The 71,604-nt window shown below is 45.0% G+C and overlaps 5 protein-coding genes across 5 annotated transcripts; 4 read left to right on the forward strand and 1 right to left on the reverse strand.

Moving 5' to 3' along the window:
- Positions 1 to 12,331: 12,331 nt before the first annotated feature.
- On the forward strand, positions 12,332 to 15,630 carry LOC109751967 (plasma membrane ATPase-like). Its single transcript, XM_020310822.2, has 5 exons — positions 12,332 to 12,376; positions 12,504 to 12,623; positions 12,730 to 13,281; positions 13,388 to 14,878; positions 14,989 to 15,630. The coding sequence occupies exons 1-5, from the start codon at positions 12,332 to 12,334 to the stop codon at positions 15,628 to 15,630; spliced, it is 2,850 nt and encodes a 949-aa protein (XP_020166411.1).
- A 6,738-nt stretch (positions 15,631 to 22,368) lies between these two features.
- On the reverse strand, positions 22,369 to 25,806 carry LOC109751966 (probable receptor-like protein kinase At1g80640). The gene is made up of 10 exons (XM_020310821.4): positions 25,345 to 25,806; positions 24,583 to 24,744; positions 24,238 to 24,488; positions 24,001 to 24,133; positions 23,835 to 23,898; positions 23,609 to 23,705; positions 23,403 to 23,505; positions 23,171 to 23,289; positions 22,897 to 22,986; positions 22,369 to 22,805 (listed from the first exon to the last, which is right to left on the reverse strand). Exons 1-10 carry the CDS (start codon positions 25,526 to 25,528, stop codon positions 22,644 to 22,646), a joined length of 1,365 nt encoding a protein of 454 aa, XP_020166410.1. The 5' UTR covers positions 25,529 to 25,806; the 3' UTR covers positions 22,369 to 22,643.
- A 9,217-nt stretch (positions 25,807 to 35,023) lies between these two features.
- On the forward strand, positions 35,024 to 36,526 carry LOC109751965 (BTB/POZ and MATH domain-containing protein 1-like). Its single transcript, XM_020310820.4, has one exon. It carries the CDS (start codon positions 35,250 to 35,252, stop codon positions 36,351 to 36,353), a length of 1,104 nt encoding a protein of 367 aa, XP_020166409.1. The 5' UTR covers positions 35,024 to 35,249; the 3' UTR covers positions 36,354 to 36,526.
- Positions 36,527 to 40,523: 3,997 nt separating this feature from the next.
- On the forward strand, positions 40,524 to 41,459 carry LOC141027509 (uncharacterized). Its single transcript, XM_073504575.1, has one exon. The coding sequence runs from the start codon at positions 40,524 to 40,526 to the stop codon at positions 41,457 to 41,459; it is 936 nt and encodes a 311-aa protein (XP_073360676.1).
- A 20,384-nt stretch (positions 41,460 to 61,843) lies between these two features.
- LOC109787402 (BTB/POZ and MATH domain-containing protein 2-like) lies at positions 61,844 to 62,972 on the forward strand. The gene is given in 2 exon segments (XM_040396934.1): positions 61,844 to 62,395; positions 62,397 to 62,972. Coding segments are annotated over 2 exon segments (1,128 nt in total).
- Positions 62,973 to 71,604: the final 8,632 nt, after the last annotated feature.

Here is a 71,604-nt window from a genome sequence, read left to right on the forward strand (position 1 = left end):
TTGTGTGGATGAAGTGTTCGATGAGCGAGGATGTCTCGATGTGAGGAGAAGAAGGAGAGGCAAGATCTCAAGCTTGGGGATGCCCAAGGCACCCCAAGTAAATATTCAAGGAGACTCAAGCGTCTAAGCTTGGGGATGCCCCGGAAGGCATCCCCTCTTTCTTCAACAAGTATCGGTATGTTTTCGGATTCGTTTCGTTCATGCGATATGTGCAAATCTTGGAGCGTCTTTTGCATTTAGTTTTCATTTTTCTTTTATGCACCATGATGGTATGAGATAGTCCTTGGTTGATTTATAGAATGCTCTTTGCACTTCACTTAAATCTATTGAGTATGGCTTTATAGAATGCTTCATGTGCTTCACTTATATCATTTGAAGTTTGGATTGCCTGTTTCTCTTCACATAGAAAACCGCCATTTGTAGAATGCTCTTTTGCTTCACTTATATTTTTTAGAGCATGGGCATATATTTTGTAGAAAGAATTAAACTCTCTTGCTTCACTTATATCTATTTAGAGAAATGACAGGAATTGGTCATTCACATGGTTAGTCATAAAATCCTACATAAAACTTGTAGATCACTGAATATGATATGTTTGATTCCTTGCAATAGTTTTGCGATATAAAGGTGGTGATATTAGAGTCGTGCTGGTTGAGTAATTGTGAAATTGAGAAATACTTGTGTTGAGGTTTGCAAGTCCCGTAGCATGCACGTATGGTGAACCGTTATGTAACGAAGTTGGAGCATGAGGTATTTATTGATCGTCTTCCTTATGAGTGGCGGTCGGGGACGAGCGATGGTATTTTCCTACCAATCTATCCCCCTAGGGGCATGCGTAGTAGTACTTTGCTTCGAGGGCTAATAAACTTTTGCAATAAGTATATGAGTTCTTTATGACTAATGTGAGTCCATGGATTATACGCACTCTCACCCTTCCATCATTGCTAGCCTCTTCGGTACCGTGCATTGCCCTTTCTCACCTCGAGAGTTGGTGCAAACTTCGCCGGTGCATCCAAACCCCGTGATACGATACGCTCTATCACACATAAACCTCCTTATATCTTCCTCAAAACAGCCACCATACCTACCTATCATGGCATTTCCATAGCCATTCCGAGATATATTGCCATGCAACATCCATCATCATCATATACATGACTTGAGCATTTATTGTCATATTGCTTTGCATGATTGTAAGATAGCTAGCATGATGTTTTCATGGCTTGTCCATTTTTTGATGTCATTGCTACGCTAGATCATTGCACATCCCGGTACACCGCCGGAGGCATTCATATAGAGTCATATCTTGTTCTAAGTATTGAGTTGTAATTCTTGAGTTGTAAGTAAATAAAAGTGTGATGATCTTCATTATTAGAGCATTGTCCCAGTGAGGAAAGGATGATGGAGACTATGATTCCCCCACAAGTCGGGATGAGACTCCGGACGAAAAAAAGAGGCCATAAAAAAGGCCCAAAAAAATGAGAGAAAAAGATAGAAGGGACAATGCTACTATCCTTTTACCACACTTGTGCTTCAAAGTAGCACCATGATCTTCATGATAGAGAGTCTCCTATGTTGTCACTTCCATATACTAGTGGGATTTTTTCATTATAGAACTTGGCTTGTATATTCCAATGATGGGCTTCCTCAAATTGCCCTAGGTCTTCGTGAGCAAGCGAGTTGGATGCACACCCACTTAGTTTCTTTTTGAGCTTTCATACACGTATAGCTCCAGTGCATCCGTTGCATGGCAATCCCTACTCACTCACATTGATATCTATTGATGGGCATCTCCATAGCCCATTGATACGCCTAGTTGATGTGAGACTATCTTCTCCTTTTTGTCCTCTCCACAACCACCATTCTATTCCACATATAATGCTATGTCCATGGCTCACGCTCATGTATTGCGTGAAGATTGAAAAAATTTGAGAACATCAAAAGTATGAAACAATTGCTTGGCTTGTCATCGGGGTTGTGCATGATTTAAATACTTTGTGTGGTGAAGATAGAGCATAGCCAGACTATATGATTTTGTAGGGATAACTTTCTTTGGCCATGTTATTTTGAGAAGACATGATTTCTTTGTTAGTATGCTTGAAGTATTATTGTTTTCATGTCAATATTAAACTTTTGTTTTGAATCTTATGGATCTGAATATTCTTGCCACAATAAAGAAGATTACATTGATAAATATGTTAGGTAGCATTCCACATCAAAAATTCTGTTTTTATCATTTACCTACTCGGGGGCGAGCAGGAATTAAGCTTGGGGATGCTGATACGTCTCTGTCGTATCTATAATTTTTTATTGTTCCATGCCAATATTATACAACTTTCATATACTTTTGGCAACTTTTTATACTATTTTTGGGACTAACATATTGATCAAGTGCCCAGTGCCAGTTCCTGTTTGTTGCATGTTTTTTCTTTCGCAGAAAATCCATATCAAACGGACTCCAAACGGGATAAATACTAACAGAGATTTTTTTGGAATATTTGTGATTTGGGGGAAGAAGAATCAACGCGATACGATGCCCGAGGGGGGCACGAGGCAGGGGGCGCGCGGTCACCCCGTAAGGCGGTTGGAGCCCTTCTTTTGCCGCAAGAAAGGTAATTTCCGGATAGAGATCGTGTCCAAAATTCAGCCCAATCGGAGTAACGGATCTCCGGTTATAAAAGAAACGGTGAAAGGCCAGATCTGAGAGCACAGAAATAGAGAGAGACAGATCCAATCTCGGAAGGGCTCTCGCCCCTCCCACGCCATGGAGACCATGGACCATAGGGGAAACCCTTCTCCCACCTAAGGAGAAGGTCAAGGAAGAAGAAGAAGGAGGGGGGCTCTCTCCCCCTCGCTTCCGGTGGCGCCGGAGTGCCACCGGGGGCCATCATCATCACCGCAATCTTCACCATCATCATCACCGCCATCATCACCAACTCTTCCCCCCTCTATGCAGCGGTGTAACTCCTCTTTTACCCGCTGTAATCTCTACTTAAACATGGTGCTCAATGCTATATATTATTTCCCAATGATGTATGGCTATCCTATGATGTTTGAGTAGATCCGTTTTGTCCTGTGGGTTAATTGATGATCGTGATTTGTTTGAGTTGCATGTTTTATTATTGGTGCTGTCCTATGGTGCTCTCCGTGTTGCGCAAGCGTGAGGGATTTCCGCTCTAGGGTTTGCAATATGTTCATGATTTGCTTATGGTGGGTGGCGTGAGTGACAGAAGCATATACCTGAGTAAGTAGGTTGTTTGCGTATGGGAATAAAGAGGACTTGATACTTTAATGCTATGGTTGGGTTTTACCTTAATGATCTTTAGTAGTTGCGGACGCTTGCTAGAGTTCCAATCATAAGTGCATATGATCCAAGTAGAGAAAGTATGTTAGCTTATGCCTCTCCCTCATATAAAATTGCAATAACGATTACCGGTCTAGTTATCGATTGCCTAGGGACAAATAACTTTCTCGTGACAAAAAGCTCTTTACTAAAACTAATTTAGTTGTGTCTTTATCTAAACAGCCCCTACTTTTTATTTACGCGCTCTTTATTATCTTGCAAACCTATCCAACAACACCTACAAAGTACTTCTAGTTTCATACTTGTTCTAGGTAAAGCGAACGTCAAGCGTGCGTAGAGTTGTATCGGTGGTCGATAGAACTGGAGGGAATATTTGTTCTACCTTTAGCTCCTTGTTGGGTTTGACACTCTTACTTATCGAAAGAGGCTACAATTTATCCCCTATACTTGTGGGTTATCAATGCCTTTTGGTCCCAGTTGGTGCTACCAACCGGGAACAAAGGCCCTCCTGCCTGGGCTCGCCGCAGTGGCCACGTGGAGGCCCATCTGTCCCAGTTGGTGTAAGAACCGGGACTAAAGGTATAGGGCTTTAGTACCAACCTTTTAGTCCCAGTTCCCCAACCGGTACAAATGGGCCTTACGAACCAGGACAAATGGCCCTTTTTCTACTAGTGATGCTAGCAAGCATCACAATTGGAAATTGGTTGACTATTGTATATGGCAACCATAAAATTGGTTGACTTATACTTGAGAGAAATGGACATGATGTATTTTAACCGGGTTCGGCCGCAACTCATGATTGAGAGGGGTGTAGTCCCATTCAGAATGTGGCACAAGCACAATTGGTTGGTGTTGTATAGTTGATGTTCTTGATGAGTCAACACTAACTTACTTTGGACTTTCCCTTCTGCATAGAATTAGCCGGAAAAATTACCTCGACATGATTGTCAGGAGAGACCCCTCTAGAAGTTTAGGCAATGCCTTGAGGGATGAGAGCTTGTATTCCAGGATGTCTCACAGGTAATTGGCCTTGTACAAATAACCACCGTACCCATGCCTTTTGTGGGAAGGAAAAAGTGGGCATTTTTGTCTATTCTATAGAAGTCCAAAATGCCCCTAAATGTAAATAAAACCAAGCCTATTGTAGTCTTCTTTGGTGCATACACTTGGCCCGTGGAGATAGTGTTGTTTTGGTCCATGAGGGATCAGCACGAATGTGCTTTGTGGGCTTCATCTTCCCTTGGCTTCTTCTCCATAGATTGTCATTGAGTTCGTTTTTACGCCTTCAATTTCTACATAGCGGTGAATCAAAAGCTCCAGATCGAGAGTTGGATTTTATCTTTCAGCCCATGCTACCTTTTTGTTCCTCTGTTTGCTCCACGGTTCGTTCCTCTCCAATTCGACTTTGTTCTCGTCCAGCCGCGCCAAATGAGCAGCAATGCCAGCGGCCGACCGCAACCGATGACCAAAGTGCAACAACCCTTTGCCCCCCCAAGCCCTATTCGCCCGACCTTCAAGCTATGCAGGAAGTAATCGGAGGCAGATGTGCCATGCCCGTGTTCCTCCCCATACTCATCCGTGAGCAAGGCCATTTGTTATTGACTATTGTATGGGGAGATGCCGCCAAAATTTCTCAAAATACAAATTTTGACCCAATTTCGAATTGCCATAGAAATTTCTATAAAAAAACCCAAAATTAACTATATTCTTTTTGGGGGGGACAGAATCAAGTATATTCATGTGAGTATACTTTTCAATTTTGAACTCTTTCTAAGTTATTTATATAAATTGAAAAAAATACTGGTTTTTTGTTGTTAGATAATTTTGCAAAAATAAAAATATATGTGAGGGTATTGCTCAAATTTTAGGGAATTGGGATTTACGGTTGAAAAGTAACTAGCTCAAACATGACAGGGAGTAGAGAGAGGGCAGGGGGAAATAGTCATTGCAACTTTAAAATTAGAGATAGAGTACTGGTAGAAAATTTTCTATGCACAAGCGTGTGTGTATCATATATTAAAGGATAAAGCGCAAAGAAGCGCATCCGCGTTTTAGTGTAAAATACAACACATCAACCATCACTATCCCAATACATAAACTAGCTACTCGTTCAAGACCCATCTAGACATCGCCCTAAGGAAAGGCCCCCAATCACCTCGCAGAAGGCTTGCCTGCTTCTAAGCATGACCCACACAAGCAATCCTGTGTAGCACGTAACCCATGAAAGGTGTAGCTCGATCAAATGATATCGCATTCCTATGCTTTCAGAGTTCCCATAAGCCAAGGAAGATAATCACATTAGCCTCTAGGGCACATTTCCTTCACTTCTAACAATTCTTTTTTTGTGGTAGCATATTTTCTTTGAGCACCCTCCAATGTTTTACTAGCGTAGTGAATAAGATTGAATTTCTTATCAACTCTTTGCCCTAGGACAACTCCTACAACATAATCCCTAGCATCACACATAATCTCAAAGGACAAATTCCAATCAGGTGGTTGAATGATAGGTGTAGTAACAAGAGCTTTCATTAATGTTTCAAAAGCTTTCTACACAATCTTCATCAAGGGTAGGGATGAAAAGGCGCGGAAACGGACGGAACTGGGTGCTACCATATTTGTTTTCATTTTTTTTGCAGAAGCGGAAACGAATACAGAAACCCCGGAAACGAATACGGAAACAAATACTACCAGAAACTGACACGGAGCGAATACAGAGCGGACACAGAAACAAAATGGTTTGTTGACCAGAACTTAAAACCCCTTTGAATCATAGAGAAATATAGACAAAAACAAACAAATTTATGGAATTGTCAACCTGACTACAAAATAATATGGTTGTGTTAGTAACATAGGATAGTATTGTAGTAGTACATGACAATTCCGTATAGGGTCTAGTTGAGTACGTGTGTGGTAGTAAAATTTGGTCCTCAAATGATCCATTCTGCTCATTCTACTCATTGTGTCGTTGTGTGTTGTTTGGTAGTTGGGCTAAAAAGCAGCAATAGGCCTATAGTAGAAACAGAAATTCCATATTTACGGAAACGGAAAGTTCCGTTTCCACGTTTGTTCCACCGGAAAACATGGTTCTGCTTTTTTTTCCGTTTCCGCATAAAAAATTCCATTTTCATTTTTGTTTTGCAAATTTCCATTTCCGTTTTCATATTTCCTCTCCGTTTCCATTTTTCCTCCGGAAAAGCGGAAACTTTTTCCTAGACAATATAGCAGTCATGCATCTTTGGAATTAGCAAGTGCATTACATAAGGCAAAAGACATACGTTCATAAGCATAAGTTAGAAAAGGACTTGTAAAAGTAGTTCTCTTTATCTTCATGAGAAACATCTATCTCAGTAAAACCAGAATAACCATCAAGATAACCAAAATGTGTATGTTTAGACAAATTTTTCCAATATTTGATCAATGGGAGGTAAGGGATAATGATCTTTCCTGGTAGCTTTTTTATTTTTCTAAAATCAATACACATTCTATATCCTACAACAGATCTTTGTGGTATAATCTCACTGTTTTCATTGGAAACAACAGTTCATCCTCCCTTCTTAGGGACACAATGCACGACACTTACCCAACTACTGTATGAGATAGGATAAATGATACCTGCTTCCAGTAGTTTTGGAATTTTAGTTCTTATCACCTCTTTCATTTTAGGATTCACCATACGCCGATGATCAACCACGGGCTTGGCATCTGGCTAAAGGTGTATTTTGTGCGTACATAAACATGGGATAATTCCTTAAGATCATCCGATGTGTAACTGATGGTACCCCTATGTTTTCTCGAAACTTCCAACAATCGTGCTTATTCATGTCCTGAAAGGTTGGAGTTGACAATAACAAGATAAATTTTCTTTTCATTTATATAAGTGCACTTCAGTGTTTTTGGTAAAGGTTTTAGTTCAGAGGAGGTGGAGGTTTTCCTAAAGGACCATGAGGATGTTAATTTTAACAATGGTGGCTGGAAATGAAAAGTTTCATCTATTTCCCTCTTTTCCTTTTCGTTAATAAGACTCTCGTGATTTGTGAAAAACTGATCCAACGGATTTGCTGGAGGAATTCCTATTGCATCTATTTGAGCAAAAGCATCTCTTATATTATTATCACAAGTATTCGGTTAATTGGTAATTCTAGAAAAATTAAAATATATCTTATCACCGCCAAATTTACAACTTTGTTCTTTAAACAATCAAGTATCGTGCTAGAAGTGTTCATGAAGGGTCTACCCAAAATGATAGGAAGAAAGCTGTCTCGTTCCTTTCCTAGGACAAGAAAGTCACTAGGGTATTTAGTTTTACCACATAGAACATCTAAGGCGGTGAACGTATGATCTATCAAAAAGTTGGATGATAGTATCGGTTTTCTCTATATTCGCTAGTGCTATGTCTCCCAAAACTTCTTGGTGGAGATAAAAAGGAATTGCAGTAATGTTTGCACCTATACCGCATAAGCCTGGGTAACTATGAGTACCAATGGTGACAGATATGACTAGTGTTCCGAGATTTTGATGACTCCTTTTATCAATTATGTTGGAAGCAGGTTCATCTAAACACATAACTCTTCCTCTGGTGGTTCATTTGTATTCAAAATTTTAATAATAGAAATCTTAGGATGCGTCTCTGTTAACTCGTAGGGAGTAGTGCTAGTGTTCTTAACAACAGAACCTAACACATGTTCTCTAATTTTCACGGGAAAGGGTGGTTTCTCAACATATGGAGCAAATTCCACTTCTTTTAGCTGTATTAACATAAATGTATTTTTCTAAAGGATTACAAACCTTAGCAACATATTTAAAAGGCTTGTGATATTGTTCCCAACCCACTTTAGGAATTTTAATATGTGAAACAAAAGATTCAAGGAGATTGACAAGCACTTCAGAATCAAGACCATATTTTTTACTCACAACAATAAAATCATCAGTTTCAGAAAAATTCTTAATGCATTCATACTTAAAAGGTTTACCTCCTCCGTTATTTTTGTCCATCTCCCAGCCCTTTCAGTTTGAAGCAATATGGATTAAGAGTTCTAGGCTTATTTAACTCTTTTATTATTGAAACGCCATCTGAAAGAGCTATTAAGCCTCTCTCTATCATGAATAGGAAGCCTTGCATAAAGATTGCTTTCAATTGTTTTATCAAATAACTCATGATTGGGGAATTTGAGTAGAAGTTTCTTAAGCCTCCCCCAAGCTTGAGTCATGCTTTATCCCTCATGGGGCTAAAAGTGTGTGTGTGTCTATATATATATATATATATATATATATATATATATATATATATATATATATATATATATAATTTTCCAATATGTATTTGATGGAGAGGATTTTTTCCCGGAAAGACTCACTCAGTTCTTCCTAAGTCATAATATAAGTATTATCCGAAGAACGATAACACTTAAGTGCTTCATCCTCCAAAGGTAGAGGAAATAGTTTATTCTTCAACTCATTATGAGATAAGCCATGAATGTGAAAGAGTCCACGTGTAACGTGCTCCATTAAGTGATCGAACATTATCATCTGGGGGATCTTTATCTTTGCATGCATAACGATTAACATTTAGCTTTAACATGTTCAGTAACCAGTAGGTACTATACAAACCTCTTCTTTTTATTTAACATTTTCTTCATATACTTTATTATCAAATGTTATAAAACTTCCCAAGAGGGAATCACAAAGATAAGTGCCCATAATGACAAAGTGACGATCAAAAATAAAATAAAAATGGCACGTGTGATAAATGGTTTTCTTACCACCTTTTAACTTACCAAGAGTGTTGCGCTCCCCGACAACAGCACCAGAAAAGTTTCTTGATGGCCCATAAGTGTTGGGGGTCAACTTTAGATCTTTTTGATATGTAAGAGCATCAATCCCACGAGGAGATGAAGAAAATGGTAAGCACAAAAATAGCAAGGCTTCACTGAAGTGCTAAAAGATGTTGTGGTTTTGTGTTATGTGACTGTAATTAAGAAATGGAAGTTGATTAATAAGAAAAATAAAAGAGTGTAACAAGTGTCCCAATCTTTGATAATGCCAAGGGAAAGCCGCTTGTGTATACTTATGATGATCAAATGTTCTTGAGGACGGCGGGATAACGACATAGTTGTCAATTTCCACGTATGACTTGCATTCATTGTTGTCGCTTATTCAATGTTGTAGGGATAGGTCCTAAAACAATATGCACCCAAAAACCATGGAATTCTCATACTTACGATTATTCTCTCAGTAACTAACAGAAGTACCCAAGATCTATTAAGGTAAACACCCAACAATACATATAACTTCCTTTATGGTCCCTATTCTCCCCTTATGTCCAACTTATCAGTTTAGGGAATGGTAATATTTGTCACTCTGATCTCCCATCCTAAACTTATTATGACACTATGCTCTCCTCTAGGCCCATATAGGTGAAATGTCATGCAGTCAACGTTTGCATAATGCTACTAGAGAATTATACTGCATCATGGTTAAACAACAACCTTTACATATGACACTTGACAATTAGCCTTCTCCCATATCCTCAAGAACACAAGGGAACTACTCACAACACATCATGGTGATCCTATTGAGTATGGTAATGATATTCATAACAATATGAAAATAATTATCTTTCACCAATAGATCACAAGGCATCAACTACTATACAAATTTATCAACCACAAGTGTAACGGTGATTCTAACTACAAAGGATTGATACGAAATGGTGAGATGGGAATGGATATGGTGATATGGATAATGGAGATGATAATTACTTCGATGAAGATAACCCCCCTTGATGTGCAAAAGTTGACCATGAATATGGCATTGATTTCCCTCGGTCGGTGGGGCAGATCAGGCCAAAAACAGCCCTCCGAAGGAAGAACTAGGTTTCGGACTTGCAGCGGCAGCTAAAATAAATCTAAAAAAGGATATGGAAAAAACCCTTCGGTAGAGACATAAAAGGCCAAGGAGTTCACCAGGGGCCTCCTGTCGGCGCCCTAGGGTGGGTGCGCCTAGCCCCCCTAGGGCCCACCTTGGTAGCTCCTTCTGTCTCCCTGGTCTTTTTTGGTCCAAAACCTCGAGAACAATTCTTGTTTTATTTTTGGAGCTCTGGCATTGTATTTTCTTCGTAAAGGTCCATTTTCCAGCGTGACAGCCTCTCCGAGAATTTATTCTTGAATTATCTATGTTTTCAGATAAATCACAATTAAATTGATTCAAAGATGGTTAAAAGGGTATAAAACTATAACATTTATCATCTAAAACTTTGATACAAAATGGATATATCACTCGGCGCTAGCGGGTGTGCCAGACCCAACCGGTCTGTTGCTCCCCTAGCGAGCACAACCTTGTCAAACTCCCCTGGCATGTGATCATGTCATTGTGAGTGCCATCGTTACTTCAAGTTGTCTTGGCATCTGAACATGGCGGTGATTAGCAATGGATGGAGTGAGCTAATCGACAATGCCAGGAAAGCCCTAGCTACATGATCGTAGTAGATCCTTGAAAGTGAATCTCTTAGTTATTCATATCGAGTTTTCATTATTAATGATAATACTAATTGAGACAAATAACATTTTATCAAGCTTATTTAAGGAAAATAGTCCTCGTGTATTGAGTGGATTATGAATGGTGACCCCTACTAAGTTTTCAACTTGTTGTTACCTCAAGCTCTTAGAATGTAATTTATAGTTTTTTGGTGAATCCAAGATTGACATTGAGTGTATGACAGTCATACTATCAAGAGGAGCACACAAGAAAAGGTACTTCGATTTGAACTTCGAGGCAAAATCCTAAACCATAGCCATCCAACAATCCACTCTAGACACTTAACTCCTATGTTTTTTCATAGCCTCGGTACCACTGTGTTTTCTTACTTGGTACTACCGAGCCCATAAGGATTGAGTTAGCCTTGAGAGCAACCATACCGATCGTTTTGTTCCAGTACTGCAAGGCGACTTGCTTTGGCAGTACCGGAACAAAACGATATGTAATTCCCCTACTGCCCATTCATATCTCCCAAAGTTAACTCCCTTACTGCATGCCTAGCACCTTCACACACATCCATGACAGCATAAGCAGCAGGTCGGCAGGCAACGAGATGGCAAAAATATAGGCGGGTGCCAAACCGTAACTGGATGCCCATTAGAGACAGTAGAAGAAAAAGAGCAACCAAGAGATGAGATGGAGAGACGATTATTGACACACGGATCATGACTAGTCTAAAACCCTGATTGCACGTGGGACCAGAGTTGTGGGTATGGAAGTTTTTAGGGTGCAAAAGTTTTTTTTTTTTTGAGATGGAACACACCGATTCCATACCATTACCCGGGTCCTGCACCAGGGCTGGCCCGTCCAACGTATACATAGTCAGGGAGAGCCTCGACCCAGGTCTCTCACAGAACACGGCGTCGAGCGCCCAAAGCAGCAACAGCATGAGCTAAAGTATTACAGGCCCTGAGGGCAAAAGAGAAAGATATATGACTAAAATTCATGCGGGCGAATTGGCGGATCTCTCTAAACAGGATGCCCTCCATGGCCAAGTCAGAATCTCCCCCATTCAGCGCTTTGGCAAAAATTGAGGGATGAAACCCACAGTTCTTTCTAGAAAAACACACTCCTCGATTAGTTGATATTCTAAATTTTACTTAAAATAATTTACATAATGTGTGTGCTAAAATAAAATTGCATTTTTTTCCAAGTAATTAAAGTAATTTAGTTTAATTATGACATGCACATCTTACAGCTGGAACCAATCCATCCATAGTACGACATTCATTTCGATGACATGACTGTAGAATCTATTCCGTCAAAGCGATTTACACACGACTAAGCCCAACACTGTATCATCTTATATCAGAAATGGAAATATTTTTGGGGACGAGAAAACAAAATCTCACCAAAATCTGGAGGGTTTTATTTGTTGCCATCGTGCCGTCCCCCGGCCACCTTTTCAGCCCTTAAAAAGATCCCAGTCTGTGAGGGTCGCCTCTCAGATCCCCCAGAACTGGATCCATCGCTCGCACGCCGGAGACGGGCGCCATGGCCGCCTCCCTCGAAGACCTCCGGAACGAGAGCATCGATCTCGTGAGTCCTCTTCTCCGCTTCCCTGATCTCGTCTCGTCACCGTGCCATGCATATGCATGCACGTTCGGTAACTAGTGGCGGCGCCGCCGTCCTGAAATGTATGTAACTCGATGACTACGTGTTGCAGGAGTCGATCCCGATCGCGGAGGTGTTCCAGGTGCTCAAGTGCAAGCCGCACGGGCTCACCTCCGATGAGGCCGCCAGCCGCCTCCAGGCCTTCGGCCCCAACAAACTCGAGGAGAAGAAGGTATGATCTCATCTCATCTCGGTGAAGAAAAACCCTAGAGAAGAACGCGGTTTCAGTTAATTAGATCCATTTTTCATGGTGCGTGTGTGCATGTGTGGATTCGCAGGAGAGCAAGTTCCTCAAGTTCCTGGGGTTCATGTGGAACCCTCTGTCGTGGGTCATGGAGGCGGCGGCCATCATGGCCATCGTCCTCGCCAACGGCGGCGGCAAGCCCCCCGACTGGCAGGACTTCGTGGGCATCGTCACCCTGCTCATCATCAACTCCACCATCAGCTTCATCGAGGAGAACAACGCCGGCAACGCGGCGGCGGCGCTGATGGCCAGCCTGGCGCCGCAGACCAAGGTGCTCCGGGACGGCAAGTGGGCGGAGCAGGACGCCGCGATCCTGGTGCCGGGGGACATCATCAGCATCAAGCTGGGCGACATCATCCCGGCGGACGCGCGGCTGATGGAGGGCGACCCGCTCAAGATCGACCAGTCGGCGCTCACCGGCGAGTCCCTCCCCGTCAACAAGCTCCCCGGCGACAGCGTCTACTCCGGCTCCACGTGCAAGCAGGGCGAGATTGAGGCCGTCGTCATCGCCACCGGCGTCCACACCTTCTTCGGCAAGGCCGCTCATCTCGTCGACAGCACCAACAACGTCGGCCACTTCCAAAAGGTAACTCTTTTCTTTATCACTCAAAACACTTTCTCATTCTTGGCTGTGCTAATTAATGGTTACCGTGCTCTCGGTCTGACTGCAATCGTGGTGAATGTTGGGATAGGTACTGACTGCGATCGGCAACTTCTGCATCGTGTCCATCGCCATCGGCATGCTGGTGGAGATCGTCGTCATGTACCCGATCCAGCACCGCCGTTACCGCGACGGCATCGACAACCTCCTCGTGCTCCTCATCGGCGGCATCCCCATCGCCATGCCCACCGTGCTCTCCGTCACCATGGCCATCGGCTCCCACAAGCTCTCGCAGCAGGGCGCCATCACCAAGCGGATGACGGCCATCGAGGAGATGGCCGGCATGGACGTGCTCTGCAGCGACAAGACGGGCACCCTCACCCTCAACAAGCTCACAGTCGACAAGAACTTGATCGAGTCCTTCGTCAAGGACGTCGACAAGGACGGCGTGGTGCTCTATGCCGCCCGCGCTTCCAGGACGGAGAACCAGGACGCCATTGACGCCTCCATTGTCGGCATGCTCGCCGACCCCAAGGAGGCCCGCGCCGGCATCCAGGAGGTGCACTTCATGCCATTCAACCCGGTCGACAAGCGTACCGCCATCACCTACGTCGACTCCGACGGGACGTGGCACCGGGTCAGCAAGGGCGCCCCGGAGCAGATCATCGATCTGTGCGGGCTGCGCGAGGACGTGCGGCGGCGGGTGCACGGCATCATCGGCAAGTTCGCCGACCGCGGGCTGCGGTCGCTGGCGGTGGCCCGGCAGAGCGTGCCAGAGCGGAGCAAGGAGGCCAAGGGCGCACCGTGGCAGTTCCTGGCCGTGCTGCCGCTGTTCGACCCGCCGCGGCACGACAGCGCAGAGACCATCCGCCGCGCGCTCCACCTGGGCGTCAACGTGAAGATGATCACTGGCGACCAGCTGGCCATCGGCAAGGAGACGGGCCGCCGGCTCGGCATGGGCACCAACATGTACCCGTCAAGCTCCCTCCTCAAGGACGGGGACAGCTGCGGCCTCCCGGTCGACGAGCTGATCGAGAAGGCCGACGGGTTCGCCGGCGTGTTCCCGGAGCACAAGTACGAGATCGTGCGGCGGCTGCAGGAGATGAAGCACATCTGCGGGATGACGGGCGACGGCGTGAACGACGCGCCGGCGCTGAAGAAGGCGGACATCGGCATCGCCGTCGCAGACGCCACGGACGCGGCACGGAGCGCGTCGGACATTGTGCTGACGGAGCCCGGGCTGAGCGTGATCATCAGCGCCGTGCTCACCAGCCGCGCCATCTTCCAGCGGATGAAGAACTACACCATCTACGCCGTGTCCATCACCATCCGGGTCGTCCTCGGCTTCCTCCTCCTGGCGCTCATCTGGAAGTTCGACTTCGCGCCCTTCATGGTTCTCATCATCGCCATCCTCAACGACGGCACCATCATGACCATCTCCAAGGACAGGGTCGTGCCATCGCCCACCCCCGACTCGTGGCGCCTCAAGGAGATCTTCGCCACCGGTGTTGTCCTCGGCACCTATCAGGCCATCGCCACCGTCATCTTCTTCTGGGCCGTGCACTCCACCGACTTCTTCACGGTCTCTCATCTCTTCGTTTTCTATCTAGTGGCTACATACATACATATACATACGCCGGCGGCCACCGTTCTCTCCCTGACATTGTACTGTTTGCTTGCTGTGCGTTGCAGAATAAGCTCCATGTGCACCCGATCGGCAGGAACACGGAGGAGCTGATGGCGGCGGTGTACCTGCAGGTGAGCATCATCAGCCAGGCGCTCATCTTCGTGACGCGGTCGCGGGGGTGGTCGTTCAGGGAGCGGCCGGGGGCGCTGCTCTTCGGCGCATTCCTGGCGGCGCAGATGGTGGCGACGCTGATCGCGGTGTACGCCGACTGGCCGTTCGCCAAGATGAAGGGGATCGGGTGGGGGTGGGCGGGCGCCATCTGGCTCTTCACCATCGTCACCTACTTTCCACTCGACCTGCTCAAGTTCGCCATCCGCTACTTCCTGTCCGGCAGGGGGTGGAGCAACGTGTTCGACGGCAAGACGGCCTTCGCGCAGGGGGTGGACTACGGCACCGACAAGCGCAAGGCGGAGTGGGCCGTCGCGCAGAGGTCGCTCAGTGGCTTGCACACGTCCAGCGGCGGCGAGGCTTCCTCCTCCGGCGTCTTGGAAGACAAGAGCGACATCTCGGAGATCGCCGAGCAGGCCAAGCGGCGCGCCGAGATCGCCAGGCTACGGGAGCTGCACACGCTCAAGGGCCACGTCGACTCGGTGGTGAAGCTCAAGGGGCTCGACATCGACAACATCAACCACAACTACACCGTCTGATGATCCGTCCGTCCGTCGACACCATCAGCACAAGAACACTCCAACATCTTTGGTTTAGCTATAGTAGTCAGGAACTCAGGATACTGCTAGTACTTTTTTCTCAGCTGCAGATTAAATTAGTGAGGTGATGATGATGAATAATCATGTACGTTAGCATTGGTGAACTAGTCCCCCTTTCTTGGAGAAAATTGTAGGATTGTTGGATATTGTAGAATAAAACTGTTGAAGATCATTGCTGCCGTCTCTAAATTTGTAGATCAAATAGACTGTACTAAATCTAAAGAAAACATTTTTAAAAACAAATTCTAGGTATTTTTGAAGAAAACACCCAGTGCTAGATCGTTTAGACTCTGCTTTACTTACTAAATTCTAGACCAGACTGCATTTTCACCATTTTTATTTAGAAAATTCGATTACAACGAACACACACATGCTCACACAATGGCCTATTTAATACAGGCATTTTTTGATAGCTGGTTTCCTGGCCCATTAGCCTCTGGCTGGATCATCATATTATGGCCCATTAGCCTCTGGCTGGATCCAATAGACTGTACAAGTGCAAAATCTACAGGAATCATTTCAAACAAATACTAGATTTTAAAAAGGGAACTCTGCTTTACTAAATAGACCAGACGGCATTTTGCCAAAAAAAATAGAAACATCGATTACAAAAAAGACGCGCACACACTCACACAAGGCCATTCGTATTTGCTCATCTATGTATATTTCTAGCCCGTTAGCCTCTTGTTGGATCATCGTATTAGGACCATTAGTGTCTGGCTGGGATCATCATATTAGCGCACGGTACGCACTTGATACAGGGCAAATGCTCGCGTCACATTCTGCAAGCATAGTCGGGCCGTGCCCAAGTAGCGTAGTTGCTGCCGCTCGCTTGCGTGCCGTTAGGTAGCTGTAGTTTTTTTATTCTGCCGATGCTTCGAAAAAAATAACAGAATTGCAAAACATTCATGAATATATAAAATGTTCAGGAATATAACAAAACGTTCATGAATATAGGGAATGTTTGCAAATTCAAAAATTTTGTGAAACAAAAAATGTTTATCTATTCAAAAACATTTGTGTTTCAAAAACTAAAGTCAAATAATGTTCATAAATATACAAGATGTTCAGGACCTGAAATCAGGTACATAAATTTTAAAGTATTCTATAATTCAAAAATGTTGAAGGATTCAAAAAATGTCAGAGAATATTGAAAATGAAAAAAATGAAAACCCGAAATAAAATCAGAAGAAATCTGACAAAAGAAAACAGAAAACAAATATTCGTGAATTTTTTTGGAATTTTCCAGATTCCAATAATGCGTGTGAATTAAAAAACAATCTTCGAAAATGTCAACAAACAACCGTGAATTTTTAAATTATTTGTGAACTAAAAGATATGGGGAATTTCAGGAAAAAATGTTCGAGAATACAAAAAATATTCTGAATTTCACACGTATGGGTGGAATTAAAAACAATTGACGAATTCAAAAAATCTTCATGAATTTAAGAATATTCAAGAATTTAATGGATGTTCGGAAATGTAAAAATGTTCATAAACCTCAACAAATGAACGTGAATCATACAAATGTTGGGAATTCAAAAAAGTTTCCCAATTCACTAAATTTTTCATGAAATTTAAACCAGATTCCATATTCGAGAATTCAAAACAATGTTTGTGAATCTTAAAAAATGACCGTGAACTGAAAAATTATTCAGGAATTTGGAAAAGTTAATTAATTGTAAAAAATATTTGAATTTGATAAATGTTCACAAATTTCCTAAAATATGTTTGCAAATTGAAAAAAGTTCACGGAATCCAATAATGTTCACGAATTGAAAATAAGTTCATCAATTTCAAAATATTCATAGATTCGAATTCAAAAAAGGTTTGCTAAATTTGTGAGTGGTTTCCACCAGTCATCGAACAATACACATGATTAGCACCGGCTAAGTGCCGAGTACGGATATACAGTGCCCCATTAGCACCGCGGGCATATATGATCGGGATTGGCACCGCATTTGCACTTCCTTGCCAACTTCTTGCACCACTTTAATGTACAAAAGTTTTAGCACTAAGGTGACCATTCGTGCCAAGTTTTAACATTAACGGTGTAATTGACACAATTTTAGGATGTTCTTAATTTCAAAACTATTCATGGATTCAAAAAGTTCATGAAGACAGAAAATGTACGCGAATTGTAAAAGTTAGAAAAATACTCCCTATATACCAAAATATAAGACGTTTGAACTGCAAAAACGTCTTATATTTTGATACAAAAGTACTAATATAGAAAACCAGAAGTAAATCGACAAAATGAACGGACAGGAAAAAAATCTTGGCTCAGGAGAGTTTTTAGAACCTCCCCCAAACTAGTGAAAAGCATACATAAGAAGAAAAAAAAAGTGGGTTGGTCCACATTTGCCTGGTATTCCCACACAACGCGGGGAATAGTATTGGCGCATAGTGTGTCCCTCAAAATCACTAACTAATTAACGGGTATGTCTTGCAAAGGTTACTCCCATATTTTTCTGGTAGGATTTCTTCCTACCAGTGGGGAGAGATGGGCGGTTTATTTGTGCACTTTTTATATACCTTTGATTTTTCAAATGATTTATCTCTCAAAACGTGTTTCCTAACCACGATCATTTTGTGTCCTCGTATCAAGATCTTCAAAGCTGGATCTCATGTTAATAGATTTTGATGAACTTTTGTCCAAAGAAATCCATGCTCCAAACTGTACTAACCCATGATTTAAAGTACTACGCCATGCTTTAAAACTATATTAATTGTGCTTCACTTTTGGGAAGCATAGAAGCACTTTGTGTTCCGTGCGCTTGTGCTTCACTTTTGGGGAAATCACAGTTGTGCTTTCACCTGAGAAGCACAATTATGCTTACGTTTCTGGCAAACACAAACAAAACAAAAATCAAAGAAAAAATAAATAAAAAAGAAAGCAATCGTTCCGATGGGAGGAACACCCGGCACGTGACACATGGAGGCGTTGGGGCACTCCAGCGCTAGGAAAAGTGCCCTACATAAGGGGCGTCCTCCGACTAGTTGCTCCCCGTGTCTCTAGGAAAGCAAAATGTGCACCCATAGTGCTTGCTTTTGGGCCGGCCCATTGCGGGGATGGGGCGGGGCAACTGTTTTCTTTTATTTTCTATTTTTCTTTCTTTATTTATTTCCTTTTAATTTTATATTTACCTTTTAATTTGTATTTCATTTTATTAAGAAAAAACTAAAAATGTTCCCACGAAATTGGGGAATGACTTCAACATTTAAAACAATTATATATTTTTAAAATAGTTTAAATTTTTAAATATGTCACATTTTAAAAATATTTGAGACTATAAATTTCACTTAATTCTTGAAACAATATATAAGGAAAATATGTCACCATATATTTAAAACAAAGTCTTAATAATGTATTTGAAAAATGTTAAACATATATTACAAAATATTCTTGGCATATAAGGAAAATATGCAATGTGTAACAAAAATATAGACATGTGTTAAAAAGGAAAAGGAAAAAAATAAAACCTAATAAAGAAACAATGAAAACCGAAGAGAAAAGGAAAATAAAAACCAGAGAAAAACTAGTGCAAAAAAGAAGAAGAAACCAAGTAAACAAACCGAAGAAAAACCAGTACAAAAAAATGAAGAAGAACAAAGTAAATAAAAATAAGAGAAAACCGAGAACAACACAAAAAAAAACAAAGAAAAACGAAGAAAACAGTTGAAAATCAAAAAAGAAACAATGAAAACCTCCTATACTATCTTTATTCTTGTTGGTGCAAGGGTGAGACGGTATGGAGAATATATTTTAATGAAGTACAGAGGGACGATTCAAAATGGATCATATGACCACTACAATAACCGACAATACCACCACGACAAAAGTCCAGCTATGGGCGCCACGCAAGAAGAAGAAAATTGCCCATGGCCAACTCAGGAGAGCAACTAATCATCGAGTACTCCTTCAACCCCCGCAAGGGTCGCTTTTGTGGGGTGGGGGCACACCACTTGGCATGCTCTCAGCCACCGTCATGTGTCGCGTGTTGGGCGCTACCTCCTGTTTTAATGCTTTTTTGGCTTTTAGATGATTTTTTCTGGGTTTTTTCGGCTTTTTGGTCTTTCCCCGGTTTTCTTATGTAAAAAAATTTGTGCGAATTTTTTTTTTCTTTCACGAGAGGCAGATTTACTTCTAGTGGAGGCACGGACTTGCTTACACAAGAGGCACACTCGTGCCTCTCGGAAAAGAAAAAAACATGTTCTTTTCTTCCTTTCGCGAGAGGCACATATTTACTCCTCGTGGAGGCAGGATTTGCCCATGACTCGTGCCTCTCAGAAAAGAAAAAATATATGTGTTTTCCTTCTACGAGAGGCACAAATTTATTTCTCGTGAAGGCACGGATTTGCTTCCGCGAGAGGCACAAATGTGCCTCTTCGGAAAGGGAAAAAACCTGCTCTCGGTTCCGTTTTTTTCGTGGATTTTTTTTATCGAAACCTATCAACATGGGATCTAATTTTGAAGTTCTAGACACGAGGAATCCAACGATTGAAAACGGTTCGAGATTGAGACGCACGGTTTAAGAGATCAAACGTTTTGAATAAGAGGAAAAACTCTCAGGTTTGTGCCACTTGTTGCAACCTGGAGAGGAGTGACCTTTACAAAGAATACTCCTTACTTTGTGATTTTGCTAACTCAGACCACGAGAGGCCACGTGCAGCTAACAGAATAGTCTAAATAAACCTGGGCACGGGCAACCCGTCCCGATGGGCCTGGCCTGGAAGAGTAGGGTTCGACCTGCCTTTAGCCTCGGTTTTTAACCCAAAACCCCGTAAAAAGCCTCAAAGCTATTTTTATTAATGAAAAGTAGGTATAATGATGCATTATTGAGTGCAAAATGTCTACTTTGTTACTTTTTAAATAAGAAATTATCCGTATCCCAAGGGGCAGGCCGGGCCATGTCCGGGCTTGGCATTTATTTGTCAGGCATTATGAGGGCCAGCCCAAAACCCGGGCCGTCCGGTCAAGTCCCCGGTTTAAGCCCTGAATCAGCAGCATTGTTACAAACATGTGCAACTCAAAATGCTCGAAAAAACAACAACATGTGCAACTCAATAAAAAATAAATAAAGCAATGCCATCCGCGTGTGCCACTGAGCATTGCTCACTCCTCAAACAAAAAGGAGATAGTAACATTGAAGGCCGGTGGTTGGAGCATGCATCATGAGACATGGTCCAATCCCACTGTTGGCACGTCCCTTCCTGGTCACAGCATCCACTTCAGCTCCGGTGGTGGCCACGGCTTACGATCCCGTCTCTCCCGCTGCTTGATTTCAACGCCTAACTGACGCTAACAACCGGCGCTTCCCTGTCAGAGCCCATCCTATACCGATTTCAGAGAGCCATCACCCCTGCTATTTTTTTGCGCTGGTACGAAAATTGGTTGTTGATTATTATTATTTTCATATTATTTTTTTGAGCATTTGGTTTTCTGTGATTTGGTTGTTGATCCTTTTATCGTTAATAATGCCGGTAGGAGCCGAGGAAATGAATGAGGCATATACTTGCAACAGCATTCAGGAAGTACCAAGAAAAAGCTCACATGCATGTGTCATCTGTGTATAAGGATTTGAAAAGATACATGTTTGTCAAAATCAATAATTTTGAAGCAAACAACAAGCTGTCAAATCATCCTCAAATGCAGAAAGGCGAGGCCCATAATAAAGGGGGCAGCAAGTACAGGGAGGCAGAAAGCATGTAGCTGAAATAGCTAGCTAGCTAGCTGAATCCCTCCCAAAGTGCAGCTACAGCAACAACAATCAAAAGCTTACCACTAATAATCAGCAAGCACTGGCCAAGGAGATTGCCACACACAGTTCTACTACAGCAAATAAGCAAAACAAAAACACAAGACTCAGGAGGAGGGAGGACAGGGAGCTGTGGAGTGAGCAGTAGTTGCTGCCCCAAGCTGGCTGTGCATGCATGTGCAGTTATTGTCACAATTGAATGAAGCAGCTGCCATCTCCCCATCAAGCAAGGAAAACACATCTTCTCTGCCGACCTGGAGGAGGGGCTTCAGTGAGATGCATCCAGAGGTTGTCTTGTGCAAGTTTTTGTCTCTGAATTCTGATCATATCATATCATATCATGTCATAGCCTGCATGATGAGGAGGGCATCAGAAGCAAACCAGGTTCTAGATGGCATGTAAAGCAAATTTTTATGTATGGAAATTACTTGACTGCCCTGGGAGAAAAGAGGGGGGCTTGATGTTACTGACCACCTTGATTGCCCATGATGTCTTACCTTGAGCACAGGGCAACCATGGTGTTCTTGTTGGGAGGAGACTGTCACTTGCCAGCAGAGCTACAAAGAAGGCCTAGGCTAATAAAGCACTGAGTCCATGTCACTGCCACTTATGGCATGCATGCTCAAAACATATATGGACATGTTCCTTGTGAAATTATACATGGCTGATTTATGTTCATGTTCATGCTCAGTCAATTTAAAATAATGCAACCATGTGATTATTATCATTATTTTCCCTGCCTATATGAATATGTGCACCTGCTGCATTATATTTATGTTTTCTGGGAGGAAGCGTTGCGATCGTTGTCCGAAATCGATAATCAGATTTCGTATGCAGTAAACAGAACTGTTGCCAACTGTTGAGGCCTGTGTGGAGTCCAAATCACAGCTCTCTCAAACGCAATCGAGACAACAGTGTGTGGAAAATTTTGGATCTGCACAGCAGTGACCAGATCCACAGAACAGAAAAGAAAAATGCTTTCGTTTCTTTGTACATGAAAAGACATATATGAGACAACTCTCTCCAAAGCAGAATTCTCTCTGCCCAACCAGCAAAAGCAGCAGGTTGGAGCTCTCACTCATCCTCGGGTAAGCAGCAGGGACAGGTAAGATATAAGTTACAAAATAAACAGCAATCTATGCTGGACCGTATAATTCCCTTTCCTCGTTTCGACGAAACTTGTAGGATCACTTCTCAAGAGGGATGGTACATTTGGTGTGGAGAATGTGGCTCTGTAACTCTGAGCGTTCCCCCGAGATCCGCGGGCACCAGAGGAACAAGGGAGTGGAGAACATCTGTTATCAGCGGTCTGTAACTCGGTTCGGGCTGCACGCACAGAACGGCCACCGCCGCAACCTGCACAGGCATAGAGAACAACAGCCTGAATAGTTGGAAAGATAAATGTGTCTACATTGGAGAATAATGGCAGTTTGTTCATGATGGGTACTTGGTATAAGTGCTTTGGGTCCATTGTGTCCTTGATCACTGGGTCGATGATGTTGGGTAGCTTCGATCTGTCGGTTAGCTGAGGCATGGCCTGCGTGCGGTTTTGAACATGTCAAATGATATTACTGTACAGATAAATTCGAAGAATGCTCTATTGCGACAGAAATATGAACACTGAAAGACAACTAGTTACTTCCGAAGCTTGTTATCAAATTGTGAAATCCAACTAGAGTACTCGATGCCTTGGTAAGTTGAGAGTAAGAAATGCAGATTACCCATGACACAATTGATTGGCACTGAGATGGTGACATCTTCTCAACAGGCTTCCTTCCCATCAGGAGCTCTAGAAGCACTACGCCAAACGCGTAGACGTCGCTCTTCTCAGTCAACTTCCCTGAAATTGACAGGGTCGCTTGATAGTTACATGATGAGCTATAATTTTGCAGTTCAGAGTTTAAATTTCATATACGGATAGAAGTAGAACTTTAGAACAAACAGACGCCGCACCATCTAATAAGTACTCGGGAGCTACATATCCCAAGGTCCCAGAGATCTTCAGGTTCCCTTTGTCGAGATTCCCACTGGTCACTGCAAGGCCAAAATCTGCAATCTGTGCGATCGATTAGTTAAAAAAAGGTTCATTCCAACAAGGTTACCTGCAGTCAACATGTAAAAAAATAAGCTGACCATAATGAAAAGTTGAAGCAGTGTACCTTAGCATTGAAGTCTGAATCCAAGAGTATATTAGACGATTTCAGATCCCTATGGATCACTGGTGGATTGCAGTGCTCATGAAGATACTCTAATCCCCTGCCCAGTTTCAATTTACCAATGTTATAAGCATATTATATAAACAGACAGCCATCGGCACAACAATTGAAAAATCATCACTCGGGCTCTGTGCGAAGTAAAGTGTAGGGATTATTAGATCATAAGAACCTCGCCGTGTCGAGCGCGATCTTCATCCGGACGTGCCAGCTCATAGCCGATCCATGTGAAGGCCCTGAAGACAATGCATCAAAAGCTCCCAATCAGGAAGATCTCAAGAAAGAGCTGCAGCCAATAAGTGGGCAGGGCCAATCATAGAAAGGCCATACACACACACCATGCAGTTGTGTCTCCAATGATCCCTTCTCCATGAGCTCATAAACAATGTAGTGATTGCCACCATGGACGCAGAAGCCCAGGAGGGACACTATGTTTGGGTGCCTGATCCTGCCAAGCAAGTCCAGCTCATTCTGCCCAACAACCACAGCACAAGCATTTTACATTCATAGCAAGAACCCACACCACTAGCACTTGTGGAGGCAATGGACAGTGGTAACAAGGAGTCAACATTCACCTCGAACTCCTTCTCGCAGTCCGGCTCGCCGCCTTCGAGCCTCTTCACGGCGGCGGTGGCGCCGCCGTCGAACGCCGCCTTGTAGACGCAGCCGAACCCGCCGACGCCGAGCACGTTGCTCTCGCTGAACTTGCCCGTCGCCGCCTCCAGCGACGGGTACTCGATCATGGCCACCAGCCCCTTCTTGCTCATCTTCACCGTGTTGAACTTGCTCAGGATCGGCACCAGCGTGATCCCTTTCGTGGTGGTGTCTGAACAATGTAACAAGTTGGTGAACGGTCTGGCTTAATCATCCCAAGCAAGCACAATTATGAGCTGAAGAAGCAATTGAGGGTGAGGCAGGACCTGGTCTCCGGGCGGCCTTGCCGGCGGGGATCCGGCGAGCCCGGCGCCACATGGTCCAGGCGTAGAAGGTGGTGAGGAAGATCATGACGGTGGCGACGGAGGCGAGCACGGTGGCGATGACCAGCTCCCGGTGGTAGTGGTGGTGCCTCTCCACTGTGATCACTGCAACACACAGAGGAGCTGGAATTAGGTGGAATTGGGCAATTCTTTCAAGAAGCTCAATCTATCTACCAACTCGAGAAGATGAACAGTAGAGCTTTTTACTGGGGGGTTACATCAAAAATCTTTGGAACGGCCCTTCCCTGAACTTGAAGAGATATTTGAATTTTGGGGTAGGCAGTAGATTCTAACGGAAAAAAGTGGTTTAATGGCATTAAACTCGATCCAGAATTCCCGCAGTGACGTTAAAGGGAGAGCAGGTTCTGCTCCCCCGAAAATTTGAACGGAATGTGAGATCCCAAAAGGCAGTTTTCGGCCACAGAAGTCGAATAAAAGAAGGCAAGGAGAAATTCCCCAGGTAGAAAACTAGCTAACGCATCGTAATTCGTTGATATTTGCGAAAACGAAATTACAAAGATCCGAGATATGCAGCACAGTTCCAATCTAAATTAAATTCGCAGAGGAAGAACTCTGAACTTGCTAGATGTTATGAAGTTCGGATAGAAAAAAGCAACAACGCACACACACGCAGAGAAATTCAGAAGAAGAAAGGAGAAATGCAGGCCGTGAATCCTGGTCCCTCGGCGGCAGCCGCGCACGTACCGACGGGGGGAGACGCCAGAACCACCGGAGAGGAAGAAGAGGATGCGGTCCCATTGGCGGCGGCCACCGACGCCGGCGCCGGGGAAGAAACGGCGGCCCTCCCGCTGGCCAGCGAGCACGAGCACAGCAGCAGCAAGAAGAGGCCCAGGAGCGGCAATGGAGGCGGCGCCGCCGGCATCTCCATACACCCGCCTATCCCCTGACCTCTCGATCTCTATCTTCTGCTCTCTCTCTCTCTCTCTCTCTCTCTCTCTCTCTCTCTCTTTCACTGGAAGGGGGAGGAGAGCACAGGAAAGCTGGCGGCGTTGTGGCGAGGCGGCATGGGAGTGAGGGAACCCGAAGCCGGAAGAAAAGAGAGGAAAAGCGGACGGAGGAGTCAAAAGCTATAAACTACTAGCACTCCTCCTCGCCGGGGACGCACGGGGCAGAGGAGAAAGAGGCCCGCGCGGGGGCCATGCGGCAGAGGCGGAGGGATCACGGGCGGGCGGCAGTTTACCCAAGGGATAGAGGTGATCATGTGAGGCTGTAGTACACGTGAGGATTTTATCTTATCAATGGCGTTGAGTACTTGAGATGACAGAGGAATTCCTTGTTGCGTTGCGAGCGCCCTCCCTTGGCCGCTTGCTTCTCGGGTGCAGTTGAGTCGAGTGAGTACGTTGCTCCAACTGCATGCAAACCCTGCCGTGGTTTGGACCCTTCTTCTTTGATGCCGTTGGGGGCGTGCGTTTGTTTGGACGTGTCAGGCGAGCGCCGTGGCGGCCGGCATCGAAGATGAAACAAACAAGATCCGTTCCTGAGGCGCGTACAAATGTCCGATCTCCTCAAAGAGAATGCTCATTTCGAATAATTTCCCCACGGGCTCTCTTTATACTCTTCAAACTATTTTTACCCACTTAGAGCATCTATAGCTATACTTTTTTTTTAGAATGACCGGGGGGAGGAGTCCCTCCACCTGAATATATTGCTCGAAGTGGCCATAATGCCAGGAGAATGATCCAGTTTATAAGAAAAATCGGATGAAAACCTTAACAAATTGACCCGATTTATAAGGAAACCGAGCCGAAAACCATATAAGTAACAAGTGTTACAAGAAAAAGAGGAACAAGACGCCCAACATAAGGCAAGACCTAGCTAGCAGACTAACAGGACCAGGTAGCTAGACGAGGGGTGCGTCGAGGGATCACAATACCAAGACTCTACAAATAGCCTAACGCACCGCACCGGCGTGCGTAGCAAACCCCAGGGCACAACAGAGGAGCTTCCACAATCAACTGAGTGCCAAGCTTAACACGAACCTTGACTGGGAGCTCCGCCATGGAAGTTCAAGACGATTAGCAAGTCGGGGAGGCGTCATTACGTCGTCATTGAGCAAAGGTGAACCAAGACGAGACCAAGAGCCCGAAGCTTGCCTCAACAGAACGGGATCATGAGCATGCATAGCAGCAGGACGGAGACCACACGTAGGACAGCCGAAGAGAAACACATGAAGAAGAACACACCACCATCGGTCCTGAGCGGGCCACAGCACCACCAGCACGCGGGCCACCCTCAACCACACGCAACAACAGAAGCCGTCGTTTGGGTCTCCAAGATGACGCCTCCGAGGAGGTAGTGCTGCCGAGGACACAACACCGCCATCCGATCCGGCATTGCCTGATCTTAGGTTTTCACCCGGAGACCACAAAGCAAAAGTTGTAGGTGCTGGAGCTCCACAACGACACCTCCTGCAAGGAAAACGGCGTCCATTGACGTTGTTGCCGCCGGCATTGACATAGTCGATGCAGGGTTCTCGCCCGGAGTTTGAGCACATCCCCACCATCAAACCCTTCGAGAGACCAAGAAGCACGACAAGCCGCCGGAGCCAACCGCACCCTGCGGAGACCACCGACACCAAACGTCAGCACTAGGCACCAGATCCATCAACGGCCGACCGAGCGCAGGGCCCCGGACGCAACGCAGGCCGCCATGCCCTGTCGTGCACCATGCCGGCAAGGAGCAGAGGAGCACTGCCCGAGGCCAGGAACCACCATGGTCCGGGCTGGAGCCATACATCAGGTGCGGCGGCACGCCCCATGCGCGCCACCACGCACCCGTCGGAAACCAGAACCAAAGCGCCTGCCACGCCAACAAAAGGCAGTGAGATCAAGACCGGCTGCAGCAGCACCGCCACCACCTCCCACCACCCCCACCACCTCCACCAGCAGTACTCACCACCACCCTCCTCTGCCCAAGCCGGACAACCACGGGCCGATCCAACCGAATCCAGCCAGTCCAGCGGAACGCACCACCAACAACCTTCCAGATCAGGAGCGGGGCCACAGGAAGGACGTCGCCGCGCGCGCCCAGGACAGACCACCAGAGCACGGGAGGCTGGCACCGCGCCCCCGGCGTCGTCACCTCGCGCGGGGCGACCCAGATCCGCCCCCAGCGCCCACGATGGACCTGCCTTCACCGCAAGACGCGGCCACAAGAGCCAGCCAGCACACGGGCCACCGCGACGGGAGGCAGCAGCCCCGGATCCGACGCCGGACGCCCACCCGAGCCACCGCGACGAGAGGCAGCCGCCTCAGATCTGCGTGAACCCCAGCCGCGCCCCGCCACCACCATCCCAGGGGCACGTGCGGCTTAGCCCGTGTCCCCTCCGGCGGCGGCGAAGCAGAGGAGGGACGGGGGGAGGTGCCGGCGGCGGCGCGGTAGGGGTTGCCCCCGAGTCGCCAGAGGAGACGACAAAAAAACCTTTCACATTTATACTTGCCAAATTCGGCACTATATGTCTTGGTCATGCCCGGATGAGTTCGCAGACAGTGACCGGACAGTCCTCAAATTGTTGCGTCCACAGTCGTGTACCTCATATCTCGTACCCTATATCCATACTAAAGCGTCCACGTGGAACTAAATTACGTAGGTCATCAAACAGACATAAGAATGCAACAACAACGTAGATCATATCTCGTACCACCCTCTCCCTTGCTTGTTGCCTCTAGCGGTGGGCGGCGCGCGCCTCCGATTCAGGCGTGCATGTCCTCGGCGCTGGCGGAGCGGGCACTAAGACCCACCGTTGCCCTTCTGGAGCAGCAACTAGAGGGGGAGGAGGTCGACGAACGGGCACACCGAGTAAGCTGCCCACGCGGAGCTCCAGGTGGGGTTGGAAGCGCCAGCTCCGGCATCTGTGCTGCGGCGGCAGATGACAGGCGACGTAAAAGATCCAGAACTACCACTCGTGTCCACCCGCGACATCTGCAAGGCGACGCGGAGAGCCAGATCGTCCTCGCCGCCGGCCGCGTCGCGGAGGAACGCGTCCCAGTCATTGCTTGAGCCGTCGGAGTAGCTCCTTGTGACGGACACGGTGGACGGAGATTAGGATTGGAGAAAGGAAGGAGAAGAGACAGAGCGGAGCATAGCAAAGTAAGTGTCAATTTTGCTTCGGTTCGAGTATACAAACACCAAAATTCAAGCAAGCGAAAAGACGAAATATTATTACTTCCTCCGATCAAAGTTGTACTAAATCCGCGATGATTAATCTGGATCAAAGGAAGTATTACATTTTAACAAAGGAAAATCAAGGCAAGAGAGTAATACCACGCGGTCGTATCTCTGAGGCCAGGATCCAGGGGGTGTTTGTTTCCAGGGACTTTTTGATGTAGGGACTAGAAAAAGTCCCTCTTAGAGACTTTTTTACCAAACGAAAGGGACTTTTAGGGACTAAACTAGGCATTTGAGACTAAAAAAAGAAGACCCTATATGAGAGTCTTTTTGGGACTTTTCCCTGGCCTGCCCCCACCTCACCTTATCCACATCTGTACTAGTTCATTATTAGGGGCAACATGGTCTTTTAGCATGTCATTTATTATCCTCTACTCCATGTTTAGTCCCTGGAAACAAACATGTAGGGACTAGAGACTTTTTACTTGGGACTAAAAAAGTCCTAGGACTTTTTAAACAAACAGGGCCCCAATCCAATCACCTTTGCTTCTCTGCGTGATGCGCCCACGCAAAGAGAATCAATTCCGCACCAGAAATGTCGGGACTACCACAATGCCCCCCCCCCCCCCCCCAATCCTTGCCCGCCGACCTTCTTTTCCTTAAGAGGTGGCGCCTGACCGGCCACCGCTCTACTACGTCCCCGCTCCTCTGTTTGAGGTGGCGCAAGTTGTGGGTCGCTAAGTTGATCACACGTTGACCACCACCTCTGGATCCTCCGCCTCCCGCTCCGACGGCACTTTAGACATCTCTATCGGGTCCATGTGGTAGTGGACGGTGAAAAGGGCGGGAAATGGGGGTGGAGGGCAGCAACAATCGAAGCGGAGAGGGTGTGAAACCACGGGCTTTGGCCCTGAAATAGTATGAGCGAAATATGCGGGATTCGGTGGGCTTTTGGATGAGCCGGGTGTGTTAGAATCCTACGTTGTGGAGGTCCCGGAGCCCACAAACATCCCCTCAATTTGGTGTCGGTTTGTGTAAATTCGCGTCCGTGCGGCGTTTGCGGCACGATGTTGGACGGTAAAAAACTTCTGGACACCGCGGTCCAGATGTGTAGTACATCTTACTAATAGATCGAAAGAAATTAAAAGAAACACTCATACCCCTCAAGTTCTAGTATGCCACAACAAGAACACCGACAAAAATAAAATGACGAAAAGAAGCATAAATTAGGGGGCAGCTAGCTGAAGCAGACCAACCTCAAAGAGGTAGCAGTACTATCTTCGATTCGGTTCGAGTATACAAACACTGAAATTCAAACCAGCGAAAAGAATAAATACTACTCCACTATACTCATGATTGATTGGTGGTTTTCCTCTTACTACTCCACTATACGCAAAAGAAGAAATACTACTCAATTCTATTTTGAAATGGAGGGAATATTACATTTTAACAAAAGAAAAACAAGGCAGGAGAGGAATGCCCCATCCGCCCGCATTATGATGATCACGCGGCCGTATCTCCGGGGCCAGCATCCAATCCAATCACCTCTGCTTCTCCTCTGCGCGCGCGCTGCGCCCACCCCAAGAGAATCAATTCCCCACCAGAACTGTCGGGAGGCCCCGCCTGCCAGAAGCCCAAGAACCCATGGACGCCCAGCGCAGATGGACCGGACCGCCGTAGAGATCGCCATGCTTCTTATTTATTTATTCATTTTTCTCTCGTGGGTCGTGTGCTCCTGCCGCCCTGTCACCGTCACACTTACGCCGACCAACCAAGTAACCACCGTACTTCGCGAATCCAAGCTAGGCGAGACGAGTAGTAGTAATTAAAGTGGCATTGTAGTTGGAAGTTTTTTGAATGAATGTTTACGCGTCCTTCTTCCTACGTGCATGGTCGTGCCGGCCGGAACGAGTCACCGAGAGGACAAAGATGGCCGGCCCCGGCCGGAGAGCGACCGCGTACTGTTGTCTTGTCCAGGCATTTGGTTCCGGCCGCCGGCCGGCCGGGCTCTTGACCTCTTCTTGCGGGTCGGCCGTGGCCGGAGCAAAAAAACCTTGGACCGGTGTCGGCACTCGGCAGGCATGCAGGTACGTGCGTGCGTGCGTAAGGGCCACGTCCACGTGCATGCACCGCTCCACCAGCAGCAGGCCAGGCCACCGTGCGTGGTTTGGAGATCGCCGCGCGCATGATTCGGAGATCATTTTGCATCGCATTTGCGATCACACCACGCGCGCGGTCCACAGTTGCGCGTACGTACGTGCTTAATTTTTTGACTAGTTTAGCATAACAAATCTAGTCGCGGTTGGTTTGCAAAGGAGATCAACCGATGATGCATCATCGCCCACCCTTCCTTCCAAGTCCAAAGCAAATTGCCTTCGTATTTTTTTCCCATACGGAAGGGGCAGGGCTGGCCCTGGGGAGGGCCCCAGCCCCGGGCCCTCGGTATCCAGGGCCCCTCAAAAGCTTCCTTGCCATTGGGTCTTTCGCCCGGTGAGTGCAGATGCTTACATACATGTACGCACATTCTTCTCTATGAATACATACACGCACATTTTATTTTAGTTGAGAAATGGCGGGTGATGAATTTGTGCATGTCATGTTTTTTCCTCACAATGGATAAAAATTGAAAACCAGGTTAGTTCTTCTTTTTTCTTGCAAAAATGTGATAAATTTTGCACAAATGAGCTCTTCTGGCGAGCTCTCCGAACCTTGATACACTGCTCAACTTTCCACCTTCTCGTTTGTCTTGTATCTCGTATGTATTGTTGTAATTTCTTTTCACATTTTCATGTCTCTTAGTAGTATTGTTCTAATTGAACTCTTCTTATCCACCTTAGGTGTGTACTGTTTCACTCAAGGTGTATCCCAAAAGAAAAAAGTGTGTATTATTCTTGCATTTCATTGTATCTTTCTTTTAATGAGGACATGGACTCTTCCAAAATGATACATGGCATCTTAGAAAACAAGGAAATAACCATCAGGTCTTTAGAGAACCAAACAAACCCAATCTACAGTACAGCCTGAAGTTATGCCATCGCCGCTCTATTGCTGGAGTCGGCCTGGCATTGTATCATGCGGCCGAGGGAGTCACCCTACTAAGGTCCAGTTGTACCAATGCTACTGTGAAGAAGCGGCCATTGTAGAAGTCTTCTCCCACCGTCGTCCACTCTAGAGAAGAACGCAATGAGGATGGAGAGATCACCAATGCGAGGAGAAGGGTGCATATGTTGTGTCGGTTCTCAGTGGTGTTTCATTTTTTTTACCGTGTAATTCTCTAGTTGTTGTCTTTATACTACCTACCTTGGGTAGTTGGGGCAAATAGTGTAGTTCCCGAATTGTTATTTTTGCACAGTCTTACATGCAGATTTTTTTTTTTGGAGTGCATCGATTAAATCTTGCACTGCTTTTTGTAGGGGTATATCTTGCACTGTTTTGTGTATGGTTTACCATGAGTATACCTTGTGTCTAACAAACCATCTAACGAACTCCTCTAAAAATACTATATGCAATGAATTAAAAAATATCTTAAAAAATACTATATGCAACCAATTAAAAAAACACTATGAGTGTGGTTGGAGCCGAAATATTTTTCCTAAATCTCTCTCCTTTCTCGCGTGTGAATCTTCGTCTTTGAAAATGTTTGAGCTGAAATTAAAGTTTTGCTTCAAGTACCAAATGGAACTCTTAATGAAAAATATTTGGGCATGCCTTCCAATGTGGGATCTTCAAAGAATGGAGCTTTTAAATTTTTGAAAGATAGATCATGGAGCAAAATCCAGAGATGGATTGAGAAAACTTTGTGTACGGCGCGTAAGGAGGTTCAGATTAAATCAGTGGCTCAAGCGGTGCCAGTCTTTTCTATGTCTAGTTTCAAACTTCCGAGTGTTATGTTAACACCTGAATATGCTCATAAGAAAGTTTTGGTGGGGCAGTAAGGATGGCCATCGGAAGCCAAGTTGGGTCTCTTGGAAAGACATGACACAACCCAAATCTGTGAGAGGTCTAGGTTTTAAGGATTTCGAGCTATTTAATCTCACGATGCTTGCAAAGTAGGGCTGGCAAATCCTACAACAACCAGATTCTTTGAGCGTGCGAATCCTCAAAGGTGTTTACTTCCCAATCACAACTTTATTGTAGGCGCAATTGGGATCCCACCCAAGCCAGATTTGGATATCTATTATGGAGGGGATGGATGTATTGAAACAGGGCCTTATTAAGCGGATAGGCAATGGAAACTCCACGTATGTTTGGTTGGAAAATTAGATACCAAGAGATGAAATGTTGCACTCTGCAGCAAAGTAGTGAATCCACCCAGGCTGGCTTCTGAATTTTTTCATCATACTTTGGCCTCATGGGATAGACACAAGGTCGAACAGACTTTTATGCCAATGGATGTGCGAGTGATCCTGGCAATTCCTCTCTGCATAAGAAACATTGAGGACTACTGGGCGTGGCACTTTGAAAGAAATGGAAATTTCTCAGTTCGTTCGGTCTACAGGATGCTAGTGATAACGTGGCAGTGAGGCATGGCTTGAAGGATCAACGGGCCCTTCCAGCACATGCAATGAGGAAAACTCATGGAAACTTCTTTGGAATACTCAAGTGCCAGCGAAGATCGATCAGGATGTTCCTGTGGCATTTGGCGAGACATTCTCTACCCACAGAAGACTTGAGAGCGCACCACAACATGTCTACCACAAGCTCATGCGAGTTGTGCGGCTCACATGATTCATGGAGACATTCACTCCTCGAGTGCTCAACGTCGAGATGTGTATGGGCCCTGGATAAAGGAGACACCATAGATCGATGATAGCCACAACGGAGCCTGCGTGCTAAGCAATGGATCACCTCGTTGATGATCAGCTTTTCCCACAATGATTTTGTCCGAATGGCGGTATCACTATGGGCGATATGGTCAGCTCGCCACAAATTTATACATGAAGGGATCATTCAGACCTGCATGCTATACACTTGTTTGTAGACCAATTTCTCTCATCCTGGAATTGATCAATGCAAGGCCGCAGTCACACTTGCAAAGAGCACCCGCAAGAGCTATAACATCACATGCAAGACCCTCGGCACCACCACCTAGGCATGCATGCAAAAATTCGATGAACCTTCTTGCAAATTTGATGAACCCTTTTCAAATTTGATTAACATTTTTTTAAAATTTAAGACATTTTTTCTAATTCGATGAAACTTTTTTAAATTTTATGAACATTTTCAAATTCAATGCATTTTTTAAAATTTTCTGAACTTTATTCAAATTTGCTGAACTTTTTTCAAAATCGATGAACTTTTTCTAAGAACAAGAGTACATACTGTAGCAAACCAGTTGTTTTTTTTCTAAGAAAAACAGGCCATACTTTAGCAATTATTAGAATGAAGAAAAAACACAAGTGATCGAGCGGGAGCCAGCGAGCATTGCTGGGCCAGGCCCATGCAAGCGACACAGAAACACCAATCTCGCCGTTTCTCATAGAAACACAAAATTCCCCATCTCGCCGCCGCTCACTGTTCGCCACCGCCTGCCGCCGTTCCCCGCGCCGCGCCACCTCCCCTATCGCCCCGTCGCAGTTCCCCTCGCCCGCGGCTCCCATAACCGCGCGCCGCCGCCGCCGCCGCGCTTAGTTTCTGCTCCCATAACCGCGCGTCGCATTTTTTAAAATTTGAAGACAATTTTTCAAATTCGATGAACCTTTTTTCAAATTCGATGCATTTTTTTCAAATTCACTAAACCTTTTCAAATTCAATGTACTTTTTTTCAAATTCTATGAACTTTTCTCTAGGAAAAAGAGCACATACTGTAGCAAACCAACTTGTTTTTCCTAAGAACTAGAACAATGCCCGTGCATTGCAACGGGATATAAATATTCTAGTATGTTAACTTGTGGTTTAATTGTCAATAATAATGCGATTGTGTAAATAAATTTTTTCATCAAATTATGACCATGAATTACCTTATATTTTGATTAGAAGTTTGATAAGTAAATTAAAATGGAATTGGTCCAAAAAGTAAATTAAGGTGATTGATTATCATATACATGGAAAAGTTGGACGAAGGGGTGGTTGAAAGAAAGGTGAAATGGGAATCTTACGTTCTTTTTAAGTAGTAGAGATAGAGATAGAGAAAACGGTCAATACTGTAGCAGTTTTTAGAATGAAGGAAAAGAAGTGATCGAGCGGGCAGCTAGCGAGCGAGCGGCGGCAACGGGCAGCTAGCGTTGCCGACACAGCGGGCGCTGGCGGCCATCCCCCACCCCCCTCAAAATCTTTTCCCATCTCGCCGTTTCTCAAAGAAACACAAAATTCCCCATCTCGCCGCCGCTCACCGTTCGCCCACCGCGTGCCGCCGTTCCCCGCGCCGCGCCACCTCACCTATCGCCCCGTCGCAGTTCCCCTTGCCCGCGGCTCCCACAACCGCGCGCCGCCGCCGCCGCCGCCGCCGCCGCGCTTAGTTTCTGCCCCACCAGAGGCCAGCGATGGCCGCGTCCGAGAGCTCACTGACGAGGACCGCCTCGACCTGCGCCCCGGAGACTGCGCACGGGTCGCACGTCTTCAAGATCGACGGGTACAGTCTGCACAGGGGCTTCGGGGTCGGCAAGTTCATCCAGTCCGCTACCTTCGCCGTCGGCGGCTACGACTGGTGCCTCCGCTTCTACCCAGACGGCAACAGGGAAGACAGCAATGGCTGGGTGTCGGTCTTCCTCGATCTCAAGACCGAGAACACGGAGGTGAGGGTGCTCTACGATATGTGGCTGGTCGACCAGACCAGAGCGGCTCCGCTGCCGCAGCCTTATGCCCGGCCAAACCCTAGCGAGAGAGACCTGTCCGTTTTTGACACCCGTGACAATGCAGCCGCGAGCTGGGGCTTTACCAAATTCCGGAGGAAGAGTGAACTTGGAGAGTGGATTGTGGACGACTTTCTTGGCATCCAGTGCAATCTTACGGTGATCAAGTTCAAGGAGGCGCAGGTGGAGGAGGTCGAGACGAATGCTGTGGTCCAAGTGCCGCCGTCCGATCCGTTTGATAATCTCAGCAGCTTGCTGGAGGCCACAGAGGGGGCTGATGTCTCTTTCAATGTGAAGCATGAGGTTTTCTCAGCTCATAAGATAATCCTCGCGATGCGTTCAGCGGTCTTCAGGGCAGAGTTCTACGGGCCAATGAGGGACGAACAAAGGCGCAACATAACTGTTGAAGATATGCAGCCTGCTGCTTTCAGAGGACTTCTTCACTTCATCTACAAGGATTTGTTGCCTCCGATGGATGAGCTCAATGATGAAGAGTATGAAGAAATGCTTAGGCATTTTCTTGTCGCTGCAGATAGGTATGCCATGGAAAGGATGAAATTGATGTGCGAGAGCAAGCTGTGCGAGGTTCTTTGTGCCGACACTGTGGCGACCACGCTAGCTCTAGCCGACCAGCACCATTGCAGCCAGCTCAAAGATGCTTGCATTGAGTTTATGAACTCTTCTAATATAATTGGTGATGTGGTGGCCAGTAAAGGGTATGAGCAACTGAAAAGGGAATGCCCTACTATCATTGCGGATATATGGGAGAAAGCAGCTAAGAGTCGCAAAATTTAGTGTGCTGATCGTGGATTAACATGAGTGTAGTTACTTAAGTTGAAACCTTAGCAACCTGAGATTAGTTTGTCTTTTGGAGAAACGTAAGTTCCACAAAATGTTTGTGATATGTTCTGCTCTGTTATATGAACCTACTCTATATCCGTAACATTCTCTGATATGTTTTGCTCTGTTGACTAGCAGTACATTTACTGCTTATGTTTTTCCTTTTATGTGCCCATTTCATTTCCCAAAGCAGTGAGTGACTATCTTCCATGACCACATCCATTGTGAAATGATATAAAACTTCAGCAAATAGCTGTATTATTGCAAGTTATTTAGGAAAATGATTGATCGGTGCCGAATATTACGGGAGATGATAATTATACACTGTATTCCTAATATGTTTGTTAAATTCCAATATCTTAATTGTTTGCATCGTTGTTCCAACCTGAATATTTAGTTTCAGTTTTGTTACCAGATGTTTTTTTTCCTTTATTTGGAGGCTGGTAAAACCTTGAAACATCTGTTTCCACTTTCAGAATTTTTTGAGATTTTTGTACAAAACATGTGCTGGCTCCAAAACCTGCTTCTCCAGCCAGCTTTACTGTTCTTTGCCGTTCCTTACCAAGTACAAGTCTGCATTGTTTAATCAAACAACTTATAGAGACACTATTTCGACTTGATAAGCTGTGGAATAGGTAGCAGATTAGTCGCCCCTCTTGTGATCTTTTCTGCAGCCTACCTTCAGGATTCATGACGAAAAAGAAAGCTAGACTAGTTGTGCTCTTAGTGGAGAAATTTTCTATAAATGCACTGGCCTTGAGCCTGCATGCTACTCCCTCCGTCCCATAATATAAGAGCGTTTTTTACACTAGTGTAGTGTAAAAAACGTTCTTATATTCTGGGACAGAGGGAGTATGTTACAAGATGCTTATTTCTTTTGAAGAGAGATTTACTTGGCATACTTCCTTCAGGATTCTGGAGGTTCTGTTTTTTGGTCCTTCCAACGGACCCTCCACTCCACATTTGTGTTGCTCTGTTCCTGGGCTAGTGACAGTGCAAGCTAAGGTGCTTCACTCATACTCAGAGCAACTTGGTTTAATCTACCGGAGTTGTGTTAGGGTTTGCAACACTGACCAATGTCATTTCACTTTTTCGCCCCACTTATGGTCAGGTTTGCCTCACTTATAGCGAGGATTTTTTATAGTTGGTATGGTAAGGATATCTGTATATGGAGAACCGCTTATGTGACAGACAGAGAGAGGATTCATATGCAGAGGGCAGTTTTCGGGACCCTGTTTCTTTGTTGGAAACATTTGGCCTGTCTGCCTCCTAAGGTTTCATCTGATTATCTTATTGGAACGGTGTCGCATGAGGATTTTGTCACCATTTTGGTCATATTGTAGGAGATCTGGACTGTGAGGAGGAAAGCGATCCACTAGGGCATACTATAGGATTATGTATCTACTTTATACTTTGTGAAATCATACTTGCCATAACTGTAAGGTGTCCTTGCTTAAATTCGCTGTTCAAATATTATGTATTAGCACAGCAAATACAACACAGAAGTTGGAGCAAGGCTGAATTGGTGAGATTTACCTGTTATTTCTCTTACGGGGGAAATTATACGTATGAGTTAGCTCACTGGCGGCATTGCCTGACGAATGCGCTTTACTGTTTCTGATCCTAGGTTTAGTTTTGAGATTTTGGCGATTAAGGGGGATTGGGGAATCGATGCTCGACGTGGTGTGCCACTGGGCAGTTCCATCCAGCTTGAGAACGTGAGATGTGATGCATGTGCCACCTATTTCCCTATTGGGATTTAGAATTCAGTGATTTTCCCTATGACATTTTGCCCAAGTTGCCACGTTTTTGTACTATGTTAGGAGAGGTCAGTTCGCACATAAACTCTGAGCCTTTGAGCTTTTACACAGAATCTGAGCTTGGCGTGCTTTGGAGATCTGCTAGTTGTCTTCAAGAACCTTTTTGGTGTGTAAGAGGGAAACACCCCATCTGTAATTCTTCTATTATTTTCTTCTTCAGACTTCTTCACATAAGAATCTGGGGAGTCGGATTTAGATCCAGCAGTTGTTGGTTGCAAGAATTGCAAAGCATCCTTCAACATTATTTTTTGTGAAAGGCCCAAGGCCATATATTGCGTATCACAGGTCCTTACAAACACACTCATACAAAAATAATAATTACATTCAAATACTTGGGGGTGTCGTCTTCTTCCTCCTTTGTCCACTGGCGGCGCCGTGAGCATAGCTCCATATGTCTCTGGGACTCCATGTCGACGTAGCAAACTCTTTTTAAAAACTAAGACCTTGTAGAAGCAGTGGTCGGGGAAGTTGCATATGTAGACAACATCTTTTGGCATGTCTTGGAAATGATAATGTTGCTAGAGGTACCCTTTTTGAGGATAGTCAGAGCTCGGTGTTGTGGCACTGAAAAATCGGCGACACTGGTCCTCTATGGTTTTTTCCCCTACGCCCGAGACGGCTAGGGTTTCCCTCCTCTTAGGCGATTCCAATCGTCTCTGAGTTCCATCCGCCTTTACCCTTCCCCGACTGCTGCTACCACATCCGTAGTCGTCAATCCCCTTGGCGATCGTGCGACGGGTCCAGGACTCTGGGATGGCGTCTCTCTTTGATGCCAACTCCACCATGAACGGCGGCGGCACCGCCGCGGCTGCAGGATCGGATCTGGGAGATTTCTTTGATCAGCTGGATCTCAACGAGGAAGAGTTTGCTGATGTTGAGATTGATGAGGACGACCCTGAGATCCAGGATAGCGTTCGGTGGCTGGCCCTTGCTAGGGTTCATACAACCAAAAACTTCAGCCCTTCGGCCTTCTAAAGGATATGAGGGCCGCGTGGAATCCGGCGCAAAGTGTTAGATTTCGACCTGTTGGCCCTAATCGTTTTGTCGTCCAAGCATCTTGCTTAGGGGATTGGGAACACATCATGCTTCAGGGTCCGTGGTTGTTTCGTAATATGGCGGTGCTCTTGTGCCCGTATGATGGTTTTCACAAAGCAGAAGAGGTAGAATTCCATCACCTGCCAATCTGGCTGCAGATCCACAAGCTGCCAGACCCGTATTGCAAGCAGAATATTGTGGAGAAGCTTCTGAAGAACTCCGGTGACATAATGGAGATGCGCCTGAACGGGAACACTTGAGGTGATTACGTAAGAGTGAGGGTCAAGCATGATATCCGTCAGGCTCTGACAAAATACGTCAGTATTGTTCGTGCCAAGGAACGTCAGGTATACTTGGTTCGTTATGAAAAACTCGCCAGGTTTTGTAAGCTATGTGGCCTCATTGGTCACGATCACAAGGAATGTGGACCTGGGGTTCACGATGAGAAGGAGCTTAAGTTCGGTGATTGGATCTATGCTGATGCCCCAAACAAGCCACGTCCAGAACATCGAGCTACTAGGGCGTCATGCTATGAACCAAATAAAGTGGCGACTCCTAAGATGGACATGAACGCGTCTGTGCAGGATCCTATTGATCCCGAAGTCGCGGACACTGCTTCTAGCCCAGTTAAAGCACCTGGGGAGAGAATGGAGGTGGACGGAATCCCGAAGAAGAGGTTGAACATGGATGCAGCTGTGGCTAACTCTCGGGATGTCCCTGGCACTTTGAAGCCGGTACTGGCTATAACAGATGGCAGCGGTAGTGATTTGAAGGAGGGCGACTCGCCCACGAACAACAGTTCGAGCAGCAAACATATGAAAGTAGCAACAGAGAAGGACCAAAACAAGATATCGGCGGCCTCCCTCGAGGAGGACCGCCGGACGCAATGAATATTTTGTCTTGGAACTGCCGGGGGGGGGGGGGGGACCGCCGGACAGTTCGTGAGGTTTTGGCCCTCTCAAAAGCCAATAACCCCAAGCTAGTCTTTCTGTGTGAGACTAGACAGGAGGATATTAAGGTAGAGAAAATGGAGTGGAGACTAGGCCTAAAAGGCTTCCACGGTGTCAGTAGCGATGGAAGAAGTGGAGGACTAGCGTTGTTCTGGGATGAGAATCTCACTGTTACAGTTCTGGAATCGTGTAGCAGGTTCATTGACGTTCGGATTCTCGAAGGAGGAACCGATATCTCATGGAGGGGTACCTTTGTTTATGGGGAACCGAGAGTGGAAAATCGTCATCGGATGTGGGATCATCTGTGTCGTTTACGGGCCATGTCGCGAGAACCATGGGTCATGTGCGGCGACTTTAATGAAGCACTCTGGCAGCACGAGCACTTGTCAAGATCAGCCAGGGCGGAGGCACAGATGGCAGCGTCCAGGGATTGCTTACAAATATGTGAGCTTGAGGATCTCGGATTCTCAGGGATACCATACACATACGATGATGGTCAAGCGGGTTTTCGCAATGTTCAGGTCCGCCTCGACCGGGCTTGCGTTGATGAAGCACTAAGAGACATCTATCCTGCGGCACGGGTGGTGCATCTGGCCACCTCCTGCTCTGACCACATCCCCCTGTTGATCAACTTGGAAGGAGTACAGGAACCGAGGCGCAGGATGTCAATTCCACGGTATGAGATTATGTGGGAGAGAGACCTCAAGCTTCCCACAGCCATCTCGGAGGCTTGGGCTAAACACCGGCCAGTCGACAATTTGGGCTCGGTGGCTAATTCGCTGAAGGAGGTGATGACTGACTTGAGGCATTGGAGCAAATTGAACTTTGGTAATGTTTTGAAGGAAATTGAAAATCTTCGTCAGCAGTTGGCTGACCTTCAACTGTCAGGCGCGGACCGGACGCAGATACGGGCTAAGATGAATCAACTCGACAAGCTTCTTTATAGAGAAGAGATGCTCTGGCTTCAGCGGTCTAGAATTGCATGGTTGAAAGAAGGGGAACGCAATACTAAATACCTACACCGGCGAGCTGTTTGGCGCGCTCGTCGCAACCAAATTCAGCGACCAATGACGGCTGATGGCTCCTGGTGCAACGTACCATCCGACATGGAGAGGATGTCTAACTCCTACTTTAAGGAGATTTTCACTAAAGATCCTACCCTGGACCCGCATGAGGTGCTGGATAGTATTGTTCCTAAGGTGTCTGCGGAGATGAATGACTCCTTGTGCATGCCATACTCGGAAGAGGAGATCTGAAATGCCCTTTTTCAGATCGGACCCCTGAAAGCTCCGGGCTGCGATGGTTTCCCGGCCAGGTTTTATCAAAGGAATTGGGCTGTTTTGAAAGTGGAAATAGTGGCTGCAGTGCAAGAGTTTTTTGTTACTGGCATCATGCCAGATGGTGTTAATGACACGACGATTGTGTTAATTCGAAAAGTGCCCCACCCTAAGGAACTAAAAGATTTCCGCCCCATTAGTCTGTGTAATGTGGTGTATAAGATCGTGTCTAAATGCATGGTGAACAGGCTACGCCCGCTCCTGTCTGAGCTTATCTCTGAAAATCAGAGTGCATTCATTCCAGGGAGGTTGATATCAGACAATTCCATTATTGCCTTCGAGTGCATTCATCATATTCAGCCAGTAAAGGAGAATTCACCAGCTTTATGTGCTTACAAACTTGATCTGTCGAAGGCGTATGACCGCGTCGATTGGTTCTTCTTGGAAAGGGTGCTCTCTAAATGGGACTTCTCTGATGAGTGGATCTCTCGCGTTATGGCATGTGTCTCATCAGTGAAGTATTCTGTTAAATTTAATGGCAAACTATTGGAGTCCTTCTCTCCCTCGAGAGGTCTACGCCAAGGTGATCCATTATCCCCCTTCCTTTTCCTCTTTGTGGCTGACGCTCTGTCTATCCTTCTGAACAAGTCGATGAGCGAGGAAGGTCTACAAGGGGTCACGATCTGTAGAGGGCCCCCGGTCATCTCACATCTCTTATTTGCGGCTGATTCCCTCCTGTTTTTCCATGCCCCAGAACAGCAGGCTCTCTTGGTTAAAGGTGTGTTGAACACGTATTCGGCGGCGACTAGACAATTGATCAACCCGTTGAAGTGTTCCATCCTTTTCTCAGATAACTGTCTGCAGAGTGTGGCTCAGGAGGTCAAAACTGTTGAAAGGACATGCGGTGCCCCCATGTGTGGTTTTGGTAATTGATGACATTCTCTATGGACTAATGGTTGCATTGAGTTATATTTGAAGGATTTGTCCATAGGCATTTCTTGAAGTCCATGTGTTGGTTTCTGAAGGAAATATGCCCTAGAGGCAATAATAAAGTTATTATTTATTTCCTTATATCATGATAAATGTTTATTACTCATGCTAGAATTGTATTAACCGGAAACATAATACATGTGTGAATACATAGACAAACAGAGTGTCACTAGTATGCCTCTACTTGACTAGCTCGTTAATCAAAGATGGTTATGTTTAGCCATAGACATAAGTTGTCATTTGATTAACGAGATCACCTCATTAGGAGAATGACGTGATTGACTTGACCCATTCCGTTAGCTTAGCACCCGATCGTTTAGTATGTTGCTATTGCTTTCTTCATGACTTATACATGTTCCTCTGACTATGAGATTATGCAACTCCCATTTACCGGAGGAACACTTTGTGTGCTACCAAACGTCACAACGTAAATGGGTGATTATAAAGGTGCTCTACAGGTGTCTCCAAAGGTACTTGTTGGGTTGGCGTATTTCGAGATTAGGATTTGTCACTCCGATTGTCGGAGAGGTATCTCTGGGCCCACTCGGTAATGCACATCACTATAAGCCTTGCAAGCATTGTGACTAATGAGTTAGTTGCGGGATGATGTATTACGGAACGAGTAAAGAGACTTGCCGGTAACGAGATTGAACTAGGTATCGAGATACCGACGATCGAATCTCGGGCAAGTAACATACCAATGACAAAGGGAACAACGTATGTTGTTATGCGGTCTGACCGATAAAGATCTTCGTAGAATATGTGGGAGCCAATATGGGCATCCAGGTCCCGCTATTGGTTATTGACCGGAGACGTGTCTCGGTCATGTCTACATAGTTCTCGAACCCGTAGGGTCCGCACGCTTAAAGTTACGATGACAGTTTTATTATGAGTTTATGTATGTTGATGTACCGAAGGATTTCGGAGTACCGGATGAGATCGGGGACATGACGAGGAGTCTCGAAATGGTCGAGACGTAAAGATCGATATATTGGACGACTATATTCGGACTTCGGAAAGGTTCTGAGTGATTCGGGTATTTTTCGGAGTACCGGAGAGTTACGGGAATACGTATTGGGCCTTATTGGGCCATACGGGAAAGAAGAAAAAGGGCCTCAAGGGTGGCCGCACCCCTCCCCTTGGTCTGGTCCGAATTGGACTAGGGAAGGGGGGCGCCCCCTTCCTTCCTTCTCTTTTTCCCTTCCTCTTTTCCTATTCCATATGGGAGGTGGAATCCTGCTAGGACTAGGGAGTCCTAGTAGGACTCCACACTTGGTGCGCCCCCTCCTAGGGCCGGCCTCCTCCTCCCTTGCTCCTTTATATACGGGGGCGGGGGGCACCCCAGAGACACAACAATTGATCCTTAAGATCTTTTAGCCGTGTGCGGTGCCCCCCTCCACCAAATTACACCTCGATAATATCATTGCGGAGCTTAGGCGAAGCCCTGCGTCGGTAGAACATCATCATCGTCACCACGCCGTCGTGCTGACGAAACTCTCCCTCAACACTCGGCTGGATCGGAGTTCGAGGGACGTCATCGAGCTGAACGTGTGTAGAACTCGGAGGTGCCGTGCGTTCGGTACTTGGTCGGTCGGATCGTGAAGACGTACGACTACATCAACCGCGTTGTGATAACGCTTCCGCTGTCGGTCTACGAGGGTACGTGGACAACACTCTCCCCTCTCGTTGCTATGCATCACCATGATCTTGCGTGTGCGTAGGAATTTTTTTGAAATTACTACGTTCCCCTACAGTGGCATCCGAGCCTGGTTTTATGCGTTGATGCTATGCACGAGTAGAACACAAGTGAGTTGTGGGCGATATAAGTCATACTGCTTACCAGCATGTCATACTTTGGTTCAGCGGTATTGTGAGATGAAGCGGCCCGGACCGACATTACGCGTACGCTTACGCGAGACTGGTTTCACCGTTTGGAGCACTCGTTGCTTAAAGGTGACTGGCAGGTGTCTGTCTCTCTTACTTTAGTTGAACCGAGTGTGGCTACGCCCGGTCCTTGCGAAGGTTAAAACAGCACCAACTTGACAAACTATCGTTGTGGTTTTGATGCGTAGGTAAGAACGGTTCTTGCTAAGCCCGTAGCAGCCACGTAAAACTTGCAACAACAAAGTAGAGGACGTCTAACTTGTTTTTGCAGGGCATGTTGTGATGTGATATGGTCAAGACATGATGTGATATAATGTGTTGTATGAGATGATCATGTTTTGTAACCGAGTTATCGGCAACTGGCAGGAGCCATATGGTTGTCGCTTTATTGTATGAGATGCAATCGCCATGTAATAGTTTTACTTTATCACTAAGCGGTAGCGATAGTCGTAAAAGCAATAAGTTGGCGAGACGACAACGATGCTACGATGGAGATCAAGGTGTCGCGCCGGTGACGATGGTGATCATGACGGTGCTTCGGAGATGGAGATCACGAGCACGGTGCTTCGGAGATGGAGATCACAAGCACAAGATGATGATGGCCATATCATATCACTTATATTGATTGCATGTGATGTTAATCCTTTATGCATCTTATCTTGCTTTGATTGACGGTAGCATTATAAGATGATCTCTCACTAAAATTTCAAGATAAAAGTGTTCTCCCTGAGTATGCACCGTTGCAAAAGTTCTTCGTGCTGAGACACCACGTGTTAATCGGGTGTGATAGGCTCTACGTTCAAATACAACGGGTGCAAAACAGTTGCACACGCGGAATACTCAGGTTAAACTTGACGAGCCTAGCATATACAGATATGGCCTCGGAACACAGAGACCGAAAGGTCGAGCGTGAATCATATAGTAGATATGATCAACATAGTGATGTTCACCATTGAAACTACTCCATCTCACGTGTTAATCGGACATGGTTTAGTTGCTTTGGATCACGTAATCACTTAGATGATTAGAGAGATGTCTATCTAAGTGGGAGTTCTTAAGTAATATGATTAATTGAACTTAAATTTATCATGAAGTTAGTCCTGATAGTATTTTGCAAATTATGTTGTAGATCAATAGCTCGCGTTGTTGCTTCCCTGTGTTTATTTTTTGTTCCTAGAGAAAAATTATGTTGAAAGATGTTAGTAGCAAAGATGCGGATTGGATCCGTGATCTGAGGATTATCCTCATTGCTGCACAAAAAAATTATGTCCTTGATGCACCGCTAGGTGACAGACCTATTGCAGGAGCAGATGCAGACGTTATGAACGTTTGGCTAGCTCAATATGATGACTACTTGATAGTTTAGTGCACCATGCTTAACGGCTTAGAATCGGGACTTCAAAGACGTTTTGAACGTCATGGACCATATGAGATGTTCCAGGAGTTGAAGTTAATATTTCAAGCAAATACCCGAGTTGAGAGATATGAAATCTCCAACAAGTTCTACAGCAAAAGGATGGAGGAGAATCGCTCAACTAGTGAGCATGTGCTCAGATTGTCTGGGTACTACAATCGCTTGAATCAAGTGGGAGTTTATCTTCCAGATAAAATAGTGATTGACAGAATTCTCTAGTCACCATCACCAAGTTAGTAGAACTTCGTGATGAACTATGGTATGCAAGGGATGACGAAAGTAATTCCCGAGCTCTTCGTGATGCTGAAATCGACGAAGGTAGAAATCAAGAAAAACATCAAGTGTTGATGGTTGACGAGACCACTTCAAGTGTTGATGGTTGACGAGACCGCTAGTTTCAAGAAAAGGGCAAAGGGAAAAAGGGGAACTTCAAAAAGAACGGCAAGCAAGTTGCTGCTCAAGTGAAGAAGCCTAAGTCTGGTCCTAAGCCTGAGACTAAGTGCTTCTACTGCAAAGGGACTGGTCACTGGAAGCGGAACTACCCCAACTATTTGGTGGATAAGAAGGATGGCAAAGTGAACAAAGGTATATTTGATATACAGATTATTGATGTGTACTTTACTAGTGTTTATAGCAATCCCTCGGTAATTGATACTGGTTCAGTTGCTAAGAGTAGTAACTCGAAACGGGAGTTGCAGAATAAACAGAGACTAGTAAAAGTGAACAAAGGTATATTTGATATACAGATTATTGATGTGTACTTTACTAGTGTTTATAGCAACCCCACGGTAATTGATACTGGTTCAGTTGCTAAAGAGTAGTAACTCGAAAACGGGAGTTGCAGAATAAACAGAGACTAGTAAAAGGCGAGGTGACGATGTGTGTTGGAAGTAGTTCCAAGATTGATATGATCATCATCGCACACTCCCTGTACTTTCGGGATTAGTGTTGAAACTAAATAAGTGTTATTTGGTGTTTGCGTTGAGCATGAATATGATCTGATCATGTTTATTGCAATACGGTTATTCATTTAAGTTAGAGAACAATTGTTGTTCTGTTTACATGAATAAAACCTTTATGGTCATACACACCAACGAAAATGGTTTGTTGGATCTCGATCGTAGTGATACACATATTCATAATATTGAAGCCAAAAGATGCAAAGTTAATAATGATAGTGCAACTTATTTGTGGTACTGCCGTTTAGGTCATATTGGTGTAAAGCGCATGAAGAAACTCCATACTGATGGGATTTTGGAATCACTTGATTATGAATCACTTGATGCTTGCGAACCGTGCCTCATGGGCAAGATGACTAAAACGCCGTTCTCCGGAACTATGGAGAGAGCAACATATTTGTTGGAAATCATACATACAGATGTATGTGGTCCGATGAATATTGAGGCTCGTAGCAGGTATCATTATTTTCTGACCTTCACAGATGATTTGAGCAGATATGGGTATATCTACTTGATGAAACACAAAGTCTGAAACATTTGAAAAGTTCAAAGAATTTCAGAGTGAAGTGGAGAATCATCGTAACAAGAAAATAAAAGTTTCTACGATATGATCGCAGAGGTAAAATATTTGAGTTACGAGTTTGGCCTTCAGTTAAAACAATGTGAAATAGTTTCACTACTCACGCCACCTGGAACACCACAGTGTAATGGTGTGTCCGAACGTCATAACCGTACTTTATTGGATATAGTGCAATCTATGATGTCTCTTACCAATTTACCACTATCGTTTTGGGTTATGCATTAGAGACAGCTACATTCACGTTAAATAGGGCACCATCAAAATCCGTTGAGACGACGCCTTATGAACTGTGGTTTGGCAAGAAACCAAAGTTGTCGTTTCTTAAAATTTTGGGGTTGCGATGCTTATGTGAAAAATTTTCATCCTGATAAGCTCAAACCCAAATCGGAGAAATGTGTCTTCATAGGATACCCAAAGGAGACAGTTGGGTACACCTTCTATCACAGATCCGAAGGCAAGACATTCGTTGCTAAGTATGGATCCTTTCTAGAGAAGGAGTTTCTCTCGAAAGATGTGAGTGGGAGGAAAGTAGAACTTGATGAGGTAACTGTACCTGCTCCCTTATTGGATCACAGAAATCTGTTCCTGTGACTTCTACACCAATTAGTGAGGAAGTTAATGATGATGATCATGTAACTTCAGATCAAGTTACTACCAAACCTCGTAGGTAAACCAGAGTAAGATCCGCACCAGAGTGGTACGGTAATCCTGTTCTGGAGGTTATGTTACTAGACCATGACGAACCTACGAACTATGAAGAAGCGATGGTGAGCCCAGATTCCGCAAAATGGCTTGAGGCCATGAAATCTGAGATGAGATCCATGTATGAGAACAAAGTGTGGACTTTGGTTGACTTGCCCGATGATCGGCAAGCAATTGAGAATAAATGGATTGTCAAGAGGAAGACGGACGCTAATAGTAGTATCACTATCTACAAAGCTAGAATTGTCGCAAAAAGGTTTTCGACAAGTTCAAGATGTTGACTACGATGAGAGTTTCTCACTCGTATCTATGCTTAAGTCTGTCCGAATCATGTTAGCAATTGCCGCATTTTATGAAATCTGGCAAAGGGATAAACAAAACTGCATTCCTTGATGGATTTATTAAAGAAGAGTTGTATATGATACAACCAGAAGGTTTTGTCAATCCTAAAGGTGCTAACAAAATATGCAAGCTCTAGCGATCCATCAATGGACTGGTGCAAGCATCTCGGAGTTGGAATATACGCTTTGATAAGTTGATCAAAGCATATAGTTGTATACAGACTTGCGGTGAAGCCTGTATTTACAAGAAAGTGAGTGGGAGCACTACAACATTTCTGATAAGTATATGTGAATGATATATTGTTGATCGAAAATAATGTAGAATTATTCTGCAAAGCATAAAGGAGTGTTTGAAAGGAGTTTTTCAAAGATAGACCTCGGTGAAGCTGCTTACATATTGAGCATCAAGATCTATAGAGATAGATGAAGACGCTTGATAAGTTTTTCAATGAGTACATACCTTAACAAGATTTTGAAGTAGTTCAAAATAGAACAGTCAAAGAAAAGAGTTCTTGCCTGTGTTACAAGGTGTGAAATTGAGTAAAGACTCAAAGCCCGACCACGGCAAAAGATAGAAAGAGAATGAAAGTCATTCCCTATGCCTTGGCCATAGGTTCTATAAAGTATGCCATGCTGTGTACCAGATCTATTGTATACCCTACACTGATTTTGGCAAGGGAGTACAATAGTGATCTAGGAGTAGATCACTGGACAGCGGTCAAAATTATCCTTACTGGAATAAGGATATGTTTCTCGATTATGGAAGTGACAAAAGGCTCGTCGTAAAAGGTTACGTCGATGCAAGTTTTGACACTAATCTAGATGACTCTAAGTCTCGGTCTAGATACATATTGAAAGTGGGAGCAATTAGCTAGAGTAGCTCCATGTAGAGCATTGTAGATATAGAAATTTGCAAAATACTTACGGATCTGAATGTGACAGACCCGTTGACTAAAATTATCTCACAAGCAAAACATGATCACACCTTAGTACTCTTTGGGTGTTAATCACATAGCGATGTGAACTAGATTACTGACTCTAGTAAACCCTTTGGGTGATGGTCACATGACGATGTGAACCATGGGTGTTAATCACATGGTGATGTGAACTATTCATGTTAAATCAGATGGCGAGGTGAACTAGATTATTGACTCTAGTGCAAGTGGGAGACTGAAGGAAATATGCCCTAGAGGCAATAATAAAGTTATTATTTATTTCCTTATATCATGATAAATGTTTATTATTCATGCTAGAATTGTATTAACCAGAAACATAATACATGTGTGAATACATAGACAAACAGAGTGTCACTAGTATGCCTCTACTTGACTAGCTCGTTAATCAAAGATGGTTATGTTTCCTAGCCATAGACATAAGTTGTCATTTGATTAACGAGATCACCTCATTAGGAGAATGACGTGATTGACTTGACCCATCCGTTAGCTTAGCACCCGATCGTTTAGTATGTTGCTATTGCTTTCTTCATGACTTATACATGTTCCTCTGACTATGAGATTATGCAACTCCCGTTTACCGGAGGAATACTTTGTGTGCTACCAAACGTCACAACGTAAATGGGTGATTATAAAGGTGCTCTACAGGTGTCTCCAAAGGTACTTGTTGGGTTGGCGTATTTCGAGATTAGGATTTGTCACTCCGATTGTCGGAGAGGTATCTCTGGGCCCACTCGGTAATGCACATCACTATAAGCCTTGCAAGCATTGTGACTAATGAGTTAGTTGCGGGATGATGTATTACGGAACGAGTAAAGAGACTTGCCGGTAACGAGATTGAACTAGGTATCGAGATACCGACGATCGAATCTCGGGCAAGTAACATACCAATGACAAAGGGAACAACGTATGTTGTTATGCGGTCTGACCGATAAAGATCTTCGTAGAATATGTGGGAGCCAATATGGGCATCCAGGTCCCGCTATTGGTTATTGACCGGAGACGTGTCTCGGTCATGTCTACATAGTTCTCGAACCCGTAGGGTCCGCACGCTTAAAGTTACGATGACAGTTTTATTATGAGTTTATGTATGTTGACGTACCGAAGTAGTTCGGAGTACCTGATGAGATCGGGGACATGACGAGGAGTCTCGAAATGGTCGAGACGTAAAGATCGATATATTGGACGACTATATTCGGACTTCGGAAAGGTTTCGAGTGATTCGGGTATTTTTCGGAGTACCGGAGAGTTACGGGAATACGTATTGGGCCTTATTGGGCCATACGGGAAAGAAGAAAAAGGGCCTCAAGGGTGGCCGCACCCCTCCCCTTGGTCTGGTCCGAATTGGACTAGGGAAGGGGGGCGCCCCCTTCCTTCCTTCTCTTTTTCCCTTCCTCTTTTCCTATTCCATATGGGAGGTGGAATCCTGCTAGGACTAGGGAGTCCTAGTAGGACTCCACACTTGGTGCGCCCCCTCCTAGGGCCGGCCTCCTCCTCCCTTGCTCCTTTATATACGGGGGCGGGGGGCACCCCAGAGACACAACAATTGATCCTTAAGATCTTTTAGCCGTGTGCGGTGCCCCCCTCCACCAAATTACACCTCGATAATATCATTGCGGAGCTTAGGCGAAGCCCTGCGTCGGTAGAACATCATCATCGTCACCACGCCGTCGTGCTGACGAAACTCTCCCTCAACACTCGGCTGGATCGGAGTTCGAGGGACGTCATCGAGCTGAACGTGTGTAGAACTCGGAGGTGCCGTGCGTTCGGTACTTGATCGGTCGGATCGTGAAGACATACGACTACATCAACCGCGTTGTGATAACGCTTCCGCTGTCGGTCTACGAGGGTACGTGGACAACACTCTCCCCTCTCGTTGCTATGCATCACCATGATCTTGCGTGTGCGTAGGAATTTTTTTGAAATTACTACGTTCCCCTACAGTTTCAAGGAGTTTATGTGTTGACCAAGGTGCTATTAAGGAATTATCCAAAGATTGGTCATGTGAGTGTTGTGCTTATTGCAAGCATGTCTTGAAGAAGAAGATTGTGTGATCATTCATGTTTACCTTAAAGACATCATCCAAATGAAGAGAGTTGTAAAGATTCAAGGTTCATCAAGACTAAGTCAAGAGTGAATCAAGTTGATCAACTCACAAAGCGTAAAAGATGTACCGAGAGGGATCAAGTGATCCCATGGTATGGTAAGCATTCTCCATTGCACTTTGTGTACTAACCCATGGTCTATGTGAGAGTTCTATATGGGGTTAGGTACGTGTCCATGGGCTTGCGTCAAGAGGAAGATATCATACAACCCACGGAAAGGATGACATCAAGTGGTGATCGTAATCAAGGTTGTGTTATGCAAGTTCAAGTGAAGCATCACGAAGAAATCATGCTTGTAGCTTGCCGTCCATTGTGGTGACAATGGACTTGTGAAGGTGTACCGAAGAGTGACTCACCCATAGTGGAGTATGGGGGAGCAATCAACTAGCCTTCATCGAGCCAACGCAATCACTTGTGAAGGTGTACCGAAGAGTGACTCACCCATAGTGGAGTATGGGGGAGCAATCATCTAGTCTTCATCGAGCCAACGAAATCAAGAAAGGTGGTCCAACTTGAGGGAGTCAAGATCGTCATCATCTAGCTCAAGTGGACCATGTGCAAGGCAAAGGTTTGCCCTTGATAGGTTTTCTATTTTACCGGTCTCATGGTGGTAGTTGGGAGACCGGGTTATAGGATCGTTTGCCGTACTATCAAGGGGGGCTCTCAAGTTGGTAGCTTGATCATATCGTTAGTAGAGAGCTCAAACCATTGTATCCTTGCATCATGTTTCTTGGTTCTTGTTTGGTTCTCTTTGTGAGTCTTAGAGCTTATGGCCATCTTGATGACAAGCTTGAGTTCATCGAAAACGGAGTTCGCATGCGTCTTCTATGATGTTTTCGGTGTTGGAGGTTTTACCAGTCTTATCCGAGAAAGGGTTCTCACCATTTTATTATGGGACTTTTCTCATTTGCTTCTTATTGATATTTCTTTCAAGATTGTGTTAGCCCATGTCGTTAGCTTTCCAACAAACTTGGTTTCGTCGAATTTGGAGTCCGTTTGCAGAAGTTGTGGTAGTTTTGGTGTTCTGAAAAGGCTGCAGCGGTACTACTGCAGACAGGAGTGGATGTAATTTTTTACTACCGCTCTTGGGAGCGGTACTACCGCTCTTGGGAGCGGTACTACCGCGGCTACTTCTGTGGCTACTTCCGCTCCGGACCAAAAACTCGTCACAAGTCCAGCGGTGGTAGGCACTGATGTATTTTTTTAGTACCGCTCGCAAGCAGTGGTACCGCTACCCTTAGCGGTAGTAACGCTACCCCTAGCGGTAGTACCGTGAGGACGAGCGGTAGTACCGCTCTGTGCGGGCTGTGAGTATAACGGTTGGATTTTTCCCCACCTATAAAAGGGGGTCTTCTTCCCCAATGAACTTTATCTCTTGAGCTCGGGTTCTTCCCCCATTGTTGACCTTCTTCGAGCTTGCTAACTCTCAATCCGTTCTTGGATTCTTGCTAGTTTTTGGGGGAAAGGAGAGAGGAGATCTAGATCCACATTTCCACCAATCACTTTCTCCTCTATGTGAGGGGAACCCCTTGGATCTAGATCTTGGAGTTCTTGGTGTTCTCCTTCTTGTTCTTCCTCTCATTTTCCTCCCTAGCATTAGTTGCTTCGGTGGGATTTGAGAGAGAAGGACTTGGGCACTCCGTGTGCCCTTGCCATTGCATTTGGTGCATCGGTTTGAGTTCTCCACGGTGATACGTGGAAGTTACAAGTTGAGAAGCTTATTACTCTTGGGTGCTTGGTACCCTTGAGCTTGTTCCTCTTGGGTGCTTGGGCGCGCTAGACGGTTGGTGGTGTTTGGAGCTCAATCATTGTGGTGCAAAGCTCCGGGCAAGCATCGGGGTCTCCAATTAGGTTGTGGAGATCGCCCCGAGCAATTTGACGGGTACCGGTGACCGCCCCCAAGGGTTGCCAAAGTGTACGGGTTCGGTGACCGCCCCCAAGGGTTGCCATTTGTACGGGTTCGGTGACCGCCCTCAAGGGTCCCTTAGTAGAATCACGGCATCTTGCATTGTGCGAGGGCGTGAGGAGATTATGGTGGCCCTAGTGGCTTCTTAGGGAGCATTGTGCCTCCACACCGCTCCAAACGGAGATTAGCATCCGCAAGGGTGTGAACTTCGAGATACATCGTCGTCTCTGCGTGCCTCGGTTATCTCTTACCCGAGCCCTTTACTTATGCACTTTACTTTGTGATAGCCATATTGTTTCTTGTCATATATCTTGCTATCACTTAGTTGTTTATCTTGCTTAGCATAAGTTGTTGGTGCACATAGGTGAGCCTAGTTGTTGTAGGTTTTGTGCTTGTCAAATTAACGCTAGGTTTATTCCGCATTTGTTCAAGCCTAAACCATAATTATTTTAAAGCGCCTATTCACCCCCCCTCTAGGCGACTTCCACGATCTTTCAACTGTGTTGGAGATTACTCAAGAGGTGTTTGAGCCCAAGTACTTGGGTCTTCCTGTCCCGGAAGGAAGAATTCACAAAGGTAACTTTGAAACAATCCAAGAGCGCCTACGGAAGAAACTTATAGATTGGAGTGAGCAATATACGTCCGCTGGTAATAAGGAGATTCTTATTAAAGTTGTGGCCCAGGCCCTTCCTGCTTATGTAATGAGTGTCTTCAAGCTTCCTGCATCGGTCTGTGACGAACTAACTCGCATGATACGTCAACTGGTGGGGAGTGGAGAACGGCAAGAAGAAGATGGCTTGGATGAGCTGGGACAAACTGAGGCTGGCAAAGTCCATGGGTGGCATGGGGTTTCGTGACATGAGGTCCTTTAACCAGGCACTGCTTGCTAAACAAGCGTGGCGTTTGTTGGATACGCCGGAGAGTCTTTGTGCTCGCCTTCTAAAGGCGAAATATTACCCCTCTGGACAGCTGCTCGATATGGTGTTTTCGGGCAATGGTTCATCAGTGTGGAAAGGTATATTGCATGGCTTGGATTTGCTCAAGAGAGGCGTAATTTGGAGGGTGGGGAACGGGGCTGATATCCGCACCTGGAGGGATACCTGGATCCCCCGGCCATCATCGTTTCGCCCCATCACTCCGAAAAGGCACCTGTCGCCTAAACAGGGTTGCTGACTTTCTTGATGAAAACGGGGCTTGGCGGGTGGACCGTCTTCGAGAATTTTTTTGGCCCATGGACATACAGTATATATCAAAGGTCAGAGCCTCGCCCCGTATGCGGAATGATTTCTTGTCCTGGTTCCTGGAGAAGAGCGGGAACTTTACTGTGAAGAGTGCTTACAGATTAGCCACATGTGATCATAACACGGCCTTTGCGGGTGGCTCTTGGCGAGTGGTTACGGGTACCCTAGCGACTCAACAGTGCAAGAATTACCGACATTTGGCCACACGCTCACTCTGCCCTATCTGTGGGGTAGAGGAGGAGTCTACCTTTCATGCCTTGATTACCTGCACTCAGGCAAGAATATTGTGGATCAATATGCGGAGTAGATGGCCTCTCCCGGATGATGATCGCCTCATTCATACTGGGAAGGAATGGCTAATGCTCCTACTTGATTCCTGCTCAGAGATGGTTCGTGACATGGTAATTATGCTTATTTGGCGGATATGGCAGATACGCAACGACTGCTATCACGGTAAGGAAGCCCCACCCGTGCCTGCATCGGTTGAGTTCTTGGATAGTTTCTATAAATCCATCAACCTCGCGGGCAAGTTTTCAGCGGAGGAGATTATCAAAGGCAAGATGCCCTCGGCGCCACAGGTGGTGACGCGCCAAAAGATGGTTGTGGCCGCTGTACCATGGCCGGCTCCAGCGAGGGGTATGGTCGCCCTGTCCGTGGATGGTTCGTTCAACCCACAAGATGGCTCCGCGGCGCCCGGGTGTGTTCTCCGGGACAGTGAGGGTTCAATCTTATTTGCGGCATACAGATATATTTTCCACTGCAATGATCCACTTAAGGCAGAACTACATGCAATGATGCAAGGTATGGCTCTTGCCATACAGCACTCAAATTCTCCGGTGGTGTTGCAATCGGATTCCCTGGAAGCTTTATCCTGTGTATCAACAAATGCTCTACGACAGTCAGCTTATGGCCAGTTAGCCCTAGAGATTAAGTTTTTAGCTGGTAGTAGGGATTTTGTACCTCAGAAGATTAGTTGTCTACAGAATAGAGTTGCCGATCGTTTGGCTTGTTATAGCCGGACAGAGCGAGCCATTGCTGTTTGGCTTCGTTCAGTTTCACCTTGTATTGAGGACTTGTGGCCTCTCGACTGTAACTCTATAACTTTGCAATAAAACTTCCTTTACCCTTGCAAAAAAAAGAAAAATCGGCGACAAAAAAGTACTCCCTCTGTAAACAAATATAAGAGCGTTTAGATCACTAAAGTAGTGATCTAAACGCTCTTATATTAGTTTACGGAGGGAGTAGAAGTTTTCTTGTTTTCAGAGTAAACGAGTAGAAGCCAGTCTCTCTTTTTCTTAAGTGGAATTTTATTTTTGAGACAATTCTAAGCGGAAGTTATTTTAGTGGCATTCCGAGCGGAGCGGATATATATCGGGTCTAGCAAGTACCGACGATGTGTTGCTCCCAGCACTCGGGTATTGAGCCTGGCCAAAAGCATGAGACCTGCGTAGTTCCAGCACACAAGCGACATGTTCGGATACTTATAGTTTCGTTCATTTCTGGCCTTTTTATTTTGTTTATATTTTAAAACATTCTAAAAACATATATTAAAAATTAATTTACTTATTTTTTTAAATTGTTCATCACACATCTAAAATATGTTCATGCAGTGTAAAAAATATCTGCAACTTTTAAAACATGTTGATATAGCATTAAAAAAATGTTTGTGACTTTAAAAAATGTCCAGTCGTTAACAAAAAATGTTCATGATTTTTAAAACGTTGTTTATACAAATTTTAAAGGCGTTTGTGTAACATAAATAAAATATTGTACAATTCAAAAAAATGTTCGGTATCATTTTTAAAACCATGTTCATGTGTTTCAAAAAGCATGTTCATGAAATGTTAAAAAACATACATCAATGTAAAAAATGTTTCATATCATGCAAAAACTGTGCAACATGTATTTGAAAAAAGAGTTTAACAAGTTCAAAAACATTTTTCACATGCATTTCAATTTTTTTATAAAATGCAAAAAATCTTCGTATAATTTAGAAAATTGTTTTGTACCAGTCAAAAATAGGTTTCAATGTGTGTTTGAAAAATGTTTTTACATGTATTCCAGAACATGTTCAGAACATACATTAACAAATTTCACCCCCTATTTCAAAAAAGTTCAATGAGTATAAATTTTCTTGTGCATATGAAAAATGTACATTGTGTATTGAAAAAGTAGACATTGATTGAAAGAAAGGAAAAAAGGAAAAAGAAAGAAAAGAAGAATGCCGAAGAAAACCTACACAAAAAGCACGAAGAAAAAAGAGAAAAAAGCTTAAAAGCTTCTAAAGCCGGCCATCACATCTTCATACAAACATTTTCTGGGAGCTACTGTATTGTGCCGGCCCGCTAGCATCACACCAGAGGCGAGACGAATGATTCTCTTGGTACGGTCGAGATATATCAAAATCATCAGTTAAGGGTTACCCCTTGCAAAGGTCACTCCCTACCTTCTTTGGTGCTGACAAGTGCCTCACTGCATGTGCACCATATATCGCAATCTGGACGTTCCCCTTTTTCGTAGATTCATTTATTTAAAATATTTTATCTCCTAAACGGTGCGTCCAAATACCGAACCGTTTCCTATGTTGAATTTCTACCCGATATCTTTGGAACTAGATCCCATGTTAATAGTTTTCGGTGAACTTTTTTTTTACAAAAAACCTTGGAAACTGAATAAAAATAAAAACAATCCAAAGAATAAAAACGAAAAAAAGGCAACAGAAAAATAAATATAAAAAAGCCCGGAGCCTAAAAGCACGGTTTTGGTTTTCACTTTTTTTGGAAGTAAAGGCTATGCTTCTCATGGAAGCAAATCTGTGCTTCTCGCGGAAGCACAGGGTGTCCTTTTCCCTTTTTTCATGGAAGCACAATTGTGCTTTTCCCTTCGAAAAGCACAACTTGTGCTTCTCGTGGAAGCACATGCTGTATTTTTTCCTTTTCTAGAAAGCACAACCGTTCTTCTCGCTAAAGCACACGTTGTGCCTCTTTGCGGGAAAGCACTGATTCCCATAAAAAAAGGTTCCTCTAAAACCTAGAAAAAACTAGTCAAAAGCTAAAAATGCCCCAAAAAACGATCTAAAAGTCGGAAACACATACAAAAAAATAAAATAAAAAACCAAAATCTAGAGGGAACCCCTACACGTGACACATGGCGGCGTCTGGGCGCACCACTTGGTACGCTCCCAGGCCAAAAAGTGACCCTTTTGATAGCCCCACAAAAGGTAACCCTTAGTTAGTTGCTCCCTAGATATAGACGACACATCCTATATGCCGTCCGCAAATAGAGGTGCCTTCGCCGCAGTGCCAACCCAATTCGTGGCAGTGCGTGCTGTAGGTTCGTTTCATATTTCTTTTGTTTAATTTCCTATTGCTTTTTTCTTTGTTTTTATGTTTGACCTTTTCTTTCTAGTTCTTTCCAGTTTTTGTTTGTTTGGTTTTTCATTAATACATGGTAAGAAATTTTTTGATTCATGGTGAAGAATTGATTACTACACGATGAACATTTGTTTGTTTTGGTTTTTAAGTACATGGTGAACAATTCGTTAGTATACAATGAATATTTGTTTGTTTATTTGGTTTCCTAATACATGGTGAACAATTCGTTATTGGTCATTGTATATTAAGAAAATGTTCACCTTATATTAAAAAAAGTTAAGTGTTTAGAGAAAAGGTCAGTGTGAAATTAAAAGAAGTTCACCGTATATTATAAAAATGTTCATCGTATATTAACAAAAGTTCATCTTGCGTTATAAAATATTCATCGTGTATTAAGAAAATATCCAATGTATATTAAAAGAATGTTAAATATATATTTAAAATATGTTCAACGTATATTACCAATAGTTCACTGTATTAAAGAAATGTTCACCATCAATTAAAACAAGGTTCAGTGTCTTTTTTAAATAATGTCCACTATATTATTAAAATGTGTATAGTACAGAAAATTATTAAAAAGAAAATACATTTTTAAAAAAGGGAGGAAATCAAATCAGGAAGAAAATAAATTAAAAATATGACAGAAAACCAAGTTGCTATAGTAAATCGACATCTATAATACGCTACCGTGAATGCTTGCTAGACAGGCTCAATGCGCTCACACCTGACTGTTTGACGGCTGCAGGCATTGAATAAGGGGTCTTGATATACCCCTCACAGGGTACCCCAAAACAATGGGAGCAACTAGCGGGTACTCCTTTGGATGCTACCGTAGATGTCACCTTTTGGGCCCTGGGAGCGCACCAAGTAGTGCGTTCAACGTCCACATGCGTCGCGCTTTGGATGCACCCTTAAATTTTTTTTTGCACGCGCTTTTGTTTTATTTTTCTGGCCTTTTGTTTCTTTCTTAGTCTTTTGCAAGTTTTAACACAATTTTCCCTTGTTTCTGAGAAATAGTGTTTTTTCAGGAGAAGCACAACATGTGCTTATGCAAGAAGCACGGTTGTGCTTCTCGAAAAGGGAAAAAGCATAGTTGGGCTTCCTCTAAAAAGGAAAAACCATAGCCCGCGCTTCCATGAGGTACACAATTGTGTTTTTGGAAAAAATAAAAGCACAGTTGTGCTTCTCCAAGAAAAGAAAAAGCACAGTCCGTGCTTCCACAAGAAGCACAATTGTGCTTTCCGAAAAGAGAAAAGTACAACCTGTGCTTTCTAAAAAAAAATACAGCCTTTTCTTTCGCGAGAAGCATAGCTATGCTTCCTAAAAAAGAAAAACATAGTTGTACTTCCACGAAAAAAGGAAAAGCACAACCTGTGCTTCCAAATTTATTTTATGAAAAAGCATTGACCATTTGTTTTACAAGTTTTGGACCTTTTTTCGGTTTTCGTTCTTTTGTTTTTTTTTTCTAATTTTCATTGTTTCGTGACAAAAAAAGATTGTCGAAACCTATTAACATGAGACCTAGTTTCAAAGATCTCGATGTGAGAAGTCCAACGATGCAAAAAGTACCTCTTAATTAGTGATTTCACGAAGCAAATTTACGAAGGCCCATAGACATGTATTTTTTGTGCCTACTTTATGGCTTCAATATAAGATGCAAAGCCATGGAAAAAAGAGTAGTGTCTTATCCCTACTTTATGACTTTGATATCCAAGAACAATGCTCCGTCCATTTAGACACACATAAGGTGCAACTTTCCAATAATTATCTGACTATTACTCCCTCTGCAATTAAATATAAGACTTTTTCGCAGTTCAAAATTTGAATCGCAAAACCCTCTTATTTTTAGTTAGGAAGGTTTTACTATGCATGATAATATGTTGGTAGAATATGGATGTGGCGTGCTTGCATTCTCCGTGCCATCCAGTGCCCCCCTCCCCCTTTTCCTGTCGGTGTTCTTTTACTTTATAAATAAATCTCATATATTTGTACTTTCTCTTTTCCCAATTCGGGCATGGGACAACCTCAAACGATGTAGGGCACAGGTGTAGAAGCCGCCTCAAGTTTGTCCACACATGCCTCCTCCGGCTCTATCGCTTGATAAAACCATACTATAAACCAGAGTGGGGCAAGGATAGACTTTCGCAATGCTTTTCTTTCCCTTCTTGCAAGGTGACTAGGTAAAGTTTTCCTCCATTCAATCTCCGCTGACTAGCCCGCGAATTCGCCTCCCCTTCGCCTACCGCTTCGGTGGCCAATAGAGAGGAGGGGAATCCAAGTGCCTCGGCTCTGGCTAGTAGTTAGGTTGGGTTTTAGTCGCTTCTTCTTTGAGCCAATCTTCCGGGCTCCGATCCTCCTCAAGTTCATGCATCGGGATGGATTACACGAAGCTCCAACGTACATTCATGCCAGCTCCTCAGGGTGGCGAGGTTAGGGTTTCTCATCGTGCATACCCAACGACGAGATTTGGCGTCAGGTTCTTTAGATCTATTCAAGGATTCAACAACAACAACCGTGGCTTTGTGGCGCTGGTCCTTAGTGGCACGTGCACGAAGACTCCCGGCTGTCATCGGCAAGGTTAGGCCGGCTCCGGTTGGGAGCGAAGACAAGGACATCGATGTAATTTTTATTATGTTGGTAACGGCAGTGGTCGTTCAATGGTCCATGCGTATCGATGTAATTTTTATCATGTTTGACGTGATTTGTACTTCCAGTGAATTTTTACAATTGATCTGATTCTTTTATAAAAAAAGACAGAGTTCCATAGTGGACATGTCACGGAGTGGACACGTCCTGAACCCAGGGGCATTTGCACCCACTTTTGAAAAAAAATGCATTTTAAGCATGTTTTAAAATGTCAGAAAATATAAAAGAGAAATTTCATGCATACATGTTGCCAAATGTGTGTGGGTGGCACAAAGTTTTGTGAAAAAATGTATTTTTGTTTGCCTCCACAAAAAAGACAAATTTTAGTGCTTCTAAATAGCGTTTCACGACACAATTTTTCGTCTTTTTTGCACAGGCCACAAAAAAAGTTATTTTTTCATGAAACTTTATGCACACACATAGAACATGAAGACGTACTAATGCAACCTTTTTCAGATTTTTTTAGCATTTAGAAATGTGTTTTTCAAAGTGGGTTCATATGTACCCAGGTTCATCCATGCACTTCCCACATGTCACGTCGTTGGTTGAACATCAGCTCTCCTAGTCACACATAAATTGGGAGTTAATTTCGCGTGTGTAATGGGCAATTCCATTCACACTATGAGAATGATTTTATGCAGAAGAAAAAAAGATTCCACTTCTCATGAAAGAAAAATGGGATTACAAAACTTTCAGAGTTCACACACTATCCATTTAATTTTTCCTTTTCAAAGGTATAAAATTTCGGCAAGTTGGAATTGGAATGGGAATCTGTCATGGAATAGGTGTCTGAATAAGTTTTATTTTTTCTGGTTCAGGCCGGAAAACCCAGTTTTCAAATAAAAATCAAATTCAAAAAATTGTAGCGTCAAAATATATTTAATTTAACCCCGTTTCTACTGGTGGTCAGAAGGCCTCCTTTTGAGCAGAAGGGCGCCTGTTTGATTCCTGCATGCTGCAGCGCGACCACTTCTTTTTTTAAATTTTTTGAATTTTTAGGACGGTATTCAATTTTTTCAGGGTTCACCAAAATTTCGTCTTGGTCAGTTTTTTGGTAAGCTGTAATTGGAATCCGTCATGGAATAGCTGGGCCGAACAATTTCAACATATAATTGCACAATTGTTTTCGCCAACTTGTACTCGATTGTTCCCACCACTCGCCGTGCGCTACTGCCGCCTCCCGAATCACCCCGTCGCCGTTCCCCTTCCCCGCGGCTCCCATCACCGCCGCCGCCACGCTTAGTTTCTGCCCCACCTAGAGGTCAGCGATGGCCGCGTCCGAGAGCTCACTAACGAGGACCGCCTCGACCTGCGCCCCCGAGACTACGCACGGGACGCACGTCTTCAAGATCGACGGGTACAGCCTGTACAGGGGCTTCGGCGTTGGGAAGGCCATCGAGTCTGCTACCTTCGCCGTCAGCGGCTACGACTGGTGCGTCCGCTTCTACCCCGACGGTAGAAGGGAAGAGAGCAACAAATGGGTGTCTGTCTACCTCGAGCTCAAGACCGAGAACACTGAGGTGAGGGCGCTCTACAGTATGTGGCTGCTCGACCAGGCCACAGTGGCTCCGCCTCCGCCGCCGCAGACTTATGCCCGGCCAAACCCTAGCCAGATAGACCCGTCGGTTTTTGACACCCGTTACAATGCAGCCGCGACCCCGGGCTGGGGCTTTACCAAATTTTGGAGGAAGAGTGAACTTGGAGAGTATATTATTGACGACATTGTATGCATCCAGTGCAATCTTACAGTGATCAACTTCAAGGAGGCGCAGGTGGAGGAGGCCAAGATGGAAGTTGTGGTCCGAGTGCCGTCGTCATCAGAGCTAGCTATTGGATAATCTCAGTAACTTGCTGGACGCTACAGAGGGAGCTGATGTATCTTTCATTGTCAAGCATGAGGTTTTCTCAGCTCATAAGATCATTCTCGCAATGCGTTCAGCGGTCTTCCGGGCGGAGTTTTACGGTCCAATGAGGGACGAACAAATGTGCAGTGTAACTGTTGAAGACATGCAGCCCGCTGCTTTCAGAGGACTGCTTCATTTCATCTACAAGGATTCGTTGCCTCGGATGGGTGACCTCAATAATGACGAGTATGAAGAAATGCTTAGGCATTTGCTTGTCGCTGCAGATAGGTATGCCATGGAAAGGATGAAATTGATGTGCGAGAGCAAGCTGTGTGAGGTTCTTTGTGCCGACACTGTGGGTACCACGCTAGCTCTAGCCCACCAGCGCCATTGCAGCCAGCTCAAAGATGCTTGCATTGAGTTTATTATGAACTCTTCGAATAGAATGGTTGATGTGGTGGTGGCAAGTAAAGGCTATGAGAAACTGAAAAGGGAATGCCCTACTGTCATTGCGGATATATGGGAGAAAACAGCTAAGAGACGCAGACTTTAATATGCTGACCGTGGATTAACTTGAGCGTAGTTACTTAAGTTGAAACATTAGCAACCTGAGATTGGTTTGTCTATTTCTCAAGTTCTTAGATATTATTTGGAGAAGGATAAGTTTCGTAAAATGTTTACGATATGTACTGCTCTGTTATATGAACCTATGCTATATCAGTAACATTCTCTAATATGTTTTGCTCTGTTGGCTAGCAGTACATTTACTGTTTCTGTTTTTTTTTTTCCTTTTATGTGCACATTTCATTTCCCAAAGCATCGAGTAACTATCTTCCATGACCACATCTATCGTGAGATGAGTTAAAACTTCAGCAAATAGCACTATTATTGCAAGTTATTTACTAAAATGATTGATCGGTGTCGAATTTTTATATTATGGAGATGATAATTATACACTGAATTTCTATATTTTAATTGTTCCAATCTGAATATTTAGCTTCATTTTTGTTACCAGATGTTTTGTTTCTTTATTTGGAGACCCGTAAAACCATGAAACATTAGTTTTCACTTTGAGAATTTTTTTAGATTTTTGAAAAAAACATGTGCATAGCTAGAAATTTAGTTGCCCCTTTTGTGATCATTTCTGCAGCCTAAGCTTCATGTCGAAAATGAAAGCTAGACTAGTTGCGTTCTTAGTGGAGAAATTTTCTGTAAATGCACTTGCATTGAGCCTGCATGCTAAGTTACAAGATGCTTAGTTCTTTCAAAGTGAGATTTACTTGGCATAGTACACACTCCTACTTCCTTCGGTTTAATGGTCGCATTTCTTGTCGATCTAAAGGAATCTGGGGGCTCTGTTGTTTTCTTCGTCCTTGGAATGGACCCTCTGCTCCACATTTGTGTTGCTCTGTAAATGGGTTCTAGTGACAGAGCAAGCTAAGTTGCTTCACTCATTGTCAGGATTTCTATAGAGAGCAAACCTGGTTTACTTTACCTGAGTTGTGTTGGGGTTTGTAACACTGACTGAGAGTCATTTCGCATTTTTCCCAAACTTGTGGTCAGGTTTGCTTCACTTATGTTCAGGATTTCTGTATATGCAAAACAACATAGTGAGGACTCATATGAGACTTTCTGGTGTGCGCCACTTGTCTTCTTCAGTTACGGCAGATGGAATCATCTCGTTTGGACCCTGTTTGACATTTCGTCTGATATTGATGGAATGGTGTCACATGAGGATTTTCTCACCATGATGGCGGGAACTACTTCGAGTCCTACGACTGCTCCAAGGCCATCTCCGACCTTTTTTTAAGTCGCCCCGGAGGATCTGCTTTCATTGAAAAGGAGGAGAGAGTTGTCAAGTTAATATACGAAAAACCTGGCTAAAACCATCATAAAAGCCCACACATGGCAACATCGTCCGTCCTGGTTACCCACACGAAGACACACACGCCACTGAGAAGAAAAACCACTGTCGAGGTTGACACCAAGCTTCATCGTCATCACTCCTGCACGAGCCAACGACTCCAACATCACCATCAACTTCATCAACGAAGCCTTCGTCGCAGCAGACACCAAGACCCATACCGGCCCATGCCAAACAGACGACCATCCGCGTTGGTGTCTAGCCAGCTCCGACTTGAGCGATGAACCTAGCAGCAGAAAGAGCGTTGAGCCTGCGCCGAGTCGGACGCCGCAGCCAAACCACACAATACTTACATAATATTTATGGATACATCTTTCGTTGGTATTCACGTCGCATACTTACACAATATTCATACAAATAAGAGTATATTTGTTGACAAAGCTCACTAGTGGGGTATAATTTACATCGAGCCCGGCTAGTAGGTACGACATCATGTAATTCTTATGGACGTGCTTGCCAATGGAAGAGAGCTCATCTTCAAGAGCTTTCATATTGGAGAAATAATCCATGTTGTTGCCAAACGGCAACCCTAGCTACCTCTCCCTCTCCTCACTCGCTCGAACAAGAAAGAAGGAAGGAGATAAACACAGTGGACACAAGTTTCTCGGGCCGGCGCACGAACGCCGCCGTGGGCGCACGAACGTCCGAATCTTTTTTCTCTTTGCAATGTCTACATAGTGCTTAACTCAGTACCAACACACACCCACGGCGGCAGCTTTGTAGTCCTACAGCAAACGCAACGCCCACGTTTCTCCAGCTAGCTATCCGCTGCATGCAAACGATCAGCCCGGCCATGAAGCTGGTGTTATGCCTTTTCGAACAATTGACCGGGTTAAAGATTAACTTTCATAAGAGCGAGCTGTTTTGCTTTGGTAGAGCCAAAGACGAACATGAGGCTTATAGGCAATTGTTTGGGTGCGACTTGGGGGAGTTACCTTTCTCTTACCTAGGTATTCCAATCCACCATAGAAAGCTGACCAATAGAGAATGGAAGTGCATCGAAGACCGGTTCGAGAAGAAACTGAGTTGCTGGAAGGGCAAGCTCATGTCATATGGAGGCCGATTAATTCTGATTAATTCGGTGCTCACGAGTATTCCTATGTTTCTCTTATCGTTCTTTCAAGTCCCAGTTGGTGTTAGGAAAAGACTGGACTTTTATCGATCGCGTTTCTTTTGGCAGGGTGATGATCTAAAAAGAAAATACAGACTTGCAAAATGGGATATCATCTGTAGACCGAAAGACCAAGGGGGTCTTGGTATTGAGAATCTCGAAGTTAAGAACAGATGCCTTCTTAGCAAGTGGCTGTGGAAGCTTTCTTTTAAGACTGAGGCCATGTGGGCCCAAATCCTTCGCAGCAAGTACCTTCAGACAAAGTCCTTATCCCAGGTCACAGTCAGGCCGACTGACTCGCCTTTCTGGAAAGGCCTGATGAAAGCCAAACAATCTCTGCTTAATAGGACAAAGGTTGTTATTGGCAACGGTGCCAGCACACGCTTCTGGGAGGATACTTGGCTCGGCGAGACACCCTTGGCCATTCAATATCCGTCTTTGTATCGCATTGTTCAACGACGTGAGGTGTTCGTTGCTACAGTGTTTCAATCCATCCCCCTTAATATTCAGTTCAGACGGTCGTTAGTGGGCAATCTTTGGGAAGCTTGGCTCCGTCTTGTTCGGAGACTAATGGATGTCCATCTTACTCAACAACCCGATGAATTACGCTGGAAGCTGACTAGGTCTGGAGTATTCACGGTTAAATCAATGTATATTGATGTAATTAATTCGAGCTCCATTCCTACCTCCAAGCATGTTTGGGCTGTCAAAGTTCCTTTGAAAATAAAAGTGTTTATGTGGTTTGTCCATAAACAGGTTATTTTAACCAAGGATAACTTGATTAAGCGTAATTGGACAGGACCTACGAGGTGTAGCTTCTGTGATCGGGACGAGACGATTAAGCATCTCTTTTTTGATTGCCCGTTTGCCAGAGTTCTTTGGCGGACGGTTCACATTGCTTTTAATATTACTCCACCGAATTCTGTCACTACGCTATTTGGGACATGGCTCAATGGGATTGAGCCTGAATTAGCGAGACATATTCGTGTTGGAGTTTGCGCTCTATTGTGGACTATCTGGACTTGCAGAAATGATTTGGTTTTTAACAGAACATCATGTATTCACTTTTTGCAGGTTATTTTCCGAGCCACGGCCGTGATCCGTTCATGGTCGCTACTCACTCCGACGGAGGCCAGGGAGCATTTGGTTACTGGATCTATCCGCTCGGAGATGGTAGCTCGGGATATCTTCAACCGGTTTGGATGGCGGTCATGTAAAGGATAGGCAATTAGTTTACCTATCTATCTTTAGCCAGCCGGTTGTGGCATATTATCTTGGCTAGTCTGTGTGTCTAGTCTCTTTAGCTCTGTGTGAGCTGCCTTTTGATTACTTTTAAGTTGGAGATTTTGGAACCTTGTTGGAACCTTTTATTTTGTTAATAAGATGGCCGTATGCATCACTCTGATGCAGAGGCTGGGGAGAACCCCTTTTTCGAAAAAAAAAAAACTCTACACGCGCTACGCGCTTGACGCGGCCATCTCCACCGGCCGCGGCTAACAACCTGCTAAACACTGCAACTAATACATGCATGCATGCCCATCTAGCTAGCTCACGTGCTGACCACCACGCCACGAATACCACAACCACACACGCACACCCATGCACACAGATCACACACACACGAGCACATACTCATGCTTGGTTTATTCCTAACATTCTCCCCTCTAAGCCACGACCTCGCCGCCCATCCTGACAGGACTCCGGCCTCTCGTCGACTGCCACGGAGAATGCCCTTCTTCATCTCCGGCGACACACGCCGCTGCTTCTCTTCCTGGCGCACCAACGGCCTTGATTCCCTCGAGCTCGAACTCGACTCCGGGCACTGCCATTACAACGTACACGGGGGGTTTTATACCCAGGGACGCGCCGGGCATGCACCCATGTCCCAGCCCACGTCGAGCGCCCGTCCCGCCCGCTCTGCCCGCGCCCCCTCCGACATGCACGCACACGTCTGGGCGCGGCGAGCCCGCGATGGACCAGCTCAACGCGCACACCCCCGCTCGCCAATGGCCACCCTACACCACGGTCCCGCCGCGCCTGACACGCCCGGCGCACGCCCATACACGCGCCTGACACATCCGACACGAGCGCCGCGGCTCTGTGCCAGGCGCCTCTACCGTTGTCGCGCCGAGCCGCCACGACGCGCTCACCGCGCCGTCGTCGTCGTTGAAGCCGCCATCACGCAGGTCCTCCGCGGCCTCCTCACCGTGCCGCCGCAGCCACCGCGGCCTCCTCGCCACGCCGCGCACCTCCATAGGCCGACACACGGCCCGGAGCATCGCGCAGCCGCCGGCGAACTCCGCCACCACCGGCACGCCTCCGGCAAGAAGAACGACGCCCAAGATGAACCAGCTCATGATACCAAATGTTGTTGCCAAACGGCAACCCTAACTACCTATCCCTCTCCTCACTCGCTTGAACAAGAAAGAAGGAAGGAGATAAACACAGTGGACACAAGTTTCTCGGGCCGGCGCACGAACGCCGCCGTGGGCGCACGAACGCCCGAATCTTTTTTCTCTTTGCAATGTCTACATGGTGCTCAACTCAGTACCAACACACACCCACGGCGGCAGCTTTGTAGTCCTATAGCAAACGCAACGCCCACGTTTCTCCAGCTAGCTATCCGCTGCATGCAAACGATCAGCCCGGCCATGCACGCTACGCGCTTGACGCGGCCATCTCCACCGGCCGCTGCTAACAACCTGCTAAACACCGCAACTAATACATGCATGCACGCCCATCTAGCTAGCTCACGTGCTGACCACCACGCCACGAATACCACAAGCACACACGCACACCCATGCACACAGATCATACACACGAGCACATACTCATGCTTGGCTTATTCCTAACAATCCATGGCTTTCATGTTTCCCTCATGAATGTTGGCAACCCTTATCTTGTTACTGATGACTTGTGCTCAAAATTGACCTGAGAACATATTCTCAAGCATGGTCCAGACTTGTGGCACGCTCGTCATTCACACCACCTGTGTCAAGACGTCTTTTAAAAACAAATTGAGGATATCTCCTAGGATGTATTAGTCCTAAGCCAACCACATAGGCTGGATTGGAGATTCACTCTTTTCCTCATTGGTTGTTTTCTCGATAATCTTGCGTGGTGTCGGGGGAGATCCATCAAAATAACTAGTGAGTTGCGCACCACGAACTGTGGGCCAGACTTGTGCTCCGACATAACGTAGTGTTCCCTTGTGAGTTTTCTGATATTTATTGGCTGTGGGAATCAGGAATGGAGGAAAAAGATGATGCCGTTGATATGAATCTAGGAAAGGGTAGCTATTTATTCAATCATGATACCGATAGGTCAAAGCATATTGAGCCTCGTAGGACCGGATGGTCTTATATTGATCGAGCCATACAATAGAGATTACAACGGCTGGATAAAAGGCACAAGTTGCATAAAAGAAACAGAGATAAACTACAAATCCAAACCTTTGTATGATTAGCTCGGTTTACATGATTGTAAGAACCTACACCATAAAATGATGAAAGGGGATCTCTCCACCTAAATTTAACTCCATGTCTGCTGACCCAACAATCTAACTCCAAAAGATTTGGTTTCAATGCCTCTCCATTGGACAAAAATCATCGACTTTGGTATAGGAATTTTTTTCCGAAGATAGTAAGTGTTTCTCTGTTACTTTATTTGCATAGAAATTAATCGCCCTTAGTACTCACACATTTGTAGACATGGTGTATATTAGAAAGAAATCTTGATGCACCTAAACAACGACAAGATAATCTAATGGATTTCGTACCATGACCATTAAATGATAGAAGAATACAAGAAACAATTTGTGATGTACACAAGATAGCTCATCTTCAATCATATCATTTTTGAATCACAAAATATCAGAGAGCAATGGTATCCTGTGAATTTCCATGGAGCTTGAATTGTTGGTTTGTTGTACTGACATCATAAAAATCACGCACATGAATAATTTTGTTACGAGATACAATCATATGTTAAACCCTATTAATTTGATTTAAGTGACGCATTGTGGAAAGTTCTTACGAAAACTAAAAGAATGCATATGAAAGGAGTCAATGTGCTAGACGACAAACGGAGATGAAATTAAGGAGTTAAAGTGGCACACGACAAAAAGGAAATGGAAGTAGTCAATGCAACATGGGATAAAGAGAGATGCAATGAGTCAGCACACTACACGACAAATGGAGATGAAAGGATTTAATGCGACATATCACAAAAGGAGATGAAATGAGTCAACACGCTATGCGACAAATATATATCTTGAGAACCAAGACGTTCGGTTTTGGTGGTTAGATTGGCACTTAACGATCTATATTTAGGGAGATCTACGGCACCACCACTTAAGTTCACTGTTACAAAGAAAGTCCATAATGATACAATGATCTACAAGAATTACTACTAAACGTGCTGCTTGGTGAATTTGATACTAGGTTGTTCTCCGCCATGTACTTTCTAAAGGGGGCAATAGACCGGAGTTTTATGAGTTGATCTTTTTTTGAACAATCTCCCAGGGGGTGGGGGAGAGGATCCCTACCTGAATATATTACTCAAAGGTTCGCAAGGGCAGGTGCATGTTACATTAGAGATTATAGCGAGAGGAGAGGTATAGGGCCAAGACACGACAACCTCCCTACTAATGTGGTCCTTAAATCTGAAGGCCCAAAGCGTAAAATCTGAGATAATGTTCCGAATAGTATCTAGGGGGGAGTGCGTCTTGTTACGGAAAACATGAGCGTTCCTGGAGTCCCGGAGCTCCCAGAGGATGGCGAGTACGACGGTAGACCAAATGTTGATGTTGAGGCCAACCGGCGTAGGAGTATCCCAGATGAGGTGGATGTAGTGAGGGGCCTGGAGTCCCAAGAGGGACCAGACCTGAGCCACGCATGGGCAGGGGGGGCGAGGTGCGTCGTGTCCTTAAAAGATAAGTCTCAGTGAGGGCAAGACGACACCGACGTGATGGTCTTGCGATGAGAAGTTCGCCATCATGCTTAGCCTGTCACGATAGAGGATGCAGCTGAAGATCTTAACCTTGATAGGTGCCTTGGAGCCCCAAATGTGCCTTGTGTTGAGATCAAGCTCATGGTCAGAGGAGAGCAATGAGTAGGCGCACCTCTAGGTGAACCAGGAGTCCTAGGTGAGGAATCTGTCACCGGGCACATTGCTTGTGGTAACATCCCGCAATAAGACAAAACAGACGCAAGCTCGGTAGAAGCCACATTGGTTAGGAGATGCAAGCTCGGTAGAAGCCACATTGGTTAGGAGGTTCCGTAGAGTAGCGAGTAAGCCATTATGCATGACATAGCTACCAAGATAGAGGATGAAGTGGAGTGAGAGAAGAAGTGGGGGTAGTTTTCTGCGAGCGGAGTCGGCAGAAGGCAAGCGTCGAGCCAAAAGAAGGTGTAAGTGCCATTATTAGTAAGGACGAAGGACATTTTATGAAGGTGATAGAGCTGTTGGTTAACAATTCTCAGAGGTAATGGGGGTTTGGGGGCTTATATGTGAAGTTGAGAGAGTAGTGTTGGAAGAACAGTTCACCCAAGGCAGGTCAAGTTTCAAGAGAAGTTTGAAAGTGAATTTCATGAGGAGGCAGTTGTTTTGGAGAGCCAAAATTTTCATACCAAGCTCGCCGGCTGTCTTGGGAGTGCACACATTTTTCTAGGCGATAAGGCATTTTACCCCAGAAAAATTTTTGTCAGCCACCCAGAAGAAGGATCTACAGATAGCGTCTAACCTTTTGATAATTGTCTTGGGTAGTCTAAAGACAGACATAAAGTGAGTAGCGAGGGCGTCTAGAGTGGAGAAAATGAGGGTAAGTCTGGCTCCTCGGGTGAGAATTTTTGCCGCCCACACAGAGAGGTATTTTAGAAAGTGCTGAATGATGGGTTCAAAAGCTGAGGACGGAAGGCGCGTGTGAGAGAGGGGGAGACCTAGATAAATCTGGGGGAAGGTGGAACGGTCACAACCGAAGGTTTGGGCGATGTTAAGGCTAGTTGTGGGGTCCGTGTTGATGGGCACGAAGGTAGTTTTCTATTAGTTGATAGAGGGGCCAGTAGCGAGGGCGAACTTGTCAACGATGTCTTTGAGCGTGGTTGCGGCGTGGCTAGAGGCATGGGCAATGATTAGGGTGTTGTCAGCGTA

The sequence above is a fragment of the Aegilops tauschii genome, chromosome 7 (assembly GCF_002575655.3).
Source record: "Aegilops tauschii subsp. strangulata cultivar AL8/78 chromosome 7, Aet v6.0, whole genome shotgun sequence".
NCBI classification, from domain to species: domain Eukaryota; kingdom Viridiplantae; phylum Streptophyta; class Magnoliopsida; order Poales; family Poaceae; genus Aegilops; species Aegilops tauschii.

Excerpts from the sequence above, each read along its gene's own strand:
- LOC109751967 (XM_020310822.2), top strand. The coding sequence starts at position 12,332 with ATGGCCGCCTCCCTCGAAGACCTCCGGAACGAGAGCATCGATCTC. Across the intron at positions 12,377-12,503 it reads GGAACGAGAGCATCGATCTC|GAGTCGATCCCGATCGCGGA; the intron begins GTGAGTCCTCTT and ends TACGTGTTGCAG. Across the intron at positions 13,282-13,387 it reads ACGTCGGCCACTTCCAAAAG|GTACTGACTGCGATCGGCAA; the intron begins GTAACTCTTTTC and ends ATGTTGGGATAG.
- LOC109751966 (XM_020310821.4), bottom strand. The coding sequence starts at position 25,528 with ATGGAGATGCCGGCGGCGCCGCCTCCATTGCCGCTCCTGGGCCTCTTC. Across the intron at positions 24,134-24,237 it reads ACTGCGAGAAGGAGTTCGAG|AATGAGCTGGACTTGCTTGG; the intron begins GTGAATGTTGAC and ends GTTGTTGGGCAG. Across the intron at positions 23,506-23,608 it reads ATTCAGACTTCAATGCTAAG|ATTGCAGATTTTGGCCTTGC; the intron begins GTACACTGCTTC and ends TCGATCGCACAG.
- LOC109751965 (XM_020310820.4), top strand. The coding sequence starts at position 35,250 with ATGGCCGCGTCCGAGAGCTCACTGACGAGGACCGCCTCGACCTGCGCC.
- LOC141027509 (XM_073504575.1), top strand. The coding sequence starts at position 40,524 with ATGTCGCGAGAACCATGGGTCATGTGCGGCGACTTTAATGAAGCACTC.